General features: G+C 34.0%; 2 protein-coding genes, 1 long non-coding RNA gene and 1 other non-coding gene across 4 annotated transcripts; all 4 read left to right on the top strand.

Annotated features, from left to right (window-relative positions):
- Window positions 1-4,079: 4,079 nt before the first annotated feature.
- On the top strand, window positions 4,080-5,394 carry LOC148785064 (uncharacterized). Its single transcript, XR_016062937.1, has 2 exons — window positions 4,080-4,577; window positions 4,688-5,394. It is a non-coding gene; the product is annotated as an uncharacterized LOC148785064 (long non-coding RNA).
- A 16,596-nt stretch (window positions 5,395-21,990) lies between these two features.
- On the top strand, window positions 21,991-31,203 carry LOC105173772 (beta-glucosidase 12). Its single transcript, XM_011095652.3, has 13 exons — window positions 21,991-22,182; window positions 22,307-22,376; window positions 23,663-23,721; window positions 25,038-25,113; window positions 26,871-26,948; window positions 27,046-27,133; window positions 27,219-27,477; window positions 28,084-28,199; window positions 28,332-28,546; window positions 29,050-29,081; window positions 29,170-29,272; window positions 29,602-29,704; window positions 30,865-31,203. The coding sequence occupies exons 1-13, from the start codon at window positions 22,015-22,017 to the stop codon at window positions 31,034-31,036; spliced, it is 1,539 nt and encodes a 512-aa protein (XP_011093954.1). The 5' UTR covers window positions 21,991-22,014; the 3' UTR covers window positions 31,037-31,203.
- Window positions 31,204-36,048: 4,845 nt separating this feature from the next.
- Window positions 36,049-51,827, top strand: LOC110012938 (beta-glucosidase 12-like). Its single transcript, XM_088875595.1, has 13 exons — window positions 36,049-36,389; window positions 36,519-36,588; window positions 38,054-38,112; window positions 39,540-39,615; window positions 41,610-41,687; window positions 41,786-41,873; window positions 41,959-42,217; window positions 42,842-42,957; window positions 43,093-43,307; window positions 50,012-50,043; window positions 50,132-50,234; window positions 50,623-50,725; window positions 51,516-51,827. Exons 1-13 carry the CDS (start codon window positions 36,117-36,119, stop codon window positions 51,685-51,687), a joined length of 1,644 nt encoding a protein of 547 aa, XP_088731721.1. The 5' UTR covers window positions 36,049-36,116; the 3' UTR covers window positions 51,688-51,827.
- A 1,570-nt stretch (window positions 51,828-53,397) lies between these two features.
- On the top strand, window positions 53,398-57,831 carry LOC105173368 (uncharacterized). The gene is made up of 4 exons (XR_016062838.1): window positions 53,398-54,604; window positions 54,701-55,397; window positions 55,560-57,007; window positions 57,120-57,831. It is a non-coding gene; the product is annotated as an uncharacterized LOC105173368 (transcript).
- The last annotated feature ends 4,669 nt before the right edge of the window (window positions 57,832-62,500 follow it).

The raw sequence follows: 62,500 nt of genomic DNA, 5'->3' as shown, positions 1-62,500 counted from the left end.
GGGAAAAAAAGATTTCGGTTAAAAGGATCAAGCTAATTTATGTTCTTAATTATGTAAAGTTACGTCATGCTATCCATATTTTTACTTTTGACATGGTGTAATATATTTCAATTGTTTAATACAACTTCACAAATTAAAATTATTTAGTTCGATTTTCTGAGATGGAGATTTAGGGGCTTAGTCTGACAATTTTTGGTCCCCCCTACTACTATTAAGTAAACATTATGGATTTTCAACCAACGGCGTAATTAACTGGTCCATGCTACGGCAGCCATGGGCCCACGATAAGGAAGTACCCATACTGACAGTGGACACTGATAAGAGAGTACCCATAGTGTTTGGTTTTATTTTTGATCCATCTTTGACATAGGTCAAAATATGGTGAATATTTATCTTGATTTGTTTTGAAAGTTTTGGTGATGTTTCGAGATGTTTGAAACAGTGCCTCATTTGTTTTTGGTCCAAATAAGTTTATGCTAATTATAGGCCATACAATGAAAAAAATTATATACATACTCATACAGATATATAAATATATATAAAAGAGAAATGATTTGATAATGAACAGTAGTTTTTGTCTCCCACTAAACAACATCAAACATACCATACTTATTTTATATTATCTCCAAAAACAAATCCAAACATACAAACTATTTCTAACACATACTTATTTATCTATGTTTTTCTCTCTCTATCTCCACAGAACACACCAGAACAAGTTAAAAATGAAACCAAACATAGCGACAGTTTTCCCATAAAATTATATTTTGGGAAAAAGAAAATTTTGGTCCTATAACTTTGGTTTGAATTCATTTTGATACTTTATTTTTGACAATATCAGATTTAGTTCTTTATCTATCAATTTTGTGTAGATTTGGTCATTTAGCCTAATTTATGACTATTTTGCCATTTTGATGATAAATATTAATAGTCTATCCTAATGCTCTAAGTGTAACATAAACAAATATTTTTTCAATAAAGCTAGACTCTTATACCATTCTAGGTGAGCATTAGCTACAAGATGCAAAATGGATGGATATATGTGGACTAAACTTGCTCTTGAAAAGTTGTCTAGGGGTAAAATAATTTGAAATTGGGTCAAATGACTAAAATTAAGAAAATTTGAAAGTTATTGGACTAAAACTAAAATGAATAAATTTAAATGATTAAAATTAATAGCAGACAAATTTAAAAAACTAAACAAATAATTTTCCCTTATATTTTTCGTCCATAAAAATGGGAGAATCTACACTTTTGGTTATTTGTATTTGAGAAATTTAAAATAATTTGAAAACTTAGAATTTTCTTTTTAACACATGTAGTCCCACATTCTAATTTCCGTGACAAAATAAACAAAAATAACACATGTCATGAACGTGTCCGTTATGGCTTTGTGACTAAATGTGTTGAAAAATTCAATTTTGGGATCAAAAGCATAGACTATTGGATCCTATGATGAAAAATGTTAGGGTAAAGTTAATTACAATACTCGTCTCACCTACTAAGCTTGTGGAAAAAATTATATTTTTCGTCCCGTATAATAGAAGGGTGTACACTCTTGATCTCATACTTGATTTTTTCTGTTTATTTTTTTGCCCATGTTAGGTTGAGGGACCAAATGCATCGGAATATAATATCTACGGATTTAGCTATGACCTTATCTCCATGTGTCTATTATAATTAATAATGCGTCATGCTTTAGTATATGTACATATTATATATTAAGGGCATGTTTACCCAAAGGGATCCGCAATCCGACCGTGGGATTGATTTGGGATTTGTAATGGGATTGCCTACTATTGGACAATGCAATGGTACGTTTACTACGCAGTACATTAATGCGAAGATATCCTTATACAGTTGTTCCCTAGCAGTGATTATACACACAACTTCCTACCGAATTTACCTTTTTGTCCCCTACAATAAATCGAAATTACTTGGTCGGCTCATCCATTCTTTATTTCTCTCTCCCCCTTTTCCCCTATGTCCAATTTTTAGACGTTTTGCGGCAAAACCCGCTATTCCGGCCGAATCCTTCGAACGAGCACGACAACCTCCATATTTTGGGTAAGTTAACTGTCACCCCCAAATTATCCGCATTCTGGTATGGAGTTTTGCTATCGCGTATAATGTAGTGATGATGTCGTATTTTGTTGTCCTAGGGTTTCTCAAGTGGCCGATCCTATCGTGCAGGAGGCTAATCTGGTGGGTTCCTAAAAGCTTCCGCACACAATAGTTTCAGGTTAACAATTATTCCCAAAGCATCTTCTACCCCTGTCTTCAATTTCTTTATTCTTCTTTCCGTCTGCTGTTCTCATTCGAAAAACGTTTTCCCCATTTTTTTTGTGATAATTTACTGCTACAACTGCGCATATCATACTTTTCAGCTGTCGTTGCCTGTAATATATGCATTTCAATTGCCTACATCGTCTTATTTTTTCTTCATTACAACTGGTAAAAATGTCATGTCATCCGTCTAATTCATTTTCTCTATTCATTAGAAATGAAGTTTATTCACGACTGTAAGTACTGGATGAATTTGATTATTGTCGTCCATGTCAATTGGCCAAACCTGTGAATAATATTTGTTACTATTACCGTAAGCTTATATTACAATTCAGTTCCTTCGATCATCCTGTTGCATCCTTACACTTTGCTTCCATAGGGCAACATACATGGAGACCCCTACTTCAAAACACGATTTTAGTAGTAACGTATCCGATGCTAGAACCGGTAGTAGACACCGTTCCTCTACCACAAATGACCAACTTGTTCGTTTTTGCTATTGTGGTAAGGATGTGGTCGTACGCACTTTATGGACCTCCAATAACCCGGGTAGAAGATTTCGCGGGTGCCCGAACAATGAGGTTTGTTAATCAATAAATTCAGTATTTAAATTGTGCCAAAAATGTTGTGGATAATTCGTATACGCTTTAGAACGTACACGAATTCTCCCTACATTCGTATATCTTCTTATCCAGAATAGGAAAATATACGACGTCACATACCGTTCTTATTTGGTAGGGACAATACTGCGGTACATTCCAATAGGTTAACCCTCCAATGTGCCGCAAGTCTAAGGAGATTATTCCTGGACTGTTGAACAGAATTTTCGAATATGAAAGTCAGATTAAAAGTTTAAATGAACTTCTACAAGAGGAGGAGACGCGCCGTTATACATTAAGAAATTATTTATATGTCTTAATATTTGTGTGGTTGATGACTATTTGTATTGTGTTTTATGTCTAACCTTGCTTAATTCCTCGTACTATGTATTTTTCGTATGTTAATGACAGTATGCATCGACGCTTTTGTAGACGCAATGTTCATTGTGCCATGCGCAAATCTGACAAAGTAAGTTCTCCTAAATCGGCCAGTTGTAAGTTTGTTTGCCTATTTTATGTTGTACTGTACATCCTCTTAAATCATATATTTTTCTCCTATGTCCTGTTGTCAGTTTTCTCACCTGCCGGCATGATAATGATGTGCTTTGTCCGCCTGTTTATCTTCTTATGCACCATACATATATTTTCATCTCAAATGCATACCATAACGAAAGTACATTTACTCATAAATGTCGCTCAAGGCTAATGTTTTTCGTTTTACATATAAGTTTTGTGTTATGGCTAAATTGTATATTATATTACTGGACTTGCTACTGAATAAAGGACCACAATGATTTAAGGTGAGAGCTACATTACCTAACGTCACACATAAAAGTAGCAGCACATTAACTTTCTCCAAAAAGCCCTTCTATTCCTTCTTTTCCGAATTTAATGTCTGTACAGGCATTACTTCTCCAACTGTTCATCGCCCAACTACTTCTTAATTGAATCAGAACTTTGAACATTCATTGTGGACCTGAGGAGGGTCTTCAATTTGATGCGATTTTAAGAAAGTGGCGGCAGGCTCCCTTAGTTTCCATCCGCTACATATGCATTTACCACTAAGGGGTAACACATCTGGTGATTGTGACAGAATTTGGGGTTAATTAAATCCACCTATCCTTATTTAATGCAACAGACACATTAGATTTCAAAGTATGTGGACCTACTAAGTGTCATCAATACTATAGCATTTTATTGGCTAGCACATCATATCACAATGCCTAACTTTGCAGTATAAATGTGAGCATTTTTATGAATCCAACTCATCAAAACATCATAAACTTCCCTTTTTTGCTCAAACACCTTCAGCTTTATGCCCAAACATCTTGTATTTGCCAAAGATAGTTAATGATGTGGCCTGATGGATTCTACTATCAACGGTACATGTTTTATTGTACTAAGTGGACCAAAGATATGGAAAAAACTTTTGTTAGTAGATTGTCGTATCATGCGAAGAAAGGCCGATTTCACCCTGATCGTGAGAACAAGTTCGCAATAACTGATGCGTTGGAGGAGGTGCAAAAATGTCATGGAGGCAAGATTGATTTCGGCTAGGGAAAATATGTCCTTAACTTCCTTCGCGAGAGACATGAGGTGTTTGGGAAGCTGATTGCCCACCGGGATGTTGTCCATAACAGTAGGCTTCGATTCGTAACTGCGGTCGACTCAACGTGGAAGGAATTCTGCAAGGTGATTTGTTATTTTTAATGTTTGTATTACGTGGTTTTATATTATTCTATTACGTACAAGTCTGGGCATTTTTCTTTTGTTGTTGATCATAAATCACCTCTCCGTTGCAGGAATCTCGCATCGGCAAATGCTATGTAAATGTGTACGAAGACATGTGGGCTGAGTTATGTAAGCTGTTCGCGCAACCTGTTGACTCCAATACTGTTTCTGTCGACGATGAAGATGCACAAGACACTGAAGGGGAGTCCAAGGAACAGCCTGCTCATGATGGCGACATCGAAGCAACCGATTCTCCGGGTGGTCCACTGAAAGACCCGTGTCCTTTCGGGTATATCTCTAATAGCACGACCTCGACCTCTTCCCTTTGGAATTTCGTGGATGATTTCTACGGTTGCGAGGATGATGCGGATTCCATGCAGCCACTCCCTAGGGTGCCAACACCTGAATAGAAATTCATAATTAAGCCTTGTGAAAGCCTAGTAGCTGCAAGGATTCCTTTAGAAGCCAGTTCCTCGGCATCAAACCGTACTCCGGTAAAGAAGGAAGATTGAGGCAGTAGAAGTTTGTTGCATCCAAGGTGACATGCCGTCGAAGGTGGTTTTCTAAGTTGGTTGGATGATCGTCGTCTACAGTGGTTTTCTCAGATCCAGGGGGTATTTTGCAAAATATTATTCTATATACGTGTATATATATATATATGTAGATATTTATATCTAATGATGTATTAAAAAATATGCAGAATTTTGTCGGGAATATTGTTGTATGTTGCAACACGACCATCATTCCATTGAATGTTAATCTACTTTCTTTTTTAGTAGGCCTATAGTGCATTAATGGGTATCAAGCTAGGAATGTTTGTTCATGACAGTTGCAGGTCGTTTATGTAATGAATGTTTATGTAATGGACCACCTGTAACTATTATTCCTGGCGGCTGTAGTGAAGTTTATGTAATGAATGAACTAACGCAAGCAATCTACTATTTGCCAACTATTGTAACTTCATTTCCTTTCTTTATGTTATATTTTTTTTTAATATTGGTTTTTTATTTGTGGAAATTTCTTTTTTTTTAATTTCTCAAACCCGATCAAATTTCTTTACTGGGTGTTTTACCTATTCAACTTCATTTGTCATTTACTAGAAAAATCCGTTTCACATGCTTAGTAAATGCTTGGTCATGAAATTGCGTGGTTTATATCCATCTTAATTGTGCATTAACCATAAACTTGCTGACTAAAACGCCACATATTCCGCTCCTTTCCGAAGCACGTTTCACAGATGAGTGCAGGCAATGATGAAAAGATGCAGAGCTTTTGTGGCATATAAAGCACTTCAAGTCCGTGTCTATATAAATGGACATCTCGGTGGCAGAGTCTGAAAAGTTGTCAACATCTATTCACAAACCCTAATCTCCGTCCTTGCCCGGCTTACCACTTCACCCACCGGCGTGTGCGAGGAAGTCGTCAAAATGCCTCATCGAAAAGTTCCAATGGGTCAGTCGCGCTAATTTTATACTCGTACCTGGACAAAGAAGGTGGACAATGCATCCTGTACCTTTCTGCACATCCATGCCATAATGGGCAAACCTTAGACAAACCCACGACGCCCGCTCAACTCTGCGTTCCGAAACGCCTGTGATGCTGTTAATGACTACGCCAAGCGGAATTGATCTTACGATTTCTTCCTATCCAGACTCAAGATTTTAGGTCTGAGGTACGATACTTTCTCTCTTCTACTTCAGGAACCTAATATCGAGTGGAACCAAGATTCCAACCGGATGTCTGGCAGCAGAGAAGATTGGCGCAGAATCGTACGGGTATGAATTCTCCCTTAAATGTGTGCCCATTTTTCACAGACGCCAGTGCTTTTTCACGGTCAAATAAATATGATTTGCAGGCGAAATGGGAGCGAGGACGTGGGGGACTTCGCTGGTCAAGTTCATACGCCATATAGTGATACGAACGAGGACGGGGGGAACTTCAGTTTGGATGGGTCGGATAACTCAGATGTGTAGTTCTTGGATTGGAAAGAAGATGAGGAGCCAGGAGTGATTGATCTCATCACCAGTGAAGATGAAAACTGATTATGCAGTGTGGGGTGTTGGGTAGAAGGAGGACTGAAAAAAAATCACCTTGAAGCTGGACAGTGGATATGCTTATGAATTTCGTTTGTTTTTTGTGTTTTTTTAAATGTATGTTGTCAAGCATGAATGGATGGTAGTTGTCATTTCCTTCAAGTTTCCTTGCCATAATGGGCATTCTAATCCCTTGTTCATCCCCTAACCTTCGCGGCCGATTGTCTATTATCACTGAGAAAACTGGATTAAATGAGTAATTATGCATAATACACGATAAGATAAATCAATTTAAATGATTTAATACAGGAATGTAATGTGCTCATACTGCAACGCGATTAAAAAATTACAAATTTAATTTACATTCTAAACGTGGTTTTCGTTTATTCCAAATCCTTTGTATACCGCAGCAGAACGTGCATGTGAGACAGATCTCGTGGGGGGGTTTAACGTAGCACATATCACACAAGACAACACACACACTCATTTAAAGTGTAATTATTATCAACCTACCGCTTACGACCATGAATGCACCGTATTGAATCGACTCCTGCTTTCAGAGCACGCGCAGTGTGTCCCTTTAACTCACCGACTAACAAATGCCATAAATTGCATTCTAACCGTATGCGTAATTATCTGTAAACGCACCATCTCCTTGTGGGAAAAAAATCACTCCTCCGCCTTCTTCTACGAAATGTGTGCCCCTACACCCTCGTCCCGAATGCCAAACAGACTTTTCTTTCCTTGCTTACCGATTCACCAGAGGAAATGCCCAGGAGGAGAAGACTCATGGGTCAGGGACGATACTTCTACACCCGAACTTGGACAAAATCTGTGGATGATGTGTTTATAGACGCCCTCTCCTTCATGGCGATGAAGGGAAGAAACCAGTCAAACCGACGAATTCCCAATATGTCGTCGTTGAACTTCGCCTTAGATAAGGTAAACACTTACGCTGGTAGAAATTGGCACATGTATTTCTTCAAAGGAAAATTGCGTCTTGTAAGGGTTTGGTATCACACAATCCGTAAAGTAATTGTCGATCGTTCCATCTCTTGGAACGAGAACACGAATAGGATGCTAGGCCTGTGGGAGGAATGGAGCAGAATTATCCGTTACGAGTTACTTATACTCACTCTCCATTTTTCTTTTTCGTCTAATGTGGGTCATGAATCCTGTAGCTGTATTTTTTATTCTTCACCTTGTTGATCAACAAACAAGGTGTATTTTTTTCCCCAACACATTCATTATCTTTTATGTTTCTTCTTTGTTTCAAATCTGTCAAGTTTCTTTATACTTTATTAATGAGATTGTTAGCTCAGCTGCACAAAAAAAATCGCACACTCTGGTTGGAAAAACAGTTTTTTATGTTACAGCTTATTATATTAATGAGTATTCAGACTTATTCCCAGGAATTTCGTCTGGCGACTCCTGTAATGTTGCATGAGTCTGCGTTCCTACATTTTTTATATGAACAACACATAGAAGCGTCTACCCAATTTCCAGATTTAATATTCGTGTTCGTGCAATGTAGGAAAGGCCTTTTGCCAAGGCGTACTACTATTGTGGCGAACGAAAGTGGGAACAAATGAAGGAGATTTTCAGTGGAGGCGCTATACTTTCATCCAGTGATGATACAACGCGACTGTACGACTCCACCAATGATTCCTCAAACGGCACCGCATATGGGTATTGATGAAGATGGAAGTTTCCCGGTTACATAATTACTTACACAATCGACAGAAGCATAGTGATGCCAATTGTTGCAAGTATTTTGTGGTTGGTTCTAAGTATATTTGAATTGCCTTAAGACAACGTAAGTACTTTTGTAGCGGAGCATGCTCAAATTTCCTTTCCTTTTTGATACTTTGAACGAGGCTTAAGGTTTGAATTACGTATGTATGCCATAATATTGGACGTTATATAGGCCAACATGTTGTTCATCCCTACAAGACTTAACGAGCTGTTCTTCAACAGCATGACTTTACGGAACAATATATTCTGTTCATATTTGATGTGTAATTTGAAACTAATTTAGGACCTGAAATAGCCTTCAAAACAGGTGAAAACTAGCGTACATTACATCAGACATACAGTACAATAACAAAAATCTAAACGTCATTCAACAACAAAAGTTCAAAACGACGATGTTCTCTGGACCAACAATTCGAAACCACTAAACAAGGATTACATACAAAACGCTATAATTTTTTCCAGAAGTTTACGTAGACATACGCACACACAATAAAGCCTTCACCATTTGGAATAAGCTTAACACTTAAATCCTACCTGATAGCATGAGCCGTGCCATCTTCACCCTGGAATCTGCTGACATCGCGCGAGGAAAAGCTCCATTTCCTTTGGGTGATTAACGAGCTTATTTGCAACAATGATATGTTCATTCTTGTCAAACGAGTCAAGCTCCTTAACCTGTTCCAGGATGATCGCGCGATGTTCGGGCTGACCAAATTCGCTTTCGAGGACCCTCGTCAGAGATGCCAAACGCGTGTTCGCTGTCTCGCAAAATGTAGACACCATTTCAATCAACTTGGGAATCTCGTTCCCTACGTCCCTTCTCTTGCGTTTTCCTGATGAAGTGCTACCCGGCCGTTTCGCAGCAATCGATGAATTAGTAACATACTTGACGTTTGCATCGAACGAGTACGGATGGTCCTCGTCCAAGCCGACAACACCTACGTCTGCATTTCGTTCAGCGTTGGGACCATTGCATTCTTGCGTGTCGGCAATCTCCTCATCTCTAACGTCATTCGCATCCTTGAATTGATCCGCGTTGCGTTCACCGGTGGCACGGTCTTTACCAAATATTTCTCGCCATGCATTGAAAAAGGCCATATCTTGTACCGCATTCTGTTTGCGTGAGGATCCATCTGAACCATCAAATAACGACACGTCACAATGCGCCACAAGTGAAATAGATCTTCTGGTTAAAGAAGAAAAAAAAATTATGCAAAAATATTTTATTACCTTCACGTAATCGTCCTAAGCATTGTCATCTTCACCGTGACCATATTCCGTTGTTCATCCCAACCCAATCCTGAACGCATGAGCATAGTTGATAGCGTCGAGTACTACTTCTTCCACAGATGCGACTTCGAGGTAATATGTGGTTCAGCCTTGATGTCAGCGGCTGAAAAGCTCTTTGCAATGTAGGCCTCTAGTTGGCCTAGATAACCATTCGTAAACCCATTATCGCATTTCCAACTTGTCACTAACAGATTGTTAAGTCCAGCCACCAGACATTCCTCTTCGAGAATTGTCCACATTCGTCGATGTTGTGGCTTATCTCTCTTCCCTCCGCGCCGTTGAAACCTGCTAGTACCTTCATCGGATCCCAAGTCTATGATTGTACGGCTGATTGAACACCTTATACTGCAGCGGCCTGCACCAAAGAAATCATGTGGAAATTAAAAGGCTCATACAACTTTCGGGCTATATTAATGAGAGAACAAGTAACAAAAAACCACTGAGTACAAACACATAACATCCAAATACATCGCAACACCACATCCCATACAAAAGAAATAAGAGAATGGAAGAAATGAAGGGTAGCATAAATGTTTCAAACAAGAACAAGTAGAAAACAGATTTTAACACGACCATCTCCCAAACCTAAGAGGCCAACATAACTTTGGGAATAGAGCACTGTGTATTACAACCGAACTTTCATCCTTCATGTTACAAGCTTTATGAAGGATGGAAGATGAAGCCATTATATTGGACATACGACGTCACATAGGACTCGTCCACTCATTGTACATAGACGTTGCCATTACATCCCTCCAAGAATTCCATGACGGGTTGCTCTCAATGTTCCACACGTAATCGGCGTCTGCATCAGCACCTTCAGCTCCATCACTGGGCAACTCGTTCACCAGCGGATCATCACGCATTTCGGTCCTTAAAAAATTGTGCAACAAGCAACAAGCCAAACTGATCCTGTTTTGCACCTTAATGGGGTAGAATGATTGACTCCTTAGAATTCCACATCGCATTTTCAGTAGACCAAAAGTATGCTCAATGACATTCCGAGCGGAGAGTGCTTGAAGTTGAAAAACTCATATTTATTTTGTGGTCCACCAGCTCCACTATCCCATTCGCGTAGGTGATACCTTACACCTCGGTACGGGGTCAACAAACCTTCAGCATTGGCGTAGCCATTATCACACAAGTAGTACTGTCCTGCACAATGTGTTGTCAAACGCATCAAAGTTAATTTTCCGTATATAGGACCAGAGAAGGTTGTAATTGAATGACCTATGGGTAGATGGTATAGCTGAAGGTGACACCTGTAGGAATTCTTAGTCCACCCTGTCTGTGAACGGCATCACGCAAAATACGGCTATCTGCTGCACTCCCCTCCCAACCAGAAAGAACGTATATGAATTGCATATTAGGGTTGCAGACGCCAAGTACATTCACAGCGACGTGGCCTTTGCGGATTCGATACCGTCCCTTCTCAGCTTCAGGTACTCGGATGTCAATGAAGGTTCCATCCAACGCCCCGAGACAACCCTGCGATGCATTAAGACAACCACAAATGTAAGGTATATATACGTAGTAAACATGGAAATCAAGTGACTGGTGATATTGCAGTCTTTCATAAATCAAGGAAAAGGGTAATATTCTGTACTGGTTCCTTAAACCACCTCCACCGTGGGTCGACGCAATCGTCGGTAATTGGGGTAGATCGGGCTAGGAGTATGTTGTACAATTTGATTATTGCTCTAAGGACCCGGTGGAAATGTTTGTGGATCGTGCGGTCGGAACGTAGGAAATCATGCTTCACTACACAAATCTTTTTATGATGGGCCACAACACTAAGAAAAATAGCGACTTGCTCGGGTACGGTACAAACCCTGCTTTCTGAAACTCCACCGGCATATTGGAGCAAATAGCACAGCCGACCGAAGGCGTTACGGTCCATACGTAAGTTGCAGAGGCATGACTCATCGGTAACTGAAACTAGCCGGTGAAGGTGACTAATCTGCTTCGATACCCGAATATTGGTTAAGAATCTCAGAGGCCCAGTCCGAGGATGATAAAGTTTACGTGCGTTCATGTGTTTTGTAACAGAAGTGAACAATGTGAGAGCGACTGTAAGCTCGTCGAAGATTTGTTGTAAAATTATTAAAGCCAAAGTAACTCTTTGAAATGACCTAATCCTAAACATGAAAAGCACTTTTATTCACAATGGTAGTAGTTTGGACGAATGCAAAGGCAAGGAGGATGCAAATTCACCAAACATTGAGTGACAACAGATCCAAACTGAGTAAATGACCATATTCTTAACAACCAAGGTACAGAACAGAAAAATTATTTGCTGCAACAAAATGACCACTGTTGAAGCGAATATGGTAAACAGTAACAAACAACAAAAGCACATACCCGTTGTGCCATCATATTAACAGGACAAATAAACATCAGTTCATTATTACAGTATGCTCAACCCAAGTAAAATTTAAAGATAGTAAAGAGTATAAGGCACAACACTATTAAAACACCTTCAACTGAGAAAGTAATGGATTGAAAGAAAACCCACCTTAAGATCGCGAAGGATGATAGTGCGAACCACAAACAACAACGATTGTAACGAACGAGTACTCACGGGGCAGCGTAAATGGGACGTCCGGGTATGATTCTTGCAACCCTCCCCAAAAAGATCGAATGTCAAAAAAAACAAGCTGAGATACGATACAAGCCAGTGATTTAAGGATAGGATACATACAAAGAAGATAACGTACCGACGAACACCGACAACGAAGAACTCACCTTTATGCGATGATACTGGTGGCTAGCTGGTACACGTTTGCGTACGAGTGGGATTTTGCAGAACACGAGAAAGAAAAGGGTTTGAAGTGAAAAATCGAGAGCGAAGTGAAGGCGGTGGGGGTGTCTACAAGGACAACGGTGTCATTTCAAGTGCTAATTTGAGGGTAATATAGTCAAAACCACACGGCTGCGGCGTCGGGATAGTATGAATCCCATCCAAATTGGCCGGATTCTTATCAGCAGATTAATCACACCATGTCCCGGGCTTTGTTGGGTAGTAACAGGCCGCCTCATTAGCAAGTAAACGAATGACTGATCAGGACTACGGCGTAGATCCCGCCTAATATGCCTTAGTAAACATGCCCTAAGTATAAGGAGTCTGAATAATTATTTTGGTTTCACGTACAGTCATGTTTTTTAATTTGGCATCATTATAAATATTTATTTATTATTTAACATTTTTTAAATATCTCGAAATTTTAGTGCCCGTCCAACGGAAGATTCAATTTCGTTAACTTTGTTACGTTTTCATCCAATTTTAATGAACTGGTCAAAATGTCATTTTGAATTATTACAAATTATAATTTTATATATTGTATATTATCTTTTTGAATTTGTTTATGACTAATATGTCATATGGATTGTTTACTTTGCTTACCTGAGGAATTTTTTATATTTTTTCCAAATGTCATTCGGAAAAAATAATAATAAGGATAAAGAAGTAATTTTACCTGAGCATCGAGTGCTATATAATTATTGTTTATCTGAGAAAGAGTATTTATAATTATGTTAAATTTCAAAAGATATAAGTGGAAATTTACCCTTTAATTTAATCTATTGACTGAACTAATCATGTCCAATTTCATACACTTTTACCGTCAAAACTAATAGGAGGAAGAAAAATACTGACCTAATGATAGATAAAATATTCGTGCCAAAGTAATTCCTGAAAGTTGTCAAACCCCTACCCACCCTTGTGATATTTTTTCAATATATCAATCATCAATACATAATACATATATATATAGATATATATAATTAACAAATAATTCTTATTATTATAAACAAATAACTTGTTTCAAAGTAAACCAGTTGATGAGGGTTAAATTGTTAAAAGACAGAAAAGTCCTTCATTAAGGGCATAATGGTTATTTTTATTAAGATCCGCAACTGGTAATGAGTCAGGTCGTTGGAACCTTCCCCGCAGGTTGACCCAGGGTTTGAAGAAGGCTGGGCACCTCACGATTGACGCTAGGAGCCTCAGATTAAGACATATGGACTAATCTACAGTACCAAATAAGACCATATAAATACTTCACATCTGACTCATTTAAGGTAACTGGCATTTATTACTTTGATTCTTTGACTTCAAATAGCATATTTTTATCTCGGCCACCAACTAACTTGGACATCGGATGGTCTTCATTGGGACGAGCCTGACTAGCCTGACGTACTTGTTTAATTCCTCAGAACCCATCACAGATTTGGGGAGAATACGTGGCTGGATCTAGATCGTTGATCGTGGTCGCTCATCGAGCCGGATCACCAGCATCTGCACATGGATGATTATACTTATTTTTATTGTTTTCTTTTTCAAGTATTTGAGGAGATTAACCGTAAATTTAGCTTTTATTATAGTGATATTGAGTTTTTCTCTCCATAGTTTATAATCTCTTTATCATCTCTATTTTTATTACTTATGCTATGATCTCTGTACTATGTAATTTTAATAATAATATACACCCTAGTATTTATAAGTTCTTCTACTATTTGTTAAAATAAAATCACGCTTTAAAAAATGAAAAAAATATATTATAAAATTTGACGTGAATTATTTTACAGAAATTGATGGTGCATGTTGCTAAATTGAGATAATCAGAATAAATAGTCCTTAGCGGGTGAGGATGGGAAAAAAAGGTTTCGGTTAAAAAGATCAAACTAATCTATTTTCCGGTGTAGGTTCAAGGGTGCAAGTTTGTAAATATGATCTATTTTACGAGTCTAAAGTGCAAAAATTATAATTTGAACGGACAAAAAATCCTTCATATTCATACTGACATAATTTTATGACAAGAAAAATTGCCAAAAACAAGTGGAGAGTGCATTGTGCATATAAATATAGGGCGAATAGCACTTTATACCCATGTGATATTGAAAATGAGCACATTATCCTCCTATAAAAAAAAATAGAGCAATTTACCTCTCTGTACTTTTTAAAATGAAGCAATTTACCTCCTTATACAGGAAGATACCGCGAAGACATTCATAACATGCTCTACCACAGTTTTTAGCAGATAACCCCAATTTAGGTTTAATAGTACATCCCAACAGAGGACGACCATATTTGTTCAATTTATCTCTCTCAACTTGGATCCCATGAGGCGGGCCTTGGAAAGTTTTAACATAAGCAGTAGGGATTCGCACATCTTCCAGACGTAGAGCACGTAGGGCTTTGAATCCAAATACATTTCCTACAATGGAAGTAAACATGTTAGTAACAGAACCTTCTTCAAAAAGGTCTAAAGGGTAAGGTACATAACAGATATATTGATCTGTTTCTCCAGGAACCGGCTCGATGTGGTAGCATCGCCCTTTGTAACTATCAAGACTGGTAAGTCCATCGTTCCACACAGTTGTCCATGTACCAGTAGAAGATTCGGCAGCTACCGCGGCCCCTGCTTCTTCAGGCGGAGCTCCAGGTTGAGGAGTTACTCGGAATGCTGCCAAGATATCAGTATCTTTGGTTTCGTATTCAGGAGTATAGTAAGTCAATTTGTACTCTTTAACACCCGCTTTGAATCCAACAAAAGCTTTAGTCTTTGTTTGTGGTGACATAAATCCCTCCCTACAACTCATGAATTAAGAATTCTGACAACAACAAGGTCTACTCAACACGAATGAATTAGGCGTTAATGAAACTTTTCACAGGAATTTTTAACAAACTTTCCAACTAATACTAATATTATCAACTAATCAGAATATTTGATTATTAGACCATGGTATTTGATTTACCAAACATATCATTATTGTATACTCTTTCATATATATAGAGCAACCCCATTTTTCTTTTTGACCTTTTTTGGGAATCGAAATACCTAACCTAACTAATAAGAAATTCCCCCTTGACAGGGGTATATGTTGTATATGTAAATCCTAGATGTGAAAATAGGCGGAATTCATCTATGAAACGAAAGGGTATAAAAAAACGAAAAGAATAGGCTATAGGCGTAAATCAATATGCTGAAATAAAAAATAAGAAGGGCCAATAAGATAGAAATAATGAATCGTAATGTAAATAGAGTTTAGGTTCGAATTCCATAGAATATTTTATATAATATAGATGGGATTGTCTATAATGATAGACAAATGAAAAACTTTCTCAAGATCCTTATTCATCCACTTGAAATTTTCAAAATAGCTTGGTTGAGCTTGCAAATTCACTCATTGAATAAGTAAACAATTGAATTGGATTCGATTGAACAGCACGAACAAAATCGAGTGCTAACTCCCATTTCTTATTGAATTAACTGATCGACCTGCTATCGGACATTTATCTTGAATTCTATAATTTTCACAAGAAAATTTTGACATATTTTTTTTATTTATTATTATTATGAGAATTAATCCTACTACTTCTGGTTCTGGGGTTTCCACGCTTGAAAAAAAAAACCCGGGGCATATCGTCCAAATCATGGTCCGGTACTAGATGTAGCCTTTCCGCCGGGCAAGATGCCTAATATTTATAATGCTCTGGTAGTTAAAGGTTGCGATACTGTTGGTCAACCAATTAATGTGACTTCTGAGGTACAGCAATTATTAGGAAATAATCGAGTTCGGGTTGTAGCTATGAGTGCTACAGATGGTCTGATGAGAGGAATGGAAGTGATTGATACGGGAGCTCCTCTAAGTGTTCCGGTCGGTGGAGGGACTCTGGGACGAATTTTCAACATGCTTGGAGAGCCTGTTGATAATTTAGGTCCTGTAGATACTCGTACAACATTTCCTATTCATCGATCTGCGCCTGCCTTTATACAGTTAGATACAAAATTATCTATTTTTGGAACAGGAATTAAAGTAGTAGATCTTTTAGCCCCTTATCGCCGTGGGGGAAAAATCGGACTATTTGGGGGAGCTGGGGTTGGTAAAACGGTACTCATTATGGAATTGATTAACAATATTGCCAAAGCCCATAGGGGCATATCCGTATTTGGCGGAGTGGGTGAACGTACTCGTGAAGGAAATGATCTTTACATGGAAATGAAAGAATCTGGAGTGATTAATGAAGAAAATATTGCAGAATCAAAAGTGGCTCTAGTTTACGGTCAGATGAATGAACCGCCCGGAACTTGTATGAGAGTTGATTTGACTGCCCTAACGATGGCGGAATATTTTCGAGATGTTAATGAACAAGATGTACTTCTATTTATTTGGCCAAAGGTGTGCATTCATGAGCCCATGCTAAAGTTTCAATCAATTCCTGCCAATATCCACGCCAGGAGATTAAGAACATAAATCCAGTAGCCCAAACAAGATGTCCAAATAAGAACATCCATGCCCAAACCGATAAACTATTCATACCAAAAGGGTTATATCCATTGATAAGTTGTGAAGAGTTTAACCATAAATAATCTCTTAGCCAGCCCATCAAATAAGTGGAAGATTCATTAAACTGTGAAACGTTACCCTGCCATAATGTGATGTGCTTCCAATGCCAATAAAAAGTAACTCATCCAATAGTATTTAACATCCAAAAAACTGCCAAATAAAAAGTGTCCCATGCCGAAATTACAGTATTTTTTTCTTTAAAAATTAAAAACTTATAAAAAATCAAATGGATTGGATGGAAGAATTTTAAAAATTATAACAAAATTATCCATTAAAAGGATCAAAATTTTATAAAATAAATGAAATTATAATTTTTAATACATATAGACATTTTGGTCAGTTCACCATAAAAAATCGCTTAAAATTTTTAACAGATTGAACTAATTGTTAGACGACCATTGAAGTGAGGAGGTATTAATTTTTCAAACGGAGGTATTTTTAAATTTGAAAGAAATATTATATAAATTACATTTGCACGTGCATTGGGTTTGCGTTTCCGACTAGTTCTTTTGAAACTTAAATTCCGAGTTACTTCTAAATCTTGTAGCTGAATTAAGAAAAAAACTAAAGATGAATAACAATTTATTTTCCTGTGATATTGAAAATGAGTATATTATTCCTCTATGAAAAAAAATATAACAATTTATCCCGCCTGTGCTTTTTAAAATGAAGCAATTTACATCCATTATTTTAAAAAATATAGGCAGGTAAATCGCTATTTATTTTTTCATAAGGAGGTAATTTGCTCATTTGCAATATCACAAAGGAGTTGCTTGCATTTTTCCCAAAAAGCTAACCTTATTTGTATGGTCAAAATTGAACTAACTATATCATATATACAATATATTTTGCTACGCAATCAATGTATAACTAAAAAAAATAACCAATCACATCAAAATTATAATATACTTATTATGTAATTAATTTAATTAAACCAGACCTTCTCAAAATAAAAATCTCCAGTTATAGGCGAGTTAGTTGTTGTCATGTACTTAGGGATTTCTGAAATTTATTCGAATCATACATTTTACGCTTTTGCTTTAATTGTTCATAGATTTTATTTCATAATCTTTTTAGGTAAATTAGGGGGTGTTTGGTCCCCCCTACTACTATGCTTGCGACGATAGCTTCTGCCAGTGGGCACTGTTAAGGAAGTAATCATTGTGTTTAGTTTTATTTTTAATTTATTTTTATACATTTTGTGAAGATAAAGAGAGAAAAATAAAGATGAATAAGTATGTATTAGAGATAGTGCATATGTTTAAATTTATTTTTGGAGATAATATAAAATAAGTATGGTATGTTTGATATTATTTAGTAGGAGACAAAAACTACTGTTCATTGTCAAATCATATATTCTTTTATATATATTTATATATATATGAGTATGTATATAATTCTTTTAGTTGTAGGGCCTATAATTAATGCAAAAATTTATTTTGACCAAAAACAAATGAGGCACTGTTTCAAAATATTTCAAAAGACCACCAAAACTTTCAAAACAAATCAAGGCAAATATTGTCCATATTTTAGCTCATCTCGAAGACGGGCCAAAAATAAAACCAAATATTATGAACAGTTTTCCAATAAAATTATATTTTTCGTCCATAAAATGGGAGAGTCTACAAATTGGTTATTTGTATTAGAGAAATTTAAAATAATTTGAAAACTTAAAATTTTCTTTTTAACACATGTAATCCCACATTCTAATTTCTGTGAAAAAATAAATGCAAGAATTACATGTTATATGCATAGCTGTTATGGTTTTGTGACTAAATGTGTTGAAAAATTTAATTTTGAGATCAAAAGTATAGACTACTGTGTCCTATAACGAAAAATGTTAGGGTAAAGTTAATTCATTAATCGTCTCACATAATAGATTTGTGGAAAAAGTTGTATTTTTCGTCCCGCATAATAGGAGGGTCTACAATTTTAGTCTCGAACTTGAATTTTTTCGACACATTTATTTTCAAAAGCCACTTTCTCTCAAAAAAATATTGTCAAATGCACTACATGTGATTTTTTTTGTTTATCGTTTTGCCGACGTTAGGTTGTGGGGCCAAATGTATGGGAATATAATATCTACAGATTTAGCTATGACCATAATATGCGTCATGCTTCGGTATATGTACATATTATTTATTAAGTATAAGGAGTCAGAATAATAATTTTTGGTTTCATGCCATTTAGAGTAATTTACAGTCATGTTTTTTAATTTGGAATAACTATAAATATTTTTTTATTATTTAAAATATTTTAAGTATCTCCAGATTTTAATGTCCGTTCAATAAAAGAGTCAATTCCATTAGCTCCGTTACGTTTTCATCCAATTTTAATGAATTGGTCAAAATATCATTTTAGATTATTACGAATTATAATTTTATATATTAGTTATAATTTTTTAAATTTTTTTGTGACTAATATGTCATATGGATTGTTTTCTTTGCTTACCTGAGGAATTTTTTATATTTGTTTCAAACATTTTCTGTAAAAAACAATAATAAGGGTAAAGAATTAGTTTTACCTTAGCATCTAGTGCTAAACAATTATTTTTTATTTCAGGATGAGTATTTATAATTATGTTAAATTTCAAAAGATATAAGTGTAAGTTTACCTTTTAATTTAATCTATTGATTGAACTAATCATGAACAATTTCATACACTTCTACCGTCAAAACTAATAGGAGGAAGAAAAATACTAACCTGATGATAGGTAAAATATTCGTGCCAAAGTAATTCCTGAAAGTTGTCAACCCCTACTCACCCTTGTGATATGTTTTCAATCAATATTTAATATATATATATATATATATAGTTAACCAATAATTCTTATTACTATAGACAAATAACTTGTTTTAAAGTGAACCAGTTGATAAGGGTTAAATTGTTAAAAGACAGAAAAGCCCTTCATTAAGGGCATAATAGCTGATGAGGGTTAAATTGTTAAAAGACATAAAAGCCTTTCATTAAGGGCATAATGGTCATTTTCACCAAGATCCGGGGAACAGGCCGTGGTTTGGGTTGTTTAAACCCTCCCAGCGGGTTGACCCGAGGTTTGAAGAAGGTTGGGCACTACATGATTGAAGCTAGGAGCCTCAGATAAAGATACGTGAACTTATCTACAATACCAAATAAGACCCTATAAATATTTCAGATCTGACTCATTCAAGGTAACTGGCATTTATTACTTTGACTCTGTGACTTCAGATCGCATATTTCTATCTCGATCACCAACTAACTTGGGTGTCGGAGGGTCTTCATCAGGACAAGCCCGACTAGCATGACGTACTTGTTTAATTTCTCAAGACCCATCACAAATTTGGGGAGGATACGTGACTGGATGTAGATCGTTGACCGTGGTCGCTTATTGGAGTCAGATCACTAGCATTTGCACATTGATGATTATTTGAACCTTATAACTCAAAGTCATGAGATCTCAACTTTGTCAATTAAATTATACATACTTTTCATTTTTTGTTGTCTCTAATTTATTTTGTATTTTGACTAACAAAATAAGTTGCCTAAATAAGTTGACCCAAAAATACAAAATAAGTTGACTAACAAAATAATTTTGACTAACAAATAAGCTAATCGAGGACAAATATTTACTTCCATCTAATAAATAAGTCCATCTGTTAGTCAAAATTTACTAAATTTGCTGATATTGAATAAAAATTAATATTTATCCTCAATTAGCTTATTGCTGACTTGTTGTAGGTTAAACAATTTTTTTCCACCTAAATTAAAATCGATAGGACGTATACAATATGAGTTTCGGACAACGATTTTTGAATAAAACAAACATGAAATATGAACAGGATTTTTGGGGATAAAGGGAGTACGTGTGATCTTTATCAAACTTCAAGAACACGTACACTTGATTCGTAATGCATATTATGTTTTAATATAGATCAAGTGAGTGAAATGCTTCATTTTCTACAATCATCATCTGAACACCTTTTTTTAATTAATTTCTCAACATAGAATTCAAACATTCAAATAGTCATTCGCTGTTTAAATAAGATAAACCACATACCAACCAAGTTTGAGGGCAAATTTATTGTACTATATGCAGAAAACGGAGTCCTCACATATGTTGCAAGAAAGATATCATAAAGAGTCGATTTATTGCAGAAAATTGTAATTTTAATCTTAAATTATAGCAATTTATTCCTTTAGAAGGAGGTGTCTAATACACCCGTCCCTCTCGCGAGTGGACATAATCTTTTTCAAAATAAATATTGTTTTTATATAGTATATTATATATAAATTTATTAATAATTATAATTTATATAAATATTTATTAAATAGAAAAATACTATTTTTTATATAAACTTTATAATATTTTTAATAATATATACTTTTTTATTTATTAAAAAAGAAAAAAACCTCACCCACCCCACCCCTCCTCATCGGCTACCGCCGCCCCCGCCCCCGCCCCCTGCCTTCTCCCCCTAGCCCGCTCCCCCTCTTATTTGTTTAAATATTAATCGTCGATTGAAATAAATTAAAATCTGAACCGTAGATTTACTAGTTTAATTTTGACCTTAAATTCAAATTAGATTCAATGGTTATTAAATAAGGTTAAAAATATAATTTCATAATAAAAAATTAAAGAAAAAATGAGTGAATTACACGAACTCGCATGAGGGTGTAAATGTTCTATTTTTTTTTAATAAGGGGATAATTTACCATCTTTTTTTCACAGGACAGTAACTTGCTCATTTCATACAATACTGGGGATAATTTGCATTTAACCCTTTTTTGGACGGAACCATTAAATTTTGAAATTTCAAAAAATATGGGACTAATATTGCCAAAGCCATGTATTGGGGCCAAAGTCACAATTGCCCCCAATTTATTGTGTGCGTTGGACCATACAAATTTGGTTATTTATCAAAGGCATCTCCACGTCTATATAATGGATCATCAAATGAAACTGTCTCTGGCATCTGAAAACAAGGAAAGCCATGGCAGCTCAACGCGGCTGTATCACTCTACAAGTTGTGCTATTTCTGATCATTTGCTCATCATCTGCAAGCACAGGGTTCGGATCAACAAACGACACTTTGCCGCATTTCAGTCGTAGCAGCTTCCCCCAAGGCTTTGTATTCGGAGCTGCTTCGTCTGCCTATCAAGTAAACTGATCCATATCATCTTCTGCATTTACTCTTTCACTCGTCTAATAAACCCTAAATTTTTCAGTCATGCAAAACTCTCGGCGTTAGGTTTCATCTTTCTGTGTGGTTAATTGTTTGGTAGTATGAAGGCGCTGCGTCTGAAGGTGGGAGAGGACCAAGCATATGGGATACTTACACCCACAAATTTCCAGGTCGTTTTTACATGCAAAATATTCTTTTTTTTTTCTTTTTCTTTATATATACGCTCACAATTTACCTCTCTGTATTTTTTAAAATATAACAATTTATCCCCTATGATTTGTAAATTGAAGCAATTTATAACTTGTTGTATAAGGAGGTAAATTGTTTCATTTTAAAAAGTATAGGGGGTAAATTATGATATTATTTTTCATAAATGGGTAAAGTGTTCGTTTCCAATATCACAGGAGATAAATTGTTATTCACCCTATGTATATATATGTATTGCATAAAATATACTAACAGAAGAAGGCGGAGGCGTGGTTCCTTAATTATGTTTTAGTATGTACTTTCTTTTTTGTTACAATTGGAAATATTTAGAAAGAGAATTTGAAATCCCTCATTTTTTAACAAATATAGTCTAGATTTGAACTTGGAGAATTTAAAATCCTTTAATCTAGAATTAATCTGATTAAATTCAAAGAATTTGTTCATAAATTTTGATATTCATAATCTCAAAGTCGTCAATTCGAACGTAGCATCTCGTATTATATTTAAACGTGATGGAGGAATAGTGATCCCAAATACTTCTGATTATATTATATGTGACATGATTATGATATGAATGGAATAATTTTTTAATTCACATTTAGTGAAATACTATAAAATATGTGCATATATATATATATATATATATAGAATTAGAGATTGAAGCAGAATCGATGTGTGTGGTGTTTAAAATTTTATTATATTTTTTAAGTAAAATAAATGAAAGAAAAATAAAAAAATAATTAATCAAATTTTATAAAATAAATTAATTCTGCACATGCATTGACAAAAAATGTTGATATATAATTAATTAAGTGAAGAGATAGCTATTTGTGAAAGGAAAAAGATAAAACGTGTATACCCATGTAATCAGTGATATATAGGAAATCACTATATATATATACAAGTATTTTTTTTTTAAATCAAACCAAATGAATTAAAAGTAACTGTGCTATATTTATTACGCGATCGTTCATTTTTTTAAAATTATACATTAATTGTACAATAAATATATTACATTTATCATATAATTAATTCAAGTTTGATTGAATTAAAATCTGGCATTCTATGATTTGTAAACGACAAGAAGTTGTTTGATTTTCTAAAATCTACAGAAAAATCAAAAGGACTTGCACTTTTATCCCATCTAAAAGTTACGTCTTTGATTGTTTTTTTTTTTTTTTTCTATAGTTGAAAAGTTTAATTAATATGTAGGCAACTTGACAACTTCTATCATCTGACAATTTTACAGACAAAATAGCTGACCGGAGCAACGCAGACGTGGCTGACAACTTCTATCATCTGTATAAGGTAGTGTCTGAATTCTAGATGATTTTGTCTCTGGTAAAGCATTGGCCATACTAATGATTGGAGCATATTCAGTAGGCCTGGATAATTTAAATTTTTATTCTATATTTATTTAATTTAATAAAAAGGAAGGATGATATATGAAGAACTTGTCAAAGCTGCTTAAATATTTTAATTTTAAATGTGTTTGAGTAAAAGACTATTGATAAAGTCAAGTGATCAAATAAAAGGTTATTTTATGAAAAAACTATATATATATATTGCTTATTTTTTTTAAAAAATTTTGAATAAATTATATATCAAGAATTATTTATATATTTCATAATTTGATTTGAATATAATTATATCAAATTTAGACAAAAGTGAAAAGTGTTAGTAATTAATAGTTTGAATACTAATAAGACGGTGTACGGGTCAACTAATTATAAGCTTTTAAAAATTGTTTACTGATGTTCGAGAGTTTATAAGAAGTTGAAACGTATTAATTTGGTAAAATTTTCGAAAATGAGCTCACAAGGAAAATAAAAAAAAAAAGGGAGGAGTTAAGAGTTTATAAACTCTTTTAAAAAGGTAAAGGGTATTTTCTTCATTTTTGATCGTATTAATTATAAATTTTGCCCTTACTAATATTTTATAAGCTCCGTGACCTTATTATATACAAACACTTTAAAAATTAAGAGGGTGTTTGGATAAATAAAATATCAGAGCTCATAAGAGTTAAATTATTTGATATAATAAGTTCTTTATATTATAATAATATGAAAAAAAAGACATCAAAGTTTTGAAATCTAAATTATATATATAAATAAATAGATAATTTTGCTTGGGGGGACGTCATATATGACCGGCAAAGGTGAAGCTTTAACAAAGTTTACGAATGTATTGTGGTCTATTAAATATTGAGATTAAAGAGCTTATAAGATTTAAAATATTGTTTTAAGGATCTTATAAGCTCTTTTAAAAAATAATTTGTTGAACGATTTTCAAGAGCTAATAAAGTGTCAAACATCTTTGGAGATATTTTGAGAAACTTATAAACTTAGCCAAATACTCTTTTAATTATAAAACAAGATTTAACACCTTATAAATTGTAAATACATCTCATAAGATATCTGAGTTTAAAATTATTTTTAAATATATTTAGACAAATATCCTCTAAATATATATTCAGAGTAGATTTATTTTGTTTATTATTTTTAAATATATTTAGACAAATATCCTCTAAATATAAATTATTTAACTCATCTTACGTTTGGGTTTCTTTTTTTCCCACTATCTGTATGTAATTAATAATTGTTAGTGAAAATATAATGTTGCAGGAGGACGTGAAGTTGATAAAGCATTTAGGATTGAATGCTTTCAGAATGTCCATTTCTTGGTCACGGATATTACCTCGTAAGACTAGGAAATATTATTATTATTCTTATTATTATTATTATCTTAAAAAAAGAAATAATCATTCATTTTGAGAAGTTATACAGCAAAAGATATCAAAATTAGGGTTAATTAAATGCAATTACCTCCTATGGTTGTGAATGAGACAAAAAAAAAGAAATAGTAATTAATCCCTCGTACTTTTTAAAATACAGTAATTTATCTCCATATCTATATGAAAACATAGGGAGTAAATTATTTTATTTAAAAAAATACAGGAATGTAAATTGTTATTTTTTTTATAGAGGAGTAATTTGCTCATTTCCAATATCACAAGGGGGATGCTTACATTTTTCCCATTTAAATTATGGTAAATATTAATTGTTACCCAAATGCTATTAGTTGTTGTCTTTGCTTGTGAGGTCAAATCGTTATATATCTATAGTTAAAAATCATGCCAAACGTTGATTAATCGTAATAAAAATTTAGATTTTTACATTAATTTTCTATGATCATAATATATAAAAAATATTAATTTATCTTAATTTGAGCCGTCATCAATTATAACGTAGGAAACAATTCAATTTTTTTTAAAAAATAAAATAACTACTTGAACAACACAATACAATAGGGAAAAAAAAAAATCGTTCTATAACTTTGACCCAAATTCCTTTTGGTTCTTTAACTTTGACAATATTAGTTTAATATCAATTTTATATGAATTTTGTCCTTTAGCCTAATTAAATTCCTATTAGTTTAATATTAATTTTATTTGAATTTTGTCCTTTAGCCTAATTTAGGACTTTTTTGCCGTTTTGATGATAAAACTTAATAGTTCATCTGATGCTCTTAAAAGGTCCAACATGCTTTAGAAATAAAACTAAGTCTCCAGAAATTCATACCATCTATGTAAGCATTAGTTATGAGATGCAAAATAAATAGAGGTGGACTAAATTTGCTCTTTAAAAAACTATGCATGGGTAAAATTGTTCGAAATTGAGTCATAGGACTAAAATTATACAATTCTAAAAGTTATAGGAGTAAAACTAAAATTCATAAATTTAAAAAACTAAAATTAATAATAAACAAATTTAAAGAACTAAATTTTTTTCCCAATACAATACAGAGAAACACCAAAACGAATAATGAACATATGAAACTCAAATTAGAATGACTAGAAATTTTTTTTATTCTCTTTCTCAAGTTCAAACCCTCCACCAAACAATAAGTTTTTTATTTTTTGCAATTTTGATCCTTTAGTTACACATATTTACACTTTAGTTTTTTAAAAAAATAAAACTTGCAATTTTTATCTATTATTTTTGTAGTGTTTCTTAAAATACTAAAATATCAAACACTTTATAAAATTAATTCAAGTTCCTAACATACCCTTTATAATTTAAAAATGAGCTTATATATTCATGATTCAAATATTTTAATTTTTTTTTTAGAAATAAACAAGATTTAACACTTATAAATTCCAAAAATGTCTTACAATTAAGAAACATGAAAACTTAAGACGATTCGCGTAAAAATTAAGACGATTCTTAGTGCTTATTTAGCTTGCTCTATTAGTTCTTGTGCGTTATATAGACTTTGGAGTATTCCTTGGTCTGTCGAGAGAGACGCCACTCATTGAGCACTATTGTACTGTGCAATTGTACTATTTATTTAATGAAAATTACATTTACCTAAACTTACCTTTTTTCTGCCTCCCTTAATTTTATTTTATTAGGATTTTATTATTGAATATTTAATATATATAATATACCTCACAGGTGGGAAGCTAAGTGGGGGAGTGAACAAGGAAGGAATTGCCTTTTACAACAATGTCTTCAACGAGCTCCTTGCAAATGGTCACCAAATTTATATATCTTGCCTTCTTAAATTATTTCCTCAATTTTATACTTTGTACGTTTCTTGTTTTGTTTGTAACTTGAAATAAATGGACAGGTATAATCCCATTTGTGACTCTATTTCATTGGGACCTTCCGCAAGCCCTAGAGGATGAGTATTTAGGCTTTCTAAGTCCTCGTATTGTGTAAGTCAAATTCATATATATTTATTATCTAAATGATATATATGTCAGAATAAAGAGAACCGAGCGTTATTTATTATGGTGACAGTGATGATTTTAAAGATTTTGCGGAACTTTGCTTCAAGGAATTTGGTGACCATGTCAAGTACTGGGTCACAATTAATGAACCCTTTACGTACTCCAATGGTGGCTATGATGGAGGCTTCATCGGCAACCTAGCCCCTGGGAGGTGCTCCAATAGGGCTAATTGTGCCCAAGGGAATTCAGCAACTGAGCCTTATATTGTCGCCCATCACCTACTTCTTGCCCACGCAGCAGCTGCGAGATTATACAAGGATAAGTATCAGGTTTAATTGTTTTTCATTTTCTACACATAAAATATTTGTGTTTTTTTTTAGTATAATAGGGTGGAGTCGTTGAGTTCAGGACCCTCTTCTTTGTCGAGAAGAGTGATACCAATTCAACCGATTGGTTGCTGGCATGTACAAATAATAAACGGATAATAGGAATTTAAATGAATTGAATTAAATGAGAGCGATCATTCAAGTAGTACGACGTAATTCATTTCTTAAGAAAAACTTAGTCTAAACATTAGTAATGAAGCTAGATCCAGATTGTCAATTTGTCATGACGTCCTAATTACCATATTAATCCTATACAAAATGCTTATTATTTATTAATTAGCATGAAATTAAACTTACTAATCCACCTTGATTAGACCTATATTTTTGTAATATATCTTTTTATTATAGAAATGCTAATTATATAAGTATTTTTAAGAATTAAGATATCAAGTAATAATTCAATTCATTTTTCATAACTATTACATTATATAACGAAATAATAGAATATAACAAACTCATATAATGTGAGAAAAGTATCCATATACTCAATATTGAACGTAACCTATAGCTTTTTATTAACGTTAGAAGTTCTCTGTAATTCTGTTGCAGCCAATTCAAAAGGGAGAAATCGGAATAGTTCTAGTGACTCATTGGATGGTACCATATTCAAGCAACCGACTCGATGTTAGAGCAGCACGACGAGCTCTTGATTTTATGTATGGATGGTGAGTATATATACATATAAGTAAGTTTATAAAGTCCAGAAAATTTGAATTATAATTGTAAGAAATTGAAACCAAAATTTTTTAATTTCCAGTATTGAAAATTCCTTTTTTTTTTTTTTTTTGAATTTGTAGGTTCATTAATCCTTTAGTTTATGGGGAATATCCAAGAACCATGCAATCCCTTGTGGGAAATCGATTGCCAAAGTTCACTAAGGAGCAGGCTGCAATGCTAAAAGGATCCTTTGATTATTTGGGATTGAATTATTATACTGGGAATTATGCAGCTCACATTCTCTCTCGCACTGGGAATATCAGCAGCACTACGGACAATATGGCTCGCCTTTCAAGTAAGTTTCAATTTCAAAATTTTGATTCAAAGATTGGGATTTGGAGATACTGATCCACTCTTTTAATTTATACATTTGAGAACGACATTTTAATCTAAATATTTTAATAATATTTTTTAAATATAGTTTTTGAAAGGGTAAAATCCAATTTCTTTCAAAATATATGTATATATATTTTTTTGTAAACACCATTTAGTGGAAAAACTTTGATACTTTGATTTTTTTTTTATGAAATGGTAATTACATAATTATACTGATATAAAACAATAAATTAAAAATTTCATAAATAGTAGATCAATCTATCAGTATAACTAAGATCAATGAAACAAATTGCGAAAAAACTTATGTAAAGTGAGATGGATATCTGTACGTCTGATAAAATTCAAATTCATAATTTCGGATTTATTTACAGCGCCTCAGCTTGAACCGCCGTTCTGTCGCAACATTTTGACACATTGATTCTATAGTAACTTTAACATTATTTTTTGTGAATTGTTTGACAGCTGAAATCAAAGGGGTACCCATCGGCAAACCAGTAAGTTGTCATCAACAATTTTGATAAGTCTTTTGTAACCTATGTTGTCGGATTAATTTTTATAATATCTATACATTATAATTTTTAGACTGGAGTGAGCATTTTCTTTGTTTATCCGAAAGGACTTCACGATCTTCTAATCTACACCAAGGAGAGATACAACAATCCGACCATTTACATCACAGAAACTGGTAAACTTAAAGCATTCTTCTTCATTTACATATATGCATGTACATACAATTATAAATATGAGAAGAAATATAATTTTCTTCTATGATTATAATTATTATGGTAAAAAATAAATAATCATGACGAATACTGGTTAGCTCTGGGCTGAACATCAACTATTTGCTGTTATTTTTACAAGTGGGATCAAAACAACACTCATAACTAAAAGTTACGGCAAATTTTGATTAATTGCGGATCAAATTTAAATTTTCACATCGATCTTGTTTGATCGTAAAAGATTAATTTTTCGTAATGAGATGATATTTGATTTAATTTCTTTAACACTATTTAGGTATGGGTGACGCTAATAATGGTACCATCAAACATGCTATTGAAGACCCCCTGAGAGTTAACTTCTACAATGGGCATCTTCGGGCGGTTCACCAAGCCATCCAGTAAGTTTAATTGTTTTTATTTGCTTGTGAGATGTACCTTATACTATTTTTATTTAATTTTGTTATTTAATATATTTATTTAGTCAAATAATCACAATAAAATAATTAAATAAAATATGTTAAGTAAAAGAATAATAAATATTGTCAATTTGTATAAGTTAAAAATTAACACGCATAGGGTGTGTCCAGCGTTGCTTGCTATAATTTCCTTCGTAGAACATCCCTAAATAAGTTCTTTTTCGACCCCGATAATAATGAGTTGTTTTCCGAATTTTTGTTTACTAAAGCAATGATATAATTATGAAAATTAGATCTAATTATATAAATATTTTTTCATTATTAAAAAATTACTGCAACACTTGTGAGAGTTGTTAGGGTAGAATTCTGCTACTGAATAATGAGTGTTTTTGTAATTACAACTATATTCTCAAAAGGTATAAGTACTTATAATTTTGTAAAAGGACAGAGCCAATTATATAATTATGTCTAATTTTATGAAGTGTTTATGTAATTTAAATAAATTAAGCACTTTTTTTCCTTCCAAAAAAAAAACATCGTATCAAGTGAAATATAGACTCATAAAATAATATGACAAATTTAGGAAATGCATGCAAGACCATGATAGCTCCTTTTTTTTTTTTTTCTTTTTTAATGAGAATTCTTGGTAAGTTAGCAAACATTCCAAATTATACTTGTTGGTATTGAACATAATTGTTTGTAAAACTATCTAATCCCTTATCAAAATCAATCTCTCTCTCTATATATATAGATAGAGGGTGAATAGCAATTTGTTCTGTTGTGATATTGAAAATGAGCACATTACTCCCCTATGAAAAAATTATAGCAATTTACCCCCCTATACTTTTTAAAATAAAACAATTTACCTCCTTATACATGGAGGTAAACTACTTCATTGTAAAAATCATAGGGGGGTAAATTGTTGTATTTTAAAAAATATAGGGAGGTAAATCGCTATTTATTTTTTCATAAGGAGGTAATTTGCTCATTTGCGATGTCACAAGGGGATTGCTTACATTTTTTCCTATATACATATATTATCAAGACAATTTCTTAAAAGATCTTGAAAAGTTAACAACAAGAAATAGAAATCAGCGGTGTACTCAACACTAATATATTCTTCCTCCGTTGTTGGCATGCAGACAAGGTGTGAATGTGAAGGGTTTCTTTGCATGGTCGTTTTTGGACACATTTGAATGGGCATCGGGTTACACCCAACGATTCGGAATTTGCTATGTTGATTTTAAAAATAAACTTAAACGAATTCCCAAAAGGTCAGCTATTTGGATCAAGAATTTCTTGAATGCAAAGTGAGAGGAGCATATGTATATTCATGTAATAAGATCACCCAGTCGAGTGGTCGCCTCTGAAGCATGTTTGGTTTGTGTGGTTGATTTTTGGATGATGATACGCAATAAATGGATATATTTTCCAATACTGACTGTTTGGTTGAAGGTTTTGATTTCTGTGATATTCGATCATCTTTTCTATTCCAGTCCAATATTTGGTTGGATTGTTTGTATCGTGATTATAATATGTAAAACCTCTATAAATTAACACTATATAAATTAATGATTTTTTTAAAATAATAAAATTTTCAGGTTCCGACTTGAGCCTTTGTAAAAAATCATCAAATTTATGGTCCCAAGATTACTAATTATAGAGATTTTATTGTACGGTACTAAGGCCTTATTTATTTTGTTTGATGGGATTAAGGAGGGTTTGATAACTTTATAATTAATATTGGGATATTTGGTAAAATGATAATTTAATAGGGCAAATTACAACAATTTTCTCTCATATTTGTCACTATTATGAATATCCTTCGTTGTTTGAAAAATTACAAATACCCTATGATATTTGAAGAAATTATATAATTCTTAGATGGAGGTATGAAATTATCAACTTTGTCATTACTGTATTTTTTAAAAAAAAAATTAGATCAAATTAGATGCTCGGCTTCCGGGAAGGGCATCTTCTGATGAGGTACTTGGGACTTCCTCTACTTCCCTCTAGATTATCGTTAACAGACTGCTAGCCTTTATTATTGAAAATTGATTGAACGCATTAAAGGATGGGAAGGAATGAGATTATTGTATGCTGGGAGGGTGCAGAAATATTAAATCTGTCCTTATGGCGTTAAGTATATATTGGTCTTCTGCATTCATCCTACCCAAAGGTGTTATAAGAGAGATTGAGAAGCGTCTGAGAGCTTTTCTGTGGAAGGGCACATGAACCAGTGGATATGCCAAAGTAGCATGGAGGAATGTCTGTAGGCCGGCGTCGGGGGGGGGGGGGGGGGGTCAGGGCCTATGGGACATCGCTACTTTAATCTGTGCCTTGATGAGCAAGAAGTTGTGTGATGTTATTCGATGTGATAGAACATCAATCTGGATAGAATGGTTATATAACGGGTGGCTATGTGATAAATCTGTATGGACGGTCACTGACAATGGTGGTTCGTGGGGCTCGAGGAAACTTCTTTGTCTACGCCCCTTGCTTCGATCGATGGTAGACTATCAGATTGGTGATGGGAATTCATTTTATCTGTGGCATGATCCATTGCATCACCTTGGTCCCCTTATTGAGAGATTCCCACAGGGTCCACGTATGCTTGGGCTTCGGACGACGGACAAGCTCAGCAGTGTTATTATAGAGGGGCAATGTTATTGCCTCTCGTTATGGATATTGAGTGCTTGGAGATTTTGCATGCATTGCCAATAATTCATGGCGAGACAAATCGCATTATTTGACGATTTGAGACGGGACGACCTACAATTGCATCTCTTTACAGGCTATTGGACCCATTGGGACCCAAAGTAGGTTGGTCTTCACTACTCTCGGGTTCTTTGAAAATCCCCAAGCATAATTTCATCTTATGACTTGCGATTTTGGGAAAATTATCCACAGCTGATAAACCATGGCTATCATACCTAGGCGCCTGTATATTAAGTGATGAAGGGTGCAATGGAGACACATACTCATCTATTCTTTCGATGTCGTTATGCCAGAAGCTGCCTGACAGCGATTCGATGGATTGTTCGGTTTGAATGGCCTAATAGAGAGTGGCCACGGGATGTTGGGTGGGCTGCAAGGAAATGGAGAGGAAAACATATGATTAACTTGGCTTATCGTGCACTCCTGGCTGCTTGCATTTACCACATTTTGAGGGAACGAAATTTGAGACGCTTTAGCATACAGAGCGACCACCGAATATAATAGCCACTATTATTGTGAAGATATTAGACAGAGGATTATTAGTATTAATTTATCTCGTTCTGTTAATTCATGTGCGTTATATAGATTATGGAGTATCCCTTGGCCTATCGAGGGAGAAACCACCAGTTGAGCACTGTTGTACTGTACGATGTTATTTTATTAATGAAACTTACATTTACCCAAAAAAAATATATCAATCATCAATATTTAATATATATATATAAAATTAACCAATAATTCTTATTATTATAAATAAATAACTTGTTTTAAAGTAAACCAGCCGATGAGGGTTAAATAATTCAAAGACAGAAAAGCCCTTCATTAAGGGCATAATGGTTATTTTTACTAAGATCCACAACAGGTCGCGGGTCGGGTCTTTGGAACCCTCCCTGTAGGTTGACCCGGGGTTTGAAGAAGGCTGGACACCACACGATTGAAGCTAGGAGCCTCAAATTAAGACACATGGACTAATCTACAGTACCAAATAAGACCCTATAAATACTTCATATTTGACTCATTCAAGGTAACTGACATTTATTACTTTGATTCTTTGACTTCAAATAGCATATTTTTATCTCGGCCACCAACTAACTTGGGCGTCGGAGGATCTTCATTGGGACGAGCCTAACGTACTTGTTTAATTCCTCAGAACCCATCACAGATTTGGGGAGGATACGTGGCTGGATCTAGATCATTGATCGTGGTCGCTTATTCGAGTCAGATCACCAGCATCTGCACATGGATGATTATTTGAATCTTCTAACTCAAGGTCATGAGATCTCAACTTTGCCAATTAAATTATGCATACTTTTCATTTTTAGCTGTCTCTGACTTATTTTATATTTTCTTTTTGATACAAATTAATACAGGCAATGGTTTATCAGCAAGTTGAATCAAATTCAAATTCTCTAGACACATGACACACTACATACACCAACCCACAGATGATTCTTGCCTAGACCAAGTTTGACTGAATCAACCTAATCACAAATCAAGTTACATTTATTATGTGATTGGTTACTTTTTTTGGACTGTACCCTAATTATATGACAAATATATTACACTTATCATATAACTAATTTAGATTTGATCGAATCAAATCCAAATTAGAATTTGAATTAATATGACGGAAGTACTCTTACTTAATAAGACTATCACTAGAAGATATTCTTATTGCAACTAACATGCTTGATAAAATGTTTTACACAGTTTAGGCGTTGACCACCTCTTGATGAGTTGTTGTGGTTACTTGTCAACGAAATCTCCGGCCTTTTTTTATTCTTTTTAAAGTTTTTGTTAACGTGGGATTCGTTATATATATATACTTTTTTAATTCAAATCAAAATACGTTCAAATGAGACAAAGAAACAACAAACTACTATAAAAATATATATATATATATATACCCACATTTTTCTGATAGAATTTAAACCAAATGTGCTATACTTTTTAATTTATTATCCTCAATTGCCCACATTTTTCTGATAGAATTTAAACCAAATGTGCTATACTTTTTAATTTATTATTCTCAATTGCAAAATTAAATTCAGAGTAAATAAAAAAAATCAAAACTATCACTCATTGCAATTACACAACGAAAAAGTCAGTTTTCTATATAAATTTATAGTTTGATAAATTTTAATCTGATCTTACGTCTTACAGTAAATTAAATTGGACGGCGGGAAGGGGGGAGGGTTACACTATGAGTACCAGAAAATAGATTTTTGGGATAATTACACTCTCATTCTCTGAGATATGGTGTAATTACATATAAACCTCCGGTGGTTTAAAAAATTACACCTAACATCCCTGAGATTTACTTCCATCTAACAAATAAGTCCATCTGTTAGTCAAAATTTACTGAATTTGCTGATATTAACAAAAAAAAAATAAAAATAAAAATTAATATTTATCTTCGATTAACTTATTGCTAACTTGTTGTAGGTTAAACGATTTTTTTCCACCTAAATTAAAAACGATAGGGGGTATACAGTATGAGTTTCGGACAACGATTTTTGAATAAAATAGACATGAAATATGGACAGGATTTTGGGGGATAAAGGGAATACATGTGATCTTCATCAAACTTCAAGAACACGTACACTTGATTCGTAATGTATATAATGTTTTAATGTAGATCAAATGAATGAAATGCTTCATTTTCTACAATCATCAATTGCACACCTTTTTTTAATTAATTTCTCAACATAGAATTCAGACATTCAAATAGTCATTCGCTGTCTAAATAAGATAAACCACATACCAACCAAGTTTGAGGGAAAATTTATTGTATTATATGCAGAAAAGGGAGTCCTCACATATATTGCAGAAAAATTGCAATTTTAATCCTAAATTATAGGATATTTCGTAATTTAGTCCAATACTTTTTAAAATAGTCGAGAAGATGGAAAAGTTACCCACGTTCTTTGAAAAGGCTATTAATTCTAGCTAAAATTCCGTTTTCTTTTAATTGCAATTTTAATGCCACACTATAGGTATATTTGCAGTATTAATATTAATTCTAGCTAAAGTTCCATTTTCTTTTAATTGCAATTTTATTGCCACACTATAGGTATATTTGCAGTATTAATGACACGTGCTTTTCAAAATAGCAAATCAGTGGCATAACTTGATGGACGTGTGCAAAAAGCATCAAGTTGCAGAAAGTAAATGCCCAAAAAATTGTCTCATTATAGGCTAAGGAGTTCTTGGAAAATAGAAAATTCAGGAAGGAGGCTTCTCTCATGTCCCAAAGTTATGATTGGATATGATTGGCTTTCTTTTTCCTTTCCTTTTGTTTTTTTTTTTATGTTATTGGGAACATATACCCTTATGTTGAAGGGAAAAGAAGAAGATCCTTGAATTGTCCCACCAAATGAGTGAATTACACGAACTCCCGTGAAGGGTGTAAATGCTATATTTTTTTTTTACAAGGGAATAATTTATTATTTTTTTTTTCACAGGACGATAATTTGCTCATTTCATATAATATTGAGGATAATTTGCATTTAACCTCTTTTTAGACAGAATCATTAAATTTTGAAATTCCAAAAAATATAAGACTAATATTGCAAAAGCCATGTATTGGGGCCAAAGTCACAATTGCCCCCAATTTATTGTGTGCGTTGGACCATACAAATTTGTTATTTATCAAAGGCATCTCCACGTCTATATAATGGATAATCAAATGAAACTGTCTCTGGCATCTGAAAACAAGCAAAGCCATGGCAGCTCAACGCGGCTGTATCACTCTACAAGTTGTGCTATTTCTGATCATTTGCTCATCATCCAACGCGGCTGTATCACTCTACAAGTTGTGCTATTTCTGATCATTTGCTCATCATCTGCAAGCACAGGGTTCGGATCAACAAACGACACTTTGCCGCATTTCAGTCGTAGCAGCTTCCCCCAAGGCTTTGTATTCGGAGCTGCTTCGTCTGCCTATCAAGTAAACTGATCCATATCATCTTCTGCATTTACTCTTTCACTCGTCTAATAAACCCTAAATTTTTCAGTCATGCAAAACTCTCGGCGTTACGTGTCCATCTTTCTGTGTGGTTAATTGTTTGGTACGTAGTATGAAGGCGCTGCGTCTGAAGGTGGGAGAGGACCAAGCATATGGGACACTTACACCCACAAATTTCCAGGTCCTTTTTACACGCAAAATATTCTTTTTTATTTTCTTTTTCTTTATATATATGCTCACAATTTAAACTCCAAACTTGAAAAAAAAAATTATAATTTGAAGTCAAACCATTGGACTGTCCTCTAAGAAAAAAAATGATCATGCACAACTTATGATCTCGAACATTTTTATAGTATTGTCATGAACTGTTGGATATGAAGCTTGTACTATTATATTACAGTTGAATGATGATTATCAAAATACTTGATATGCCCTCATTCAAGTTTTCTTGATATACATTCATAGAAAAGATATAGTACATCTCTTTCTGATATATATATATATATATATATATATATATATATACAATTATATGACACAAAAGGGTGAATAGCAATTTACCTCCTTATACATGGAGGTAAATTGCTTAGTTTTAAAAATTATAGGAGGTAAATTGTTGTATTTTTAAAAATAAAGGAGGTAAATCGCTATTTATTTTTTCATAAGAGGTGGTAATTTGCTCTTTACAATTTCACAAGGTGGTTGCTTGTATTTTTTTCTTACATAAAATATATTAACTGGAGAAGGCGGAGACGTGGTTCCTTAATTATGTTTTAGTACATACTTTCTTTTTTGTTACAATTGGAAAAATTTAGAAAGAGAATTTGAAATCCCGCATTTTTTCACAAATATAGTCTAAATTTAAACTTGGAGAATTTAAATCCTTTCAATCTAGAATTAATCTGAATAAATTCAAAGAATTTGTACACAAATTTTGAAATTCATGATCTGAAATTCGTCAATTCAAAGGTAGCATCTCATATTATATGTGACATGATTATGATATGAATGGAATGATTTTTTAATTCACATTTGGCGAAATACTATAAAATATGTGCATATATATACATTTATAGAATTAGTGATGAAGCACAATCGATGTGTGTGGTTTAAAATTTTATTATATTTTTTAAGTAAATGAAATGAAAGAAAAATAAAATAAATAACTGATCAAATTTTATAAAATAAATTAATTGTGCATATGCATGGATCAAAAATATTGATATAATTAATTAAGTAAAGAGATAGTTATTTGTGAAAGGAAAAAGATAAAACGTGTATACCCATGTAATGAGTGATATATAGGAAATCACTATATATATACAAGTATTTTTTTTTAATCAAATCAAATGAATTAAAAGTAAGTGTGTTATATTTATTACATGATCGTTCATTTTTTTTAAATTATATATTAATTATACAATAAATATATTATATTTATTATATAATTAATTTAAATTTGAGTGAATTAGAATCAGGCATTGTTATGATTTATCTCAAACCTACAGAAAAATCAAAAGGACTTGCACTTTTATCCCATCTAAAAGTTACGTCTTTGATTGTTTTTTTTTTTTTTTTTTTATAGTTGAAAAGATTAATTAATATGTAGGCAACTTGACAACTTCTATCATCTGACAATTTTACAGATAAAATAGCTGACCGGAGCAACGCAGACGTGGCTGACAACTTCTATCATCTGTATAAGGTAGTTTCTGAATTCTAGACGATGTTGTCTCTGGTAAAGCATTGCCCATACGCATGGATAATTTAAATTTTTATTCTAGATTTATTTAATTTAATAAAAAGGAAGGATGATAGATGAAGAACTTGTCAAAGCTGCTTAAATATTTTAATTTTAAATGTGTTTGAGTAAAAGACTATTGATAAAGTCAAATAATCAAACAAAAGGTTATTTTTTGAAAAACTATATATATATATATACATATTGCTTATTTTTTTTTAAAAATTTGAATAAATTATATATCAAGAATTATTTATATATTTCATAATTTGATTTGAATATAATTGTATCAAATTTAGACAAAGATGATATGGGTGAAGTAATTATAAGCTTTTCAAAAGTCTTTACGGATGTTTGAGCGTTTATAAGAAGTTGAACGTATTTAATTTGGTAAAATTTTAAAAAATGAACTTATAAGATTAAAAAAAAAAGAAAAAAAAAAGGAAGAAGTTAAGAGTTTATAAACTCTTTTAAAAAGGTAAATAGTATTTTCTTCACTTTGGATCATATTAATTATAAAATTGTCTTTACTAATATTTTATACGCTCGATCCATGATCTTATTTTGTACTAACACTTTAAAAATTAAGAGGGTGTTTGGATAAATAAAATATTAGAGCTTATAAGTGTTGGATTGTTTGACATAATAAGTTCTTCATACTATAATAATAACGGAAAAAAAGACATCAAAGTTTTGGAATTTAAATTATATATATGTATATAAATAGATAATTTTGCTTGGCGGGATGTCACATATGATTGGCAAAGGTGAAATTTTAACAAAGTTTACGGGTGTATTGTGGTCTATTAAATATTGAGAATAAAGAGCTTATAGGGTTTTTTTTAAAAAAAAAATTCTTGGATGAATATAATTATTTTAAAGAGCTTATAAGATTTAAAATATTTTTTAAGGATTTTATAAGTTCTTTAAAAAAAGATGAACGATTTTCAAGAGCTTATAAAGTGTCAAAAACATCAAAATATTTTGAGGAACTTATGAGCTCAGCCAAATACTCTCTTAATTATAAAATAAGATTTAACATCTTATAAATTGTAAATACATATCATAAGATATATGAGTTTAAAATTGTTTTTAAATATATTTAGACAAATATTTATTTATTCATTTTGGGATATGTTGTCAACCAAAATTCTTACGCAAAATGTGAAAGAAGGAAATGTGTCTTGATTGATTAAGGTTGAGGTTTTACAATAAAAAAAATATTATAAATTCGAGTTTTATAAAATATAAATACTTCTATGCTAGTTTCATGTTTTGTCTGAAATAAATTCGAGGTGGTTTGAAATTATTAAACTCATCTTACGTTTGGATTTCTTTTTCCCACTATCTGTATGTAATTAATAATTGTTAGTGAAAATATAATGTTGCAGGAGGACGTAAAGTTGGTAAAGCATTTAGAATTGAATGCTTTCAGAATGTCTATTTCTTGGTCACGGATATTACCTTGTAAGACCCTAAATTATTATTATTATTATTATTATTATCTTAAAAAAAGAAATAATTTTGTTTCATTCATTTTCAGAAGTTATACAGATAAACATATCAAAATTAGGGTTAATTAAATGCAATTACCTCCTATGGTATTGTGAATGAGATAAAAAAAAAATAGTAATTTAATTCCTCGAACTTTTTAAAATAAAATAATTTACAATTTACCTCCCTATTTAATGAGGTAAATTGCTTTATTTTAAAAAATACAGGGGGTAAATTACTTCATTTGAAAGAATATAAAAAGGTAAATTGCTATTTTTTTTTAATAAAGGGATAATTTGCTCATTTGCGATACTACAAGGAGGTTGCTTACATTTTTTCCATCAAAATTATGGTAAATATTAATTGTTACCCAAATGCTATTGGTTGTTGTCTTTGCTTGTGAGGTCAAATCATTATATACCTATAGTTAAAAATCATGCCAAATGTTGATTAGTCGTAATAAAAACTTAGATTTTTTTCATTAATTTTCTTTGATCATAATATATAGAAAATATTAATTTATCATAATTGTGACCAGTTATCAATTATAATGTAGGAAACAATTCAAATTTTTTTTTAAAAAAATAAAATAACTACTTGAACAACACAATACAATAGGGAAAATGAAAATTTTCGTTCTATAACTTTGACCCGAATTCCTTTTGGTCCTTTAACTTTGACAATATTAGATTTAATCCTTTATATATTAATTTTATATGAATTTTGTCCTTTAGTCTAATTTAAACTCTTTTGCCCTATTGATGAGAAAATTTAATAGTCCATTCTAATGCTCTTAAAATGCCAAACATGTTTTAGAAATAAAACTATGCATGAGATGCAAAATAAATAGAAGTGAACTAAATTTACTCTTTAAAAACCTGTGCATGAATAAAATTGTTCGAAATTGATTCAGAGGACTAAAATTACACAAATCTAAAAGTTATAAGATTAAAACTAAAACCCGTAAACTTAAAGAACTAAAATTAATAATACACAAATTTGAAGAACTAAACAAATAATTTTTACCAATACAATACAGAGAAACACCAAAACAAATAATGAACAGATGAAACTCAAATTTGAATGACTAGAAAATTATAGAAGGAACAATTGCAAGCATATTTTTTATTCTCTTTCTCAAGTTCAAACCCTCCACCAAACATAAGTTTTTTATTTTTTGCAATTTTGATCCTTTAGTTACACATATTTACACTTTAGTTTTTTTAAAAAATAAAACTTGCAATTTTGATCTATTATTTTTGTAGTGTTTCTTAAAATATCAAACATTTAATATTATAGAACCAAAATAACAATACAACCGAACATAATTTATAATTAAACAGTGCTCGCTTCTATATATATATATAAAGTTTTGAAATTCTCAAAAACATTAAAATTCTAAAATAAATCATCTTTGCAAATTGGTATATCTGTGATCAGTCCAAAACCAACTTAGAGTTAAAGTTTGGTGATTCTATAAATTTCTCAAAATATCTAATTACAAGATTTGAGAACTAATTATGGTGATGTTTTAATATATTTGATAACAAAACATTCAAAGATAAGATTTAAAATCTTATAAGCCCATTTAGAAAATTAATTCAAGGAGTTCCTAACATGACCCTTTATAATTTAAAAATTGAGCTTATATATTCATGATTCAAATATTTTATTTTTTTTTTAGAAATAAACAAGATTTAACACTTAAGATGATTCGTGTAAAATTAAGACGATTCTTAATGCTTTTTTAGCTAGCTTTGTTAGTTCTTGTGTGTTATATAGACTTTGGAATATCCCTTGGTCTGTCGAGGGAGACGCAACTCATTAAGCACTATTATACTGTGCGATTGTACTATTTATTTAATGAAAATTAAATTTACCTAAACTTACTTTTTTTCTCCCTCCCTTAATTTTATTTTATCAGAATTTTATTATTGAATATTTAATATATATAATATACCTCACAGGTGGGAAGCTAAGTGGGGGAGTGAACAAGGAAGGAATTGCCTTTTACAACAATGTCTTCAACGAGCTCCTTGCAAATGGTGACCAAATTTATATATCTTGCCTTCTTAAATTATTTCCTCAATTTTATACTTTTGTACGTTTCTTGTTTTGTTTGTAACTTGAAATAAATGGACAGGTATAATCCCATTTGTGACTCTATTTCATTGGGACCTTCCGCAAGCTCTAGAGGATGAATATTTAGGCTTTCTAAGTCCTCGTATTGTGTAAGTCAAATTCATATATATTTATTATCTAAATGATATATATGCCATAATAAAGAGAACCGAGAGTTATTTATTATGTTGGCAGTGATGATTTTAAAGATTTTGCGGAACTTTGCTTCAAGGAATTTGGTGACCGTGTCAAGTATTGGGTCACAATTAATGAACCATTTACATACTCCAATGGTGGCTATGATGGAGGCTTCGTTGGCAATCTAGCCCCTGGGAGGTGCTCCAATAGGGCTATCTGTGCCCAAGGGAATTCAGCAACTGAGCCTTATATTGTCGCCCATCACCTACTTCTTGCCCACGCAACAGCTGCTAAATTATACAAGGATAAATATCAGGTTAATTATTTTTCACTTCCACACATCAAATATTTGTTTTTTCGTATAATGGGGTGGAGTCAGGGACAACCTGAATTTGAATTCAGGAACCCTCTTCTTTGTCGAGAAGAGTAATACCAATTCAACCGATTGGTTGCTGGCATGTACAAATAATGAATTAAATCAGAGCGATCATTTGAGTAGGTAGTACATTTAAGAAAAGCTTAGTCTGAACAGTAATAATGAAGCTAGATCCAGATTTTCAATTTGTCATGACATCCTAATTACCATATTAATCCTATACATAATGCTAATTATTACCATGAAATTAAAATTACTAATCAACCTCGACTAGACTTGTATTTTCGTAATATATCTTTTTATTATAGAAATGCTAATTATATAAGTATTTTTAAGAACCAAGATATCAAGTAATAATTCAATTCATTTTTCAGTAGCTATAACATCATATAATACATTTCAACGAAATAATCGAATATAACAAACTCATATAATGTGAAAAAAATATCTATATATTTAGAAAAATTCAAATTCACAATCGTATGGGAGTCATGCTATTCATTATTGAACGTAACCCATAGCTTTTTTTATTAATGTTAGAAGTTCTCTGTAATTATGTTGCAGTCAATTCAAAAGCGAGAAATTGGAATAGTTCTAGTGACCCATTGGATGGTACCATATTCAAGCAGCCGACTCGATGTTAGTGCAGCACAACGAGCTCTTGATTTTATGTACGGATGGTGAGTATATATACATATAAGTAAGTTTATTATGCCAAGAAAATTTGAATTATAATTGTAAGAAATTGAAACCAAAATTTATTAATTTCCAGTATTGAAAATTCCATTTTTTTTTTCTATTTTTGGAATTTGTAGGTTCATTAATCCTTTAGTTTATGGGGAATATCCAAGAACCATGCAATCCCTTGTGGGAAATCGATTGCCAAAGTTCACTAAGGAGCAGGCTGCAATGCTAAAAGGATCCTTTGATTATTTGGGATTGAATTATTATACTGCGAATTATGCAGCTCACATTCTCTCTCGCACTGGAAATATCAGCAGCACTACGGACAATATGGTTCGCCTTTCAAGTAAGTTTTCAATTTTATATATGTTAGAACGACATCTTAATTTAAATAATTTAAATATAATTTTTGAAAGGTAAAATCAAATTTCTTTCAAAATAAAAAAAAAATAGTACTATTTATAAAGGACTAACAACTTACAAATTTATACATCTATATGTTTTTTTTTTTTTCGGTTGTAAACACCATTTAGTGGAAAAACTTTGATACGTTGATTTTTCTTTATGAAATGGTAATTACATAATTATACCAATATAACAATAAATTAAAAATTTCATAGATAATAGATCAATCTATCAGTATAGCTAAAATCAATGAAACAAATTACAAAAAAATTATATAAAGTGTAGGGTTGAAATCCCTGAGTGATATCTCTTTTCAAAATACCTAACCAACTATTACAGGTATAACTGGAGTACAAAACTCCTTAATACAGACCAAATATAAAAGATATTAAGAATAAACAATATACAAAAATTCAGAAATACTTGTGCAAATGAGAGTGGGATCAGAATGCTGCCAAGATCACCACAGTTCCTCCAGTTATCCGGTAGTCACAAAGACTACTCAACAAGACGGCCAATTCCCACGGTTACTCCACAAAGGTCTCACACACAAACACCGATCACCGAGATCTTTCTCAAAGATCACTCACAACTCACTTAGAATGTTCATAGAGAACTATTTTAGAGCTTTGAGAAGAAGATGAGTACAGTACTGTGTATTCACGGACAAGGAGAAGTTCCTCATTTATAAATGCGAGAAAGAGCCGTTGAAGGCAAGTCTACGATGGCTTTCCTTTAGCCATTGATTTGGCTAAGGAAAGCCATCTCAATAATAGGAGATGAACATGGAAAGGAGAATCCATTGACAGAGGGGGAAACGCACGAAGAGAGGAAGAGAGAATGGGTTTCTTGTCGGCGCAAGTGAGAAGAAGAAATGATGGATAAAAACTAGGGCAGCAGTATAAGTAAGTAGGGTGGGGTCGAGCTACCGGGTAGGGTGTGAGTGTGGGCATCCAAGTGGGTTTGGGTCTTAGTCCGAATGGGCCTACCAACAATTGGTCATTGGGCCATAATTTCATTACATACTCCACCTTGGACCAATGATCCTAAAAGGAACTTGATCCGGAGTATAGTGGATCTTGGCAATCATCATCACAGCCTAAAAGCGGCCCCTTCCAGCTGGTACCTGCAAGAAAAACCAACTAAGGCAACAGATAAGTTAGTCAAGGATCAATCTTAAAATTTTTAAACAGGTAGTGAACTTTTCAACAGGGAGGCTTTTGGTCCCCATATCAGCGGGGTTATCCTCGGTCTTGATTTTCTCAAGTTTTATAATTTTCTTACCCACGATGTCACGGATGAAGTGGAATCTCACATTAATATGCTTTGTGAGATCATGAAAAACAGGGTTTCTTACAGAGCTGTATAGAGGACTGACTGTCAGAAAAAACCACTAATTTTTCTTTTGAAAAACCAATTTTTTTTATAAGACCATCAAGCCAAATGGCTTCTTTGAAAGCTTTTGTTGTTGCTATGTATTCTGCTTCAGTGGTCGATAGAGCAACGATGTGTTGTAGTTGGGACTTCCAACTAATGCATGCACCGTAGAAAGTAAAAACATAAGATGTAGTAGACTTACGACTGTCTCGATCATTCGCATAGTTTGAGTCCACATACCCAACAAGTTGAGTATTATTAGAGTTTTTTTGAAAAAGTAATGCCAATATCAATAGAACCACATAAATATCTAAGCAAGTATTTCAATGCTTCCCAATGGGGTGTACTAGGATTTGACATGTATCTACTAAGACAACTAATGGCATATGCTATGTCAGGCCTCGTGCATACCATAAGATACATAATGGAACCAATGACATTTGAATAAGAAACCTTTTCCATTTTGGCTTTTTCAGAATCCGTTTTGGGAGATTGATCTCTTGAAAGTTGAAAATGTGCAGCTAAGGGTACCGAAACAGGTTTTGCATTTTCCATGAAAAACTTTTTCAAAACAGACAAGATGTAGGATTTTTGGTTTAGAAGAATGGAAGACTTTTCTCTATTTCTAGAGATGTTCATGCCAAGAATTTATTTTCCATTTCCAAGATCTTTCATTTCAAAAATATTACAAAGCTGTTTTTGTAAATCACTAATGAGATGGGAATTTGGGCTAACAATAAGCATGTCATCAACATAGAGTACAAGAAAAATTGGTGAATCATGTACATGCTTAAAATAAAGGCAGTGATCATAATGACTCCTATTGAATTTAAATGAATGCATAAATGAGTCAAATTTCTTATCCACTGTCTAGGTGATTGTTTTAAATCGTATAGTGATTTTTTCAGCAAACACACAAAATCAGGCTTGGATTCATCAATAAAACCAGCAGGTTGGTACATATAAATATTCTCATCCAAATCACCATGTAGGAAAGCAGTTTTAACATCCATTTGCTTGAGTTCCCAATTGTAGTGTGCAGTGAGAGCAAGGATAATACGAACAGTTGTGTATTTAATGACAGGAGAAAATATCTCGTTGTAATCTATACCCTCTTTTTGCGTGAACCCCTTAGCTACCAACCTAGCTTTGTATTTAATAGGATTTTCTTGTTTGATTTTATAAATCCACTTGCAATCTACTATGGAGGCATTTTTTGATTTTGGAACTAAAATCCATGTTTTGCTTTGTTTTAATGATTTCATCATTATAGCACTAAGCCACTGTTTGGATTTCAAAGCCTCATCTAAGCTAGTGGGTTCAGTCATTTCAGTATTCAGGGCTGTTTCAAAATCTAAACTTTCATAGGAGCCCTAATTTGTCTTCTATTTCTGTCCCTAGCAAGTTGGTAGTGTTCTAATAGGTTTAGTTCAGGATTTTCTGCATTTTCAATCTCATTTTCGCGTTTTCTATCTCTAATGTGTTTTTTAATTCTCCCTCTTGTTAGTTATCCCCTAAGTTATTCTCCACCTTATTAAAGGTTTTTTCTTTTTCTAGGTTTTGAGTCTTCTCTAAACAAGGCATTTCATTTTCGTTGAATGTAACATCTCTACTGATTAAAACCTTAAAGCCGGGGTGACTATGTACCCAAAGTCGATACCCCTTAACCCCCATAGGATAACCAATAAAAACACATTTTATGGCCCTAGGTTCTAATTTATCAACAGATTGATGAACGAATGCAGCACATCCAAAAACACGTAATGCAGATAAATCAGGAATTTTACCATTCCAAACATGCTCAGGGGTTTTTCCAAGAAGTGGCACGGAAGGAGACATATTAATCAAATGTGCAGCAGTAAGAACAGCCTCACCCCAAAAAGTTTTTGGCAAACCAAAACTCACAAGTAAGCATCTAACTTTATCAAGCAATGTTCGATTCATTCTTTCAACAACTCCATTTTGTTGGGGGGTATAGGGGCTTGTTTTATGCTTTTTTATATCATGTTTATCACACATTTCTGAAAAACTTTGATTACAAAACTCCAAACCATTATCAGTACGAAGAGATTTCAACATTTTTCCAGTTTGATTTTCAACTAAAACTCTCCATTTTTCGAACTTTTCAAACACTTCAGATTTGTGCTTCATTAAGAAAACAAAAACTTTTCTAGAAAAATTATCCATAATAGACAAGAAATATCGATTACCACCATGAGTAGGCACATTCGAAGGTCCCCAAACATCAGCATGTACATAATCAAGAATATAAGTAGACATGGAGGGATTTGGGGAGGGTGAAGCAGGGAAATGCATTTTATGATGTTTACCAAGTACACAATCATCACAGAAATCTAGTTTCTCAATGTTCTCACTCAAAATGCCACCTTTTTTCAAAAAATCAAGACCTTTTTGACTAATATGACCAAGTCTTTTATGCCATAAAGTAGTTGAATCACATTCAGAAACAGATGCAGCAAGATAGTCATAAGAAACAGTGCATATATAAAGATTACGCTTGCGTTCAGCTTTAGAAACAACTAATGAGCCCTTCATGATTTTCATGAGGCCTTTGCCCCATCTACCCTCAAGACCATCTTCCTCTAAAGCGGCACAAGAAATAAGATTATGGCTAAACTCAGGAACATATCTGACATTTTTCAAAGTCATTTTATAGCCATCTTTAAAACACATAGAAATGTCACCAAGACCTTCAATTTCACATCTTTTCTCATTAGCCATAGTAACAAAACCAGCATGCTCATGTCGCAGATTAGTGAAAATATCTTTGAAAGGACTCATATGAAATGTGCAGCCAGAACCAATCAATCATTCATGCATATCAAAAGAATTCACAGAGTTTGCTTCGCATACAACAAAGACTTCACCATTATTCTCATCAGAAACGTTATTAGCCTTTTCTTTTTCTTCATATCTATCTCGATTATCCTTTCTGGGTTTCCTGCAGTCCTCAATGTAGTGTCCTTTTATACCACAGTTATAACAACGTCTCTCTCTGGTTTTGTCATCATTATTAAAGTTCTCTCTAGGTCTAGATTTATTCCGATATCCATTTCTACTCTTACTCCTACTTTTGCTTCTGTTATTATATCGAGAGTTTCTAAACTTAGATCTTCCCCAAACGGAATTCACTTCATGTTGGTTTTGACTAGGTTTATTAGCCCTAAGGTCCATCTCCTTACTCTTAAGACCATTCACAACAGTTTCAAGATTAACAGAATCTCTACCATACTTAATAGCAGATTTAACATCAGAGTATGATTCAGGAATAGCATTCAGCAAGACAATTGGAGAATATTCATCAATGTTTTTGTCACCAGTGAGTTTAATGTCTTGTATAAGCTTAGTAAATTCATCCAAGTTTTCATCAATATTTTTAGACAAGTCAAGTTTATACTTAAAACTTTTTTCCAATAAAAACAATTTGCTAGGTAAAGATGTCTCAGTATAAAGCTCTTCAAGTTTACCCCATAATTCTTTTAAAGAATTTTATTTACCAACTTTGCGTAAAACTGTGTCAGATAAGTTCAAAATAATTGAAGAGTAAGCAAATTCATCATTCTCTTGTATTTTCTCTTCAGAAATATTTTCCAAATAATTGCCATCAATGGCTTTAAAAACTCTTTGTTGAATCAAAATTCCCTTCATTTTTTGCTGCCAGATTGAAATATCGCTTTTTCCATCAAAAGGTTGTAGGTTATATTCAGCCATCTTTTAAAAAAACAGGATTAAGAAGGTTTTCCAAAAGATTTTAAGCAAGTTTCAGAATATAGATCTTTTTAGTGATTTAACAAAAAAACAGAAACTCACAACAGATAGTCACACGGCAGATATAATATCAACAGTTATAGAACCAAGGAGTCACAAAGAAAAGGAGCAGAAATTTCAGCAGATGTAACAGGCCACAATAATCAACAGTGATTAAAGAAAAACTATGTCGCAGTGGTTTAAGATTTCACAAAAATATGAGATCACAAAGATCACAGTTATTCCAAAAACAGTTGATAAATAATGAGATCACTACAGAATATATATCAACAGATTTATAGGAGATCACACAGATCAATATCAAGAAATCACGCAAATTTGCAATAAGTCACAAAGATTCAGAGATCACAGCAGATCAAGAAACTGAAATAGCGAGAACTGAGGCTCACCAGCCTAAGTCCCGTCCAGATACCCGACGACCTCGAGGGTCCGGCCAAAACCGCGGTAAAATAGTAATAATAAGATATGACGACAGTATAATAGAGATATCAACAGAAAGTAAAGAGGAGGGGTTTCAGAGAGTACCACCACCGGAAGCGTCGGATCAGAGATAGCTCTGATACCACTGTAGGGTTGAAATCCCTCAGTGATATCTCTTTTCAAAATACCTAACCAACTATTACAGGTATAATTGGAGTACAAAACTCCTTAATACAGACCAAATATAAAAGATATTAAGAATAAACAATATACAAAAATTCAGAAATACTTGTGCAAATGAGAGTGGGATCAGAATGCTGCCAAGATCACCACAGTTCCTCCAGTTATCCGGTAGTTACAAAGACTACTCAACAAGATGGCCAATTCCCACGGTTACTCCACAAAGGTCTCACACACAAACACCGATCACCGAGATCTTTCTCAAAGATCACTCACAACTCACTTAGAATGTTCACAGAGAACTATTTTAGAGCTTTGAGAAGAAGATGAGTATAGTACTGTGTATTCACGGACAAGGAGAAGTTCCTCATTTATAAATGCGAGAAAGAGCCGTTGAAGGCAAGTCTACGGTGGCTTTCCTTAGGTGGCTTTCCTTTAGCCATTGATTTGGCTAAGGAAAGCCATCTCAATAATAGGAGATGAACATGGAAAGGAGAATCCATTGACAGAGGGGGAAACGCAGGAAGAGAGGAAGAGAGAATGGGTTTCTTGTCGGCGCAAGTGAGAAGAAGAAATGATGGACAAAAACTAGGGCAGCAGTATAAGTAAGTAGGGTCGGGCCGAGTTACCGGGTAGGGTATGAGTGTGGGCATCCAAGTGGGTTTGGGCCTTAGTCCGAATGGGCCTACCAACAATTGGTCATTGGGCCATAATTTCATTACATAAAGTGAGATAAATACCTGTACGTCTGATAAAATTCCAATTCATAATCTCGAATTTATTAATAGCGCCTCAGCTTGAATCCCCGTTTAGTCGCAACACCTTGACACATTGATTCTATAGTAACTTTAACATTATTTTTTGTCAATTGTTTGACAGCTGAAATCAATGGTGTACCCATCGGCAAACCCGTAAGTTGTCGTCAATAATTTTTATAAGTCTTTCTTAACCTATGTTGTCGGATTAATTTTTATAATATCTATACATTATAATTTTCAGACAGGAGTGAGCAGTTTCTTTATTTATCCGAAAGGACTTCATGATCTTCTACTCTACACCAAGGAGAGATACAACAATCCGACCATTTACATCACAGAAACTGGTAAACTTAAAGCATTCTTCTTCATTTACATATATGCATCTACATACAGTTATAAATATGAGAAGAAATATAACTTTCTGCTATGATTAATATAATCATTATGGTCAAAAGTAAATAATCATGACGGATACTGGCTAGCTCCGGGCTGAACATCAACTATTTGCCGTTATTTTTACAAGTGGGATCAAAACAACACTCATAACTAAAAGTTACGGCAAATTTTGATTAATTGCGGGTCAAATTTAAATTTTCACATCGATCTTGTTTGTTCATAGTAGGCAGTGTTAGTTTATAATAATTTTTAAATTATAATAATTTATAATGCACAGAAAAGATTAATATTTTGTAGTGAGATGATGTTTGATTTAATTTCTTTAATATTATTTAGGTATGGGTGACGCTAATAATGGTACCATCAAACATGCTATTGAAGACCCCCTAAGAGTTGACTTCTACAATGGTCATCTTCGGGCGGTTCACCAAGCCATCCAGTAAGTTTAATTGTTTTTATTTGCTTGTGAGATGTATCTTATAATATTTTTATTTAATTTTGTTATTTCATATATTTGCTTGGTCAAATGATCACGATAAAATAATTAAATAAAAATATGGTAAGTAAAAAATAATAAATATTGTCAATTTGTATAAGTTAAATTTTTAACACGCATAGGGTACCGGTGTGTCCAGCGTAGAATATCCCTAAATAAGTTCTTTTCTGACCCATATAATAATGAGTTGTTTTACGAATTATTTGTTTACTAAAGCAATGATATAATTCTGAAAGTTAGATCTAATTATATAAATATTTTTTCATTATTAAAAGATTACTGCTACACTTCTGATAGTTGTTAGGGTAGAATTCTGCTACTGAATAATGAGTATTTTTTTGTAATTACAACTACATTCTCAAGAGGTATAAGTACTTATAATTTTGTAAAAGGACAGAGCTAATTATATAATTATGTCTAACTTTTTGTAATTTAAATAAATTAAGCACTTTTTGTCCTTCCAACAAAAACATGGTATCAAGTGAAATATAGACGCATAAATAATATGACAAATTTGGGAAATGCATGCAAGACCATGATCGCTATTTCCTTTTTCATAAGGAGGTAATTTGCTCATTTGTGATATCACAAAGAGATTGCTTGTATTTTTTCCTATATATATATATTATCAAGACAATTTCTTAAAATATTGAAAAAGATCTTGAAAAGTTAACAACTAGAAATAGAAATCAATGGTGTAAGCACTGATATATTTTTCCCTCGTTGTTGGCAGACAAGGTGTGAATGTGAAGGGTTTCTTTGCATGGTCGTTTTTGGACACATTTGAATGGGTATCGGGTTACACCCACCAATTCGGAATTTGCTATGTTGATTTTAAAAATAAACTTAAACGAATTCCCAAAAGGTCAGCTATTTGGATCAAGAATTTCTTGAATGCAAAGTGAGAGGAGCATATGTATATTCATGTAATAAGATCACCCAGTCGAGTGGTAGCCTCTGAAGCATGTTTGGTTTGTGTGGTTGATTTTTGGATGATGATACGCAATAAATGGATATATTTTTCAATACTGACTGTTTGGTTGAAGTTTTTGATTTCTGTGTTATTCGATCCTCTTTTCTATTCCAGTCCAATATTTGGTTGTTTGATATGGTGATTATAATATGTAAAACCTCTATAAATTAACATTATATAAATTAATAAATTTTCTAAAATAATAAAATCTTTTGATCCCGACTTGGACTTGTGTAAAAAATCATCAAATTCGTAGTCCCAAGATTACTAATTATAGAGGTTTTACTGTACGTACTAAGGCCTTATTTATTTTGTTTGATGGGATTAAGGAGAGTTTATAACTTTATAATTAATATTGGGATATTTTATTAGAAATAAGCTTTAAAATTTTCTACATTGTCAAATTATTTTCAACACTTTATTTGATCTTAATGTACCAATTTAATTTGATATTTATTTGAGGTTTATGGCCCCATTATTATAATGATTTGATTCTTAGTTTATAAGATTTAATAAGTATTTGACCATTATATTTTCATGTTTATGTGACCTATTTATAATTGAATTTATTATAATATTATGAGTTTAATTAGGCCACTTAATATTTTATAACGGTCAAATTTTTACAACTATTTAAAGGGCCATTAGCTTTTCATTTAGCACATTGAGAGAGATATAGAGTTTGTATAGCTTATGAGTTGAGAAATATTTTATACTCCCACAAGTATTTGTAGAGTTTTTGCAACGTGATTGTGGACTGGTTCCTAGTCTCCTCGTGGTCGTGCACATGGGATGAGATACTGCTGAGAGCTAATGGGGTTTTATCCTGAAGTCATGGTCAGCCGTTAAAACCTACACGTAGGGAGACAATCATGGATTTAGGTCAGCGACAAGTGTCGTGACTCTCCATCGGTACAGCTTTTCTAATTTCTAAATTTATTTTGTTCATTTTCGTACTATATGTAATTGTGATACTTTATATAATAATACATATATAAAGTTATACTGAGATATGATTATAAACACAAATCACATCATTTTCACAACAATCTAAAGCCATGATTTGTGATTTGTGTTTGCAATTATATAAGAGCTTCACAAATTGTGCTAACTTTGAGTATTATATTGATTCTCATGTGATGATTGATCTGAGAAATTGATGTCTCCATCGCAATTATATTCATTGATGACGTCAAAGATAAAGAATGTGAAAACTTGGATGATGGACGAAAATGGTACATTTTAATCATTTTCTCTGACTATTGATGGGAAAAGGTATGATTTTTCTCAGTCATGCTATATATATGTTTAAGCGAATTTGACTATGCTGAGACGATTAGCATGGTCTTGAATAAACAAGTTTGTTAAAAGGAAAATTATTTTGGGAAAAGTATTATTTTAGTCCGTTAAGTATGTCTAATTTTAATTTTAGTCCAATAACTATGTCTATTTTTGTTTAGGTCCAGTAACTTACGAAATTGCTTACTTTCAGTCCTCTGATAGATTCTCGGACAATTTTACCCCTATGAATGCATATGGACTAAAACTACCTTTCAAAAATTGCATAGGGATAAAATTGTCTGAATATCTGCCAGAGGACTAAAAGTAAGCAATTTCGTAAGTTACTGGACCTAAACACAAATGGACATAGTTATCGGACTGAAATTAAAATTAGGCATACTTAACGGACTAAAATAATATTTTTCCCAACTATTTTTAATATGTGTATAAGCAAAGATTATCTTCTAAATAGTATTGTGGTATAGTCGAATGTGTTATGTGTTCATAGGTTATAGTTTGTCTAAACGTGAAGAAATCAAATAATTATTGAATTATCTATGAAGCCCATAATAGGGAGATAACTAATCATGGAATGAGAATTAAAAAAAAAAAAAAAAACTTCTTTGTAAATAATTAGCTAGCATTTCATGAGTTTAATTCTGTCGAATTATATAGTAGTTATATGAGGCTACTTTCAGATTATGCGTATTATCTCGATTGGTTGATTAAAATGGTATCCATCCGTCATGTTGTCATGATGCTAAAATATTTACACTATGAGGTTTAATTTTATTGAAAATTTTCATTTATTAAGTATTTATATGAATATTCATTATTGTTGATTTTTTTTAGTAATGTATGAATTAAATTCTATAATGGCTAGTTCTCAATCCACTTAATTAGTAATTATTTTGTTAATTATGGAATAATGTAAAATTAGTATGTGATAATGCTCTTAAAACAATATAATATATTTAACTAATATTTTGTAACTGTTGTGCATAAAGAAATTATATTATGACATAAAATATCATCCAACTAAGATATATACAAAATGAGATATGTACCATTAAATGAGTTGGTGAAAATTTTTATAATAGTTGAATGACTAGAAAATTCATTATTATAATCAAGAATTTTAATTGATATGGTATAAGTTACATGTGCTCTGATGCATCAAATATAATTGTGATATTATTATCATAAAATATTTTGTAACAACTAAGGGTGTGTTTACCCAAATGGATTCGCAATCTGGTCGCGGGATTGATTTGGGATTTGTACTGGGATTGCCTATTATTGGATAATGAAATGGTGCATTTACTACACATGACAATATTGCGAGGATATCCTACTAAAAGTGTTTACTAGTAGTGATTTCACACACATACTTCGTAATAAATTTACTTTTTTGTCCCCATCAACAGACGGAAATTACTTGTTCATGTAATCCATTCTTCATTTCTCTCTCCCCCTTTTCCCTTCCGTCCGACTTGTAGACGTTTTTTGGCAAAACACGTTATTCCGGCCGAATCCTCCGAACGAGCACAGCTACCTCCAAATTTCGGGTAAGCTCATCGTCACCCCCATATCTTCCGCGTCCTGGTACGCATTTTTTGTATCGCGTGTAATGTATTCCAATATTTCGTATTTTGTTGTTCTAGGGTTTCTCAAGACCGATCCTATTGTGCAGGAGGCTAATCTGGTATTTTCGTAAACGCTTCCGCACACAACAGTTTGAGGTTAACAATTTCTGTCAAAGCAGCTTGTACCCCCGTCTTCAAGTTCTTTATGCTTCTTTCCGTCTTCTGTTCTCATTCGGAATAAGTTTTCCCCTTTACATTTGTTAAAATTTACTGCTACAATTTCGCATACCTTACTTTCGAGCTGTCGTTGCATTCAAATTTCTACATTTTATTTGCCTAAATCGTCTTATTTTTTCTCGTATTACAACTGGTTAAGGTGTAACGTCATACATCTAGTTCAATTTCTCTATTGCCTGTAGTTGAAGTGACTGTAAGTAGTTAACGAATTTGATTATTGCCGTGAATGTCATCTCGCATTATCTGTGAATAATATGTGTTACTATTACGTTAATGTTATATTAATATTCAGTTCATTCTATTGTCCCTTCTAATCCTTAAATTTTGCTTTCATAGGACAACATACATGGAGACCCCTGCTTCAAAACACGATTACAGTAGTAACGAATCCGATGGTAGAACCGGTAGTAGGCACCGTTCCTTTGCCACAAACGACCAACTACTTCGTTTTTGCTATTGTGGTAAGGATGCGCATGTACGCACTTCATGGACCTCCCATAATCCGGGTAGAAGGTTTCGCGGGTGCCCGGGCAATGAGGTTTGTTGATCAATAAATTCAGTATTTAAACTGTGGCAAAACTTGTTACGTGGTTAATTCGTCTACGCTCCAGACCATACACAATTACTCTCGCTACAATCGTATTTCTTCTTATGATGAATTGGAAAATACACGACGTTACATATTGTTCTTATCTGGCAGGGACAATACTGCGGTTCATTCCAATGGGTTGACCCCCCAATGTGCCGCAGGTCTAAGGAGATTATTCCTGGACTGTTGAACAGGATTTCCGAATATGAAAGTCAGATTAAAAGTTTAAATGAACTTCTACATGCAGAGGAGATGCGTCGTACTACGTTAAGAAATTATTTATATGTCGTGATATTTGTGTGGTTGATGACTACTTGTATTGTCTTTTTTGTCTAACTTGCTTAAATCGGCGTATTGTGTATTTTACGTATGTTAATGTCAGTAGGCATCTACCCTTTCGTTGACGCACTGTTCATTGTCCCATGCGCAAATCTGACAATGTAAGTTCTCCTAACCCGGCCAGTTGTAAGTTTGTTTCCCGATTTCCGTTTGTACTGTGCATCCTCCAAAATGAATACCATAGCGTTAGTACACTCATTCATTACTGTATTGTGACACGCTTATGTTTACCGTTCTTCATATAAGTTTTGTGTTATGGATATATTCTATATTGCATTACTGGAATTGCCACTGAAAAATGGCCCACAATGATTTAAGGTGAGAGCGACATGACATTACCCTCCTTCCTAATAAAAGTAGCAGCATATTCACTTTCCTGATCAACCCTTCCATTCACTCTATCCGGATTTAATGTCTTTACATTCATTACTTCGACATCTTCCCATCCTCCAACTACTTCGCTTTAGATACATAACTTTTTACATTGATTGTGGACCTGAGGTGGGTCTTCAATTTGATGCTGTTTTAAGAAATTGGCGGCGGGCTCCATTAGTTTCGTTGACAAGATATGCATTTACCACTAAGGTGTAATACATCTGCTGATTGTGACGGAATTTTGTGTTAATTTAAGCCACCTACCCTTATTGAATGCAATAGGTATATTGCATTTCAAAGTATATGGACCTACTAAGAGTCATCAATGCATGTACAGTCTTCGCATTTCATTGGCCACCGCATCAAATCACGATGCATAACTTTGCAGTATAAATGTGAGCTTTGTGCTGAACCCAGTTCATCAAGCTATCAGAAAGTTCCTTTTTTGCTCAAACAACTTCAGCTTTTATGCCCAAACATCTTGTAGTTCCCAACTCTATTTAATGATGTGGCCGGATGGATTCTACTATCAACGGTACATGTTCTATTGTACCAAGTGGACCAAAGATATGGAAAAAACTTTTGTCAGTAGATTGTTGTACCATGCCAAGAAAGGACGATTTCACCCTGATCGTGAGAACAAGTTCGCAATAACTGATGCGTTGGAGGAGGTGCAAAAATGTCACGGAGGCAAGATTGATTTCGGCTGGGGTAAATATGTCCTTAACTTCCTCCACGAGAGGCATGAGGTGTTTGGGAAGCTGATTGCCCGTCGGGATGTAATCCATAACACTAGGCTTCGATTCGTAACTGCAGCCGACGCAACGTGAAAGGAATTCTGCAAGGTGATTTGTGGATTTTAATGTTTGTCTATTGTGGTCTTATATTACTCTATTACGTACAAGTGTGGGCAATTTTACCACTGTCTTTAATGATAAATTTTCGTGTCCGTTGCAGGAATCTCGCATAGGCAAATGTTATGTGAATGCGTACGAAGACATGTGGGCTGAGTTATGTAAGCTGTTCGCTCAACCTGTTGACTCTGATACTGTCTCTGTCGGCGATGAAGATGCACAAGACACTGAAGAAACTGAGTCCACCAAATAGCCTGCTCATGACGGCAATGCCGAAGCAACCGATTCTCCGGGCGGTCCACTTACAGACCCGTGTCCTTACGGGTATATCTCAGACAGTCCGACCTCGAGCTCTTCCCTTTGGAATTTCATGGACGATTTCTACGGTTGTGAGGATGATGCCGACTCCATGCAGCCACTCCCTGGAGTGCCTATGCCTGAACACAAATCCATAAGTAAGTGTTGTGACAGCCCAGTTGCTGCAAAGACTCCATCACAAGCCAGTTCCTCGGCATCAAATCGCACTCCGGTAAAGAAGGAAGATTGAGGCAGTAGATGTTGGTTCGATGCTAGGTGTCATGTCGTCAAAGGTGGTTTTCAAATTTTGTAGGAAGATGGTCGGCTACAATGTTTTTCTCAGATGCGGACGTTATGATGCAATATATTATGTTGTATCGAACTATATATATATATATATATATATGTAGATTTTTTTTTCTTATCATGTAGTACAAAAATGCGGAATTTTGTCGGGCATATTGTTGTATGTTGCAGCACAACCAGCATGAAATGCATGTTAATGTACTTTCCTTTTTTAGTAGGCCTATAGTGCATTAATGCGTATCAGGGTACGAATGTCTGTTCACGACAGTTGCAGGTCCTTTTGTATTTTCGTATATGATTGCATGGGTTGTATACGTTCTTTGGACCACTTGCAACTGTTGTTCCCGGCAGGTGTACTGTAGTTTATGTAATGAATGAACTAAAGTAAGTAGTGTCGTATTTGCCACCTATTGTCGCTTCATTTCATTTTCTTTATCTTATTGTTTTTCACAATATTGAGTTATTTGTTTATCGAAAATTTTTGTGTTTAATGCCTCAAACCCGAACAGAATTCTTATCTGGGTGTTTTACCTCTTGAACTTCAATCGACATTTACAATGTATAAATCTCTGCTAGTTGCTTTGTAAATGCCCGGACATGAAAGTGCATAGCGTCTTTTCATCTTAAGTGTGCATTAACCAGAAATATGCTGCGCCAAACGCCACATGATCCGCTCCTTTCCCAAGTATGTTGCATTAATGAGGGCAGATAAATGATGGAGATATGCAGAGTCTGACATCAATTGGAAAATATAAAGCGTTTGAAGTCCGCCTGTATATAAATGGACTTCTCGGTCCCAGACTCTGAAAATATCTCAAAACTCTACTCACAAACCCTAGTCTTCATCTTTACCCGGCTCACCACTGCACATCGTCGAAATGCCTCGGAGGAAATTTCCTATGGGTCAGTCGCGCTATTTCTACACTCCTACCTGGACGAAGAAGGTGGACGTTGCATTCTGTACCTTCCTCCACGTCCATGCCATAATGGGCAATCCTTAGACGAACCCACGACATCCGATGAACCCTGCGTTCTTAAACGCCTGTGATGCCCTAAATGACTACGCCAAGCGGAACTGGTCTTACGGTTTCTTCCTATCCAGACTGCACATTTTAGGGCTGGGGTACGATACTTTCTCACTTCTACTGAAGGAACCTAATATAAAGTGGAACCAAAATTCCAACCGGATGTCTGGCAGCGGAGAAGATTGGCGCAGAATCATACGGGTATGTTGTTCCTAATAAATTTGTTCATATGTTTCACAGACCTCTTTGCATTTGCACGCTCAGATGAATGTTGTTTTCAGGTGCATCCCTTCGCTAAGGCGTATTACTATTTCGGGGAGCCGAAATGGGAGCAGCTTCAGGAGATATTCGGTGGTGAACACAATGTGCAGGACACCACTATGAGCGAGGATGTGGGAGACTTCAGTCTGGATGGGTCCATTAACTCAGATGTGCAGTTCTTGGGTTGGAAACAGGATGAGGAGCCAGAGATGATCGATCTCGTCACTAGCGAAGATGAAAACTGATGGTGCATTTTGGGTCGTCGGGAAGGAGAATCGGCCAAAAAAAATTCGCATGGATGCAGGACCAACAATATGATGATTTCCTTTTGTTTTTTTGTCTTTTTTTGTTAAAAACTGTTTTGGGCTGTACTAATCGAATGATGAATGGATGTTGGTTATGATTAGGTTAACGTTTCCATGCCATACTCTGAATTCTAATACCTTCTATATCCCCTAACATCCGCGGCAGCTTGTCTATTACCACTTAGAACAACGGAGTAAATGACTAATTATGCTTAATTTATGATAACATAAACTGATTGAAATTATTTAACACAGTTATTAATGTACTCATACTGCAACGCGACTAACAGACTCCAAATGGTTTTTGCATTATGTCCTTCGTTTTCTTTTTTTCACGATGCATATCTGTAACCCGTATGAAAATGAACAGCTGAGTAGGCGCATGAGGGCTACATTTAAATTTTTCACATATCATAATCGGCGTCTCCCACACTCCATTAATGCGTAATAAATGTCCATACAATCCGCTCCTTTCCGAGAACACGCTTGCACTGCATTTGAATCGATACTTCGTCAATTACGAACGCTTGCGTGTCCCTTCTACTCACCCACTAAGTCTTACCATAAACGACGGTTATTCCCTACACACACGACCAGTAGGGCAAACACAGTTTCCATTCCTTCAATACCGATCCAGTCGGAGAAAATGCCGAGGAGGAAAAGACCCATGGGTCAGGGACAATACTTGTACACCCGAACTTGGACAAAAGCTGTGGATGATGTGTTTATAGACGCCCTCTCCTTCATGGCGATGAAGGGAAGAAACCAGTCAAATCGACGAATGGCTGATCTGCCGTCATTGAACTTCGCCTTAGATAAGGTAAACACTTACGCAGGTAGAAATTGGCACGGGCATTTCATCAAACGAAAATTGTGTCTCTTAAGGGTTCGGTATCACACATTCCGTAAAGTTATCGCACATCGTTCCATCTCTTGGAACGAAAACACGAATAGGATGCGCGGGCCGTGGGAGGAATGGTCCAGAATTATCCGGGTACCACTTACTTGTACTCACTTGTCTTCTTCCCCTCTCTACATAAGTATGGGTCATCATTCTGGCAATTGTTTTTTACAGATATTGTTTGTGCACAATTTATCAACTTTCTTTACAATAAATTAATGACATTGTTATCGCAGGAAAGGCCTTTTGCCAAGGCGTACTACTATTGTGGCGAACGCAAGTGGGAACAAATGAAGGAAATTTTCGGAGGTAATTCTATACTTTCGTCCAGTGAAGATACATCCCGACTGTACGACTCCACCGCGGAATCCTCAGACGGCACCGCAAATGGGATGTGATGTCTTAAGGCAAATGAAGGTAGCCTAATGTTGGCCAGTCTTGCAAGTAAGATTTTGGGTGGTAGGAAATGTATTCGAAGCCGGGTAGAGAACGTCGGTAGTTGTGTAGTGGACCATGCTCACATTTGCAAGTATTTTTATACTTTGTACGATGCTTAAGGTTTGAATTACATATGAGGGCCTTAATGGTGGACTTCATATAGGCCAACATGGTGTTTGTCCCTACAAGATTTAAGTTAATGTTCTTCAAACCTTATAAATTTACCAAACATTATATTACGCCAGTATTTTCATGTGTAGTTTCAATGTATAATAAGACGTGATATATCCTTGGAAACAGGTTAAAACCAGCCTTCATTACATACGACGTACATTACATACAGAAATATAAACGTCATCGCAACACCATAAGTGCAAAACGGCGATGCTCTAGGGACCTGCGTCTGGTCCAAGATGTTCTGTTAGACCAAAGATACGCTGAAAAACCGGTACACAAGTATTACATACAAAACGCTGCAAATGTTTCCAGATTTTCACATTGACATACGAGTACGCAAAAAAGCCTACAACTTTTCAAATAAGCTTGACACTTAAATCCTTCCTGATAGCATGAGACGAGCCATCTTCACCCTAGACTCTGCCGACATCGCCAGGAAAAGCTCCATTTCCTTTGGGTGATTAACAAGCCTGTTTGCAACAATTATATGTTCATTCTCGTCCAAGGAGTCAAGCTCCTTTACATGTGCCAGGATCATCGCGCGATGTTCGGGCTGACCAAATTCGCTTTCGAGGACCCTCGTCAGAGATGCCAAACGCGTGTTTGCTGTCTCGCAAAATGTGGAGACCATTTCAATTAACTTGGGAATGTCGTTCCCGACTTCCCTCCTCTTGCGTTTTCCTGATGATGTGCTACCCGGCGGTTTTGCACCAGTCGAGGAATTAGTAACGTATTCGACGTTCGCATCGTATGTGTAGGGCAGGTCCTCGTCGAAGCTGGGTAGACTTCTGCATTCCATTCGGCAGTCAGATTGTTGCAGTCTTGCGTGTCGGCAATCTCCTCATCTCTGACTTCGTTCGCATCCTTGAATGGATCCGCACTGCGCTCACCGGTAGCACGGTTTTTACCAAATATTTCTCGCCATGCATTGAAAAGAGGCCATGTCTTGTACCGCATTCCCTTTGCGTGAGGATCCATCTGACCCATCAAATAACGTCACCTCTTAAAATTGGCATAGAAGTACGGCTACATCTTGTGGATAAAGAAGAAAACGAATGCATGCTATCAAATGTTCTATTACCTTGACGTAATCGTTCCAAGCGTTGTCGTCTTCCACCGTGACCATATTCCGTTGTTCATCCCAACCCAAACCTGAACGCGTGAGCAACGTTGATAGAGTCGAGTACTGCTTCTTCCACACATGCAACTTCGAGGTAATGTGTGGGTCAGCCTTGATGTCAGCGTTGGGAAAGCTCCTTGCAATGTAAGCCTCCAGTTGGCCTAGATAACCATTCCTAAACCCATTTTCGCATTTCCAACCTGTCACCAACAGATTCCTAAGTCCAGCCACCAAGCATTCCTCTTCGAGAGTCGTCCACATTCGTCGATGTTGCGGCTTGTCTCTCTTCTGCCCGCGTCGTCGAGGCCTGCTAGTACCTTCGTCGGATCCCAATTCCATGATAGCAAGCTTTACCAAATCGGATCACAAGGCCTGGTAGTACCGTCGTCACATTCGCCGATGCCTGCACCAAAGAAATGAATGAGACATTAAAGGGCTCATACAACTTTCGGGCTATATTAATCAGAGAGCAATTAGCAGGAAAACAATGAGTAAAAACACGTAGCCAGAGAATACATCGCAACACAACGTCCGATTAAAAAGCAATAATAGAATTGAAGCGAGGAAGAGTAGCATAAATGTTCCGAACAACAAGTAGAAAACCCTCATTAACAGCACCGTCACCCAGAGCTAAGAGGCCAACATAACATTGGG

Source organism: Sesamum indicum, linkage group LG11, assembly GCF_026168435.1.
Source record: "Sesamum indicum cultivar Baizhima isolate 11 linkage group LG11, ASM2616843v1, whole genome shotgun sequence".
Lineage (NCBI taxonomy): Eukaryota > Viridiplantae > Streptophyta > Magnoliopsida > Lamiales > Pedaliaceae > Sesamum > Sesamum indicum.
This window is presented reverse-complemented; position numbering and strand designations above follow the sequence as displayed.

What these genes read in the sequence shown, in the direction of transcription:
- LOC105173772 (XM_011095652.3), top strand. Translation starts at nt 22,015, where the DNA reads ATGGCAGCTCAACGCGGCTGTATCACTCTACAAGTTGTGCTATTTCTG. An exon ending in ACTTCTATCATCTGTATAAG is followed by an intron (nt 23,722 to 25,037) that starts GTAGTGTCTGAA and finishes ATAATGTTGCAG; the next exon opens with GAGGACGTGAAGTTGATAAA. An exon ending in TTTCTAAGTCCTCGTATTGT is followed by an intron (nt 27,134 to 27,218) that starts GTAAGTCAAATT and finishes TTATGGTGACAG; the next exon opens with TGATGATTTTAAAGATTTTG.
- LOC110012938 (XM_088875595.1), top strand. Translation starts at nt 36,117, where the DNA reads ATGGATAATCAAATGAAACTGTCTCTGGCATCTGAAAACAAGCAAAGC. An exon ending in ACTTCTATCATCTGTATAAG is followed by an intron (nt 38,113 to 39,539) that starts GTAGTTTCTGAA and finishes ATAATGTTGCAG; the next exon opens with GAGGACGTAAAGTTGGTAAA. An exon ending in CAACGAGCTCCTTGCAAATG is followed by an intron (nt 41,688 to 41,785) that starts GTGACCAAATTT and finishes ATAAATGGACAG; the next exon opens with GTATAATCCCATTTGTGACT.